Raw genomic sequence first — 70,634 nt, 5'->3', positions numbered from 1 at the left:
TCAGCTTTACCCAGTCAGTATCAATCAACCAATCAGCAATGCCCTACTGTAGGACTCAAACACTTGAGAATAAACACCTGCCTGTGTTGTGTGTGTGTGTGTGTGTGTGTGTTTCAGATTGGGTCCAGCCGGTGTGTTTAGCAGCTGAAGGTCAGAGTTTCACAGCAGGAAGAAAATGTTTTATTGCTGGATGGGGACGACAAACTGAAGGACGTGAAACACACACAGTAACATACAGTAACACACAATATACACACAATAACATACATACACATGACGTTCTCTATGAATCATGGTGGAACATGACGTTCTCTTTCAGGTCCAACCCCAGACATTCTCCAGGAGGCCCAGGTTCCTCTGGTGGATCAGGTCCAGTGCCAGCAGCAGCTACCTGACTACTCCATCACCTCCAGCATGCTGTGTGCCGGATACCCTGAGGGAGGTGTGGACTCCTGTCAGGTGAGCTCACCTGGAATCTTTTATGTCACTCACCAGGAAGGGCAGGTGTGACAGGTGATCTGAGGGCTGATTGGCTGTTCAGGTTTGCAGGTGAACACAGCTCTTCCTGTTTGTTTCTGATGTGTTTACATAAAGTTTTCCTGCTGTTTGAACCTGCAGGGCGACTCCGGCGGTCCGCTTGTGACGCTGGACGACGGACGCTGGACTCTGATTGGTCGGTGACACGCCCACAGACAGACACACAGAGACACATCAAACAGTAATGCATGGTCTGAGGAAACTCTGCTCTCTGATTGGCTCCCACAGGTGTGACATCGTATGGGACGGGCTGTGGACGTCCACAGAAACCTGGAGTCTACGCCCGGGTCTCAGCCTTCGCCTCCTGGATCGCCCAGACCAGACGCTCCTCCTCAGACCTTCACTCCTCACCCTGAACTCTTCTTCAGCGACCAATCAGGAATCAGATCAGCAGACATTGGATCCAAACTGACAATAAACTGCTCAAATGTGTCAAAACTGATTTAAACGACTGAAAAAAACTCAATAAAATGTCAAGAAAACATCAGATTGTGATTCTTTTGTTCTCTAACATCAGCAGCAGCCGGTGGTGAGATGAAGAAAGAGTAGAAGAAGAATAAATAGTGACCATCATGGTGGCTGTTCTGGAGGCTAGTTGAGAAGGTGGTGGTGCTCTCTCTATGAAGGACTAACCAAAGGTCTGGAGGATGTTCTTACTGACTCCTAAAAAGTCGAGCTCCTCAGGAGATGCTGCCTCTGCGTGACGTCTCCTGATATTCTCATTGGTGTTTGAGGAGATCTCAGGAGATGCTGCCTGATAATCTCCTGATAAGACAAGACAAGACAAGATAAAGTTTACTGATCCCACAGTGGGGAAAGTTTACTGTTACAGCAGCTCCAAATGAGAGAAAAAATAGTCTAAAGGACAGTACAAAATAAATAGAACACACAGTGCAAAAACACAGAGAAAAGTGCAGCAGTGACAGAGGTAGACCGGTTTATAATGCAGCATTGTACAGTCTGACTGATGTTGGGAAATATGACCTGTGGAAACGTTCCTTCTTCCATTTAGGGTGGACCAGTCTGTTGCTGAAGGTGCTTCTTAAAGAATTCAGTCTGATGCAGAGGCTGGGAGGAGTTTCCATGATAGAAGACAGTTTATGCAGAGCCCTCCTCTCTCACCACCTCCATGGAGTCCAGGATCAGCCACAGACTGAGCTGATCTTTTTATCAGTCTGATGAGTCTGTTCTTATCAGGCTCAGAGCACCCCCTCCCCAGCACACCACTGCATAGAAGACCATGGAGGTCCCCACAGCATCATAGAAGGTCCTCAGCAGTGGTCTGCTCACACCAAATGATGAGAGTCTCCTCAGCAGGTATAAACGACACTGACCCTTCTTATATAGAGAGTCATGTGATCTGTCCAGTCCAGTTTGTTGTTTAGGTGAACACCTATGGCGTCATAATTGGGTCAAGAGTCCCGCGCGCGTAACACTCTCTTGCACGCGCGAAACACGTACCCCGCGCAAGCGGAAAAAGTCTCCACGGGCACAAAAAACACTCTATGCGCGCGTGGCAATGTCTCCGCGCGCAAGGAGCCTCCTACACGCGTGGGTATACCCGCGTGCATAGATCAGATTATTAGTATACCCGCACAGCATAACCCTTACTGATGATGCTGTCCATGAATGATGTGTACTCTGCACGAAATGTTGGATTCTTCACGAACTTTCGCTTTAGGTTCAAAGCACGTTGCTCGGCTACCTTTCGATAGTTGGGCATCTTCAGGTCTTTATTTCTCAGTGGCAGGGCGATGCTGTAATATCCATCCATGAGTTTAGCCGACAGTGTGACTTGGTCGAGGAACTGATGATCTTCCCTAGACATTTCCAGTGTCTCATGTCAGTTGCACTCAGGAAAGTCACACCGTAACTGTTGATTCCAGAGTTCCTCCAATCTGGTAACTGATATTCGGTTGGTCTGAACCCACATCAGCCCGCGCACTGTGCTATGTCCAGCATTCTCCCGGATTGGTCCATTAATGGTCCAGCCGAGGTGTGTTCTTACAGCATATGGGCCGTTCTCTACACTAGCTATAACTTGCCAGGGTTCGATAGCTTTGGCCGCATTGGTCCCAATAAGCAGTCCTATCTATGCATCTATTTGCGGAAGAGACACCTCCTTTAGATGTGGCCACCTGTCAACGTCCTCTTGTAAAGGAACATTATCCTTTGTTGCAGGAATGGTTTCCTGGGAAAATACATCTGGAAGTTCCAAAAAATCGTTGCATTACAATCTGCTCACTTCCAAACCAGCCACCACATGACTGTTCAAAATTTTTTCCTCTCCCATGGTCCTCAATAAAATGTGTGTTTTTCTGCCTGTGAGGTTTAGCTCTTTCATTAGATCCGCAGTACAGAAACATGCAGTACTGCCTGGGTCGAGGAAAGCATAAGTCGTTGTCACCTTTTGACCCTTGTTACTCTTTACTTGAACAGGAACTATGGCTAAGATGCTCTCCATGTTCTCAGCAGTTGTAGCTCCGTTGGTTGTAGCACTGGTGCCCACAAACCCACTTACTACAGACTCTTTTCCTGACGACCTTTCCTCGCTTTCCAATAATTCACGTTCTGTCCCTGTGTCTTTGTTTGTAGTGCCATTCTTGGCTTTTGTGTGTAACACTGTAGGATGCAACTGTGTGCAGAGTGAAAAGTCATCTTCTCATTACATGAGCTACTCATGTGACCCCTTTTAAGACAGCTGAAACACAAACCTTTGGCTCACAAGAAGTCAATCTTTTCCTTATGTAGTGATTTCTTCAATCTCTTGCACTGTTCCGTTGAATGTTCTGTGCCATGACAGAAAAGACAGGGTGTGGAAAATGCATGCTCTTGGCTGACCGTAGTTTTGCTTCCTTGCTTAAACCTGGGACACACTGGCTCATTGCTTGTGAAAGTTGCCGCTGTGACGAAGCCTCTCTTGGTCTCACTTTTCCGATGCGACCTTTCATCCATTTGGCCTTTAGATGAGCTCTTTGATGAGTCCTTTATATCGCCGAACAGTGGGTGCAACACTTCTTTCGCTTGCTTATTAATGAAATCTACAAGATCATTGAACTTGGCTCTACGATAATCATGGTCCTGAATGCTACAGACAACACTCCTCCATCTTTCCCTCAGCTTATATGGGAGCTTGGCAACCATAGCACGCATGTTAGCTATGTTATCAAGCTCTTCCATATACTCCACACCAGCCATAGCATTACGACATGCTGTGAGATAGAGGCCAAAAGACTGCAGAGCTTCTCCGTCATCAGACTTGATGGTGGGCCAGTTCAAAGCTTTGTTAATATATGCCACTGAAATCTTATAAGCATTTCCAAAGTGTTCTTCTAAAAGTCTCATAGCTTCGCTGTAGCCATGCTCGGGTTCCATATGGAGACAGCTTCTTACCAGCTCCCTAGGCTGTCTGGCAGTATACTGCTCCAGAAAATGGAGATGGTCTTTGCTGCTCTCTGTCTTGTTTTCTACTTCATGTTCAAATGCTCTTTTGAACAGCAGATATTCCAAAGGGTCTCCTTTGAACACCGGAATGCTTTGAGGAGGCAGTGAAGCTAGTCTCTGCTGGATTGTTAACATTTCAGCAACACCCCGCAAAGTTTCTGGCACCTGTGCGGGAGGCTGAACTGCTGCAGTGGCTGATGGTTGGACATGAGGCTGACTTCTGTTACCTTGCACTGCTTGTCTATCATTGTGTGAGGAGCATTTTGAGCCTACATTAGAGTCCGTTCCATCCCGACTCGGTGCTTTGGATGACACACGCAACTCTTCGAACTCATCCAAGATCTTAAGTTTAGCATCTGACATCACTAGGCATTTGAATCTCTAAATTTGCTGAGTGACGTAGCTGGGTCTGAACACGAAATCCAACAACTTGACACTGTCTATGTATCTCCTTTAGTGATGTGTGCGCTAGCTAGTTAACTAGCACATTACCTCAGCACCTTTCTATAAACTGCGAGTTTGCCTTTACTCACGACCCACCGTGTCTGATGGATGTCTAATTCCCTTTTTTCCTGGGGTTCCAACCCTTTATCTGTCCATTAGTCCACGTGGAGCAGGTTTTCATACGAATGTGAGAGCTGAAGCTACCGTCCTTTACTCGTGCACTTTCCTTGATGATAAAAACTATCCACGGACCGCCAATGTAAGACAAAAAAAAGACGTATTTATTCTAAACGTTCCAGGGTACTTACAGGAGTATTCCAAACAAATTTTTACCAACAAAAAATGCTACGGTATGAAAACCGTGTAGCTCCTTCAATAGACAAGTCTCAACTTGCCTCAACGGCCTCTGCCTTTTCCCCGATCCCATCTTAAAGAAACAGTAACACCAACACGTGACTAAAACAAGTAAGAACAAACAAACACGTTTTGGCTCCCACAATACTTCTAGCTTTCTTTCAACAACAAATAGCGATCGCCAGGTAATGTAGAAGACTTTCATTCATTTCTCCTCTCTAGTATATTGTCGACACTCGTTGAGACTATCCGAGTCCGTCAGTATGGAAGAATAAGCACGGTAGGGCGAACTTTGAAGCCGCGGACAGTTGCCTTATACGTTTTGTTAGCTGAGCTACGAGGCTGCCTGCCTGGCTAAATACTGGAGCTATCTTCAAAAATAATTAAAACTTAATTAAGTTCCCCTTTAACAGCTTTCATTTTAGAAAAATGACATGAAAACACAACACCAAAATCAAAATAATTCCATTGTTATTAAATCTCTTAGCCTGCTATAACAATTATTCATGAAGAGTAAAAAGGTACATTGCATCAAATTCAGCTATTAGTTTATGCTTTTTGTCTGTAGACTATAACTTAAAAAGAATACAAGAAATAGAGGAAGGAGAAATAAAGATGGCAGCGACCATTCTGAAGGAGTGTGTGTAAGTAATAACTTTATGTTGTCTAATAATTGAAGTTGGAATATTGGGAATGTTTTTTCCCTTTTTATTACTCTGTGTGAATTGCACTATGTATTATAATTTTGGTTTTCATGTCCACAGGGCATTCTCAGGCAAGAGATGATGTCACGCCTGATATCAAAACTAGAGACTATTCTCTCAAGAGCAACCTCTTGATTTGGACTTCCTTCAGTTCACCTGTGGTCAGGAATGTATTTAAGGGAAGCCCTCTCTAGGCATTTAACCCCCCCCCCCGAAATTGTCCAGGCCGTACAGGATATCCTCAGACTTGTATCTGACAACATTGAAGATGCCAACCTTGCCCAAAACATGGTAGATATTAGCTGCTAGTGTGATTGGAAGGCCCAGGTACATCATTGAAGAGGAGAGATTGATTGAACTGCTTGATTTAAATCTCTCTGTGGCCTGTATGGCAAAGTTACTGGGTGTGTCAGCCAGTACAGTGAAACGACAGATGAAGGAATCTGACCTTTCTGTTCGACGGACCTACAGCAATCGTACTGACCAGGAGTTAGATAATGCTGTCCAACAATCAAAACTGAAATGCCAAATGCAGGATACCGCATGGTAAAAGGAAGGCCTGAAGTCACAAGGCATACACGTCCAGTGGAAGAGAGTGACGGCCTCAATGCATCGAGTCGATTCACTGCGGATTCTTTCAGACTGAGTAGCCCTGGGCTGCATTGTACGCAGAACCTCTTCTGTCAGGGGACCCGTCACTGTGGCATGTGGACACCAACACAAACTGATCAGTGAGTTCTGATTAAGACAATGATTAATGCCATTTTCAAATACAGTGTAGTCAAGGCACACAAACGCTTCCATGACATTTCTACAATATATTCTATTTGAAAGAATAGCAATTACTACTAATAAGTAACTACTATGCTCTGCTTTATTATGCTCCCTACAGATACAACATTGTCCTTTTGCTGCTGTGGATGGCTACTCACGGAAGGTAAATGTTTAATTTGTAAGACAGCGTGGTCTAAATCTGCCAGTTTTACAGTAAATATTGATGGTTGACAAAGGGACAAAAGGTAAAGAATTTTTCATTTGTAAAAGTGAGACCAAAAAAACAGACCAGCATTTAACAGATGTGAATGGAAAACTTCTCATCACAGGTTGATGTGTTGAATGCAGCGACAAACAACAGAGCATCCACAGCATTTGCTTGCTTCAAAAGAGCGACTGAGCTGTGTGGCATTCCCTCAAGGTAAATTATCTGTTTTATGCTGCACTGATGATCGGCACACACTTGATTGCTGTCTGTTATATTGTCAGTGAGAATTTCAGGATCACAGATTTGATGTTTCAAATGTTGTGTAACACAACACAACATTCCTTCATCTCTGGTCCTCCTTCACTTATCCTGGTAACACTAAACCTCATACTTCCTTCGTGTATGTCTACACGTGTGAGACTAACCAGACTAACAGTTTTGGGTTGTCTTTTGTGTCTACAGGGTAAGAGGAGATCAGGGTGCAGAGAATGTGGACATAGCCCGGTATTTGTTCAGGGTTCAGGAACAGATCAGGGAAGTTTCATGTCCGGAAAAATTGTCCATAACCAAAGGTCTGTGAAAAATTTATATGCTTTTACAAAAGGTACAACTGTGTAAAGTGACAGTTTTTTGATGTTATCAAATGCGGAATTTCTATAAGGAGGTCAAATGTATGAAAGAATTTTTGTAATCCCAAGGATTGAACGCTTGTGGCGTGATGTCCGGACATGTGTAACATCAAAGTATTACTATGAACTCCACAATTTAGAGGACTGACCATCTTCCTTGATATTTCCTCAAGAGTAAGACTCACGAGAACTTGGGGCAGATGAGAGTCATGTTGTCTGAGGCCTTGTGCTCCTGGTAGGGTCTACCAGAACACCCTATCCTACCTGGCTATTGGGCAGTGAGCGAACAACCCACTCCAAAGAGACCCCCCTTTTGTTACAAAGCAAATCAAAGTATTACAGTGACAACAAATGTATTGGCTACTTTCATGAAAACGTGTAGATTAGTGAAAACAAGTTCAGGGATGTCTTAACAAAAGGCCCTTTAATGTTAATGTCTTTATTTTAACCTTGACTACCTGTCTCCTAGAAGATCTTTTTGCTGTTCATTTGACCTTCCTTCCTAAATGAGGGCTGACCTGGATGCCTTTGTGGAAGCCTGGAACAACCACCCACTCAGAACAGAAAGCAATCAACTCCTGAGCAGGTCTGGCACGCAGGAATGATGCTTAGACCTGTGAACCAGCCAGAGAATCTTCAGGTGCTCCTTCTTTGTGAATAATTTGCTCAATCTGAGTCGTAACCTTGGACCTAGGCACATTTATTTCAGTACTTTAACAAAACTTATTTATTTTACTTATTTTAGGTGCTTTTAAACAAATATATTATAAAAATAAATATTTCTGCCTCTGATACTGTATTTATAATTGTCTATTGTTATAAATATGCAATGAATTGGTGTGGTACTCCTGTCTTTCTCTACATTCAGGACATTCAAGAGCCAGATGTTGACTGGATGTTGCTGCTGATTATGTTGTCCCAGAATTGACTGTCCATTGAATGATCAGCAGGTTGCTGAGGTCCAGATGCTGAGAGATGAGAATGAAGAAACGGTCTTTACCTCCTATGTCGGGAGTATGTGGTAACTTCTCTGTCATACACTGATTGATGCAATGCAAAGTTTGGACACTGGCGGAGGTTTGAATGACTTTCCTATTGTCAAATCTGCATTTGTCAGTAATTCACACTCAGCCTACACAAGCTGTACAGGTGCACGTTTTTATTTCTTGTTTGTTTTGATGCGCCAGGTCAAGGAATGTTTTATGAATAAAAGGAACGAAAAAATACATGTATCTGAATGAAAAGATACAGTGCAAACAAGAAAACTAGACTAGAAAAGCGTAGACAGAACTAAAAAAAGGCGGATCAGTGTCTGTTAAAGTCAAAACCAAAATGCGTGGCAGTAGTGATGTTCTGCTTGAACTCTGTGTTTGTGCCCATGTGTTGAGTATGGAAGTAATGGTGGCTTGCACATGCATTTACAGTGGGGTAGCAGATGTTATGTTCCCATAGAGAATGGAGCAGTCATGGTCAAATGTGACCATGACTTTGGAAAGCCTCCCTCTCTGTCTCAATCAGTGGAAATAGAGCATGTCCACTGACCACTGGACGAAGGTCTTCACAGACAAATGCCTCCCCTCGTCAGTTCACCCCAGCTGGAAGGAGCTCACAACTGTCCTCTTCACTGACATTGCTGTATGTTTCTACAAGTGCAGACAAACACAAAAAGTGATTTCTGCCATTTATCTCATGATTTCTCATTTAACTTTAATCATTTATATAGCACTATTCACAACACTAGTGCACAGACTGCTTAAAAATAAAATTAAAATTGAAAAGTTACACTGTAAGAAAACAATCCGTAAAATTACGTTTAATGTCCTGGCAGAAAATTACCAGTACATTTTCCGTTACATTTACGGACACTTCTTCAACCCTATCACAGAAAAATCCGTAAATTTACAGGATATTTTCTGTGACATTCACGGATGTTACGATCCAACCTCTAGGGGTTGACTGGATGCAACAAAATAACCAGATGGTGTTGGTTTAGGTGAAGGGATTTATTGCTTAGTAGTAAAAGGAACGAAAAGTGACAATAAAACACAAGACTGGTGGGTGTTACTAAAACAAAGAACGGAATAAAACATAACGAAGGCTAACAGAGTTGCAACTAAGCTAAACACAAAGAAAACAACTAAACTCCCTAGCCCAAACCAAACTACAGAACACACCCCACCACCAGGAACAAAAACTAATACAAAGGTGTACAAAACGAACTAAACAAAACTGTGCCTCTGATAAGTGTACATACTGAGCACAGTTCATGAATGCTCAAAATACGAAGTGGCTTCTACACAACAGTTGGCAGACTACGAATTGGAGCCTCAGTCTCCACTGAGATGTAGGGCTCCACACTAAACTAAAGCAACAGAAGGTCAAAGTTGTCTGTGCACAACCACAAGTGCTTCCAGATCGAAAGACCACACAGAACCACAATGCAGAGCCACAATACGAAGAGGCACAGGGTGGACTGGTCAAAGCACCAGCAACCAAGACCAATGGCATGGTGGCACTTTATAGGTAGCAGGTGTGGTGCCTGGCTGCCTCTGATTGGTCCGAGGAGGAGGAGCTGGAGGGTGGCCCAATCCGAATGGTCGAAGGGCGGGGAGAACCAGACTGGAGTGCAGGTCGTGTTCAGCTCTGTGTCATCAGCTGAAACGTCTGGCAGCTGGCTTCCAAAGACTCTGCAAAAGCCCCAGCTGAACCCACACACAAATTACTCGCACACAAAGGCCCAATAAAACCACCTCAAAACGAATGGCACACCAACACTGGTGGCCGTAACAACGGACACTTCCGTTACTCATAAAACATAAAATTCCATAAATTTACAGGATATTTTCTGTGACATTCACGGACACTTCTGTTACTCAAAAAGCAAAATTCTGTCACATTAAGCATTTGTTGAGCATTTGTTCACCACTGAAAATCTGTACCATGGGCAGTTTCTTCAAAGCTGGATGTAAAATTCCCTGTAGCCATTTAATAAACTACATTTCTTCCAGCTGGAAACAATGTTGAAATTTATTCATGACTGCTGTCCATCACCAGACCACTGCAGTGTTCTAAAGTGATGAATAACATGGTCACACAAATCCACCACAATACAAGCAAACTGAGCATGTTTAGTTTTTCTTGAACAACTTTTCTTTTGTAAACATCGTTCCATAATTGAGTATTTCCTCATGAACATTTTCTTAAAATTAAAAAAATGTCATTAAATGGTTTAAACACTGACATGACACTTCATTAAACAATGTTCAGGATCAGGGATGCATGATAATATCAACACACTATGCCGATAAAGGCTTTAAATAACTGTTGGTATCAGCCTAAAATGCCATCCCCTTTCTTTGTATAAGAGGTTTTTTCTTTTGCTTTATAAAGCAACAGAGTACAACAAGACAAAACAAAACATGGGAATGAAGATGCATTCAATAACGAGCACTGTAACTGTGAAATCGTGTGTGGCACCAAAGGGAGTCACAATGCATTAAATAGAGCTGCAACAATGAATTATTAGTTAACGATGAAATTAACTGCAAACCACTTCAATTCATTTTCAATACATGACAAAAACAATACAAGAAAAAGATGATTGTCACCATCAATACCAAAACAATTCAATGTTTTTGCCAATTCCATGAACAGAACATTTAATGTTTTTTTAAGTTGGGTTATTCACCTCTTCTCCAAGCATGCAGTGAGAAGCAGGGCTCTCATGTATGAGCGTGTGCTGCTGGTACCTCTCTGCATACGTCAGTGTGAGAAAGTTACCGAGTACAGCCTCCAGTTTTATTTTTCGTCTCCATGTTCAGTCTGACAACTTCCATTTTGAGCTTTGAAAAGAAGCTCAAATTGTCCATGGACTTTCAAAGTTGTTCCGTTCATACAGGAACTTCAGGCATCTTGAGGAATGTGTCGCTGTTTCGTTCCCTTTTTCTCAGCTTTGGACCCTCGTTCAGGATTTATTCCCAGGAGAACTCTAAGAAATGTAAAAGTGTATTTTAGCTACATCAGTAATGAATTGAATTAAACTGAATCTCAGGGGTAACATGCCGACCATGTTCAGATGTAAAAATACTCATACTTTCATTACAGTATTGAAGTTACTAAACCAGCAAGGAACTTTAATTGCAATGTTGCATAATAGGCAGGTACTGGAAGCTTCTTGCCAAAATAAGTTGTTCAAATTCACAATTTGTAAACAATTGGATATGCCTGTTCATATCAATGTGTAATAAACAACTGTGGTGTGAAACTGCTACAAAAAGAGCATGTATCATTATTCAACAAAATGGTAGAGACAAAACAGTGGACACAGGACTAAGCCTAGGACTGGACTAAACTGACTTTTCTATGAAGACTATACTTTAAAATACAGATAATCCAGAACCAAGCTAAATCTATGTCAAGAAACCATCACATTAAGTTGATAAAACTAATTGGTGGCATGCTTCAGCAAGTCAGGCTTGAAATTTTTTCCAATCCAGCCATTGCATTTATAGTCTTCTTATTCTTATGTTTCCACTGACTGCCATTTACATCTCAGTCATGTAGCATTGATTTCCTGAGGTTTGTAGTTTTCTGTAGTGTCAGATTAAAGAAATGGCGTCCCATTTACTTCCATTATAAAAAATGAATGGAAGTAAATGGAGTAAATGGCTGTTCACACAGGACACAGACGCACATGCACGTGCATGTGGCACAGGTGTTCATTTGTGTGTGCATGTATGTGGTGCACATGCGTGTGCACGTGCGTGTGTATGTGAGTGAGTGTGTGTGTGTGGAGTTTGTGTCTGCGCACCTCAGGAAATCAATGTTCTACTCATCAATGACATATCCAAGAGTGATCTAATCCCCCCTAACCAAATTCAATTTGCATTCGTTATATTATAAATAACAACTTTTTATGTCCTTTTTTCTGCACTTTTTTCCAGGGACTCTATTTCTGGCATTGAAGGGGTTAAAAGTCTGAAATTAATTAATCAATGGTTTGGATCATAGAGGAGAAGTGGATAAGAAGAGTTAATGCAAAAAAATGGAAAAAACATGGTAAAATACGCCTTTTTTGTTGCATCAAACACATTGGAACGTTTGTCCAATGTGGTAAATATGCAGGAAAAAAGGTTTTCTCAGAGTGTGAAGGTGTTATACAGGATCGGGTTTGGAATTTAAAAACATATGAAAAATGATTAACCTTTACCACTGTTGAAGGCTCGAGCTAAAACGCTAAGAAATAGTCACAAATGAAAATCAAAAACGGACACAAGGGTTAAAAAAACATTGTTTTGGTAGTAAAATAGGATAAAGGGTAAAAAAAATGAATTCCAAAAATTAAAATGGAAAAAACGGAATTTGGGAAAAAATAAATGGATTTTACAGAACCCTACATGTGCAGTTTTTGGTCATAAAAATTGCACATGGTCAGTAGAGTGTAAAAAGCCATGAACAGGAATTTCTGCAACAACCTCCCCTCGATATTTTGTTTCTCAGACTCAAAATTGTAACATATATCTCAATATTTTGTCTCCACCAAACTACATAGAGTATCATTTCAAATCAAACTAGACATTTTCAGCAATGCACTAAAATTTGTTCCCACATTATTGTTGCAGCATAACAAAACAATGACAACTATCACAAGTTAGCTGGGGCCAGAAAGCAATGTTAATTGACAGAAAAAACTACAAACCCATGATAACGATGCAGGGGGAGCTTGGGATGCTCAGTCCAGCAGAAGCTGAGTCCTGTCGCTGGAAAATAAACATCACATAAACACTATGAATGTCCTGAACAATGTTTCAAGGCGAGAGAGACAGAGGGCACCAGCAATGCAAAATGGTTAAAAAACAACTTATCCTGTTGTGCATACGGACAAAAACTAGCCAACAGCCCACGTATAAAGAGCATTAAAAACATCTATTAGTGAATGGAAAATAGCCAATTTGTACTTACCCGCATTGTTGGTAGAAAAGGTTATCAGGATTTCCTTGAAGAATTTCGAGATGCCAGAGATCAGCTGCTCCGGATCGTCACGTACTTGTACATTATTCCTTTGGTGTCCAGGAAATCTTTGATGCTCTTTCCCTTTCTTGACAATTCGTCTGCCATCTTTGTGTGAACCGGAAAGCCGAGGAGAGTACAAGCGTGATCAAACAGGTGAACAGCTTCAAAAAGGAAGGGCCACTCTTCCAGCACTGTGCTTAGTGCTTCCTTTGTTGATAGTTGCACGTTGGATGCCAGTACGTTTCAGCCATCAATTTTCGAGACGCGTGACTCCTGAAGATGATTGGTGTTGAAGGCCTACCGTATTTTCACGACTATAAGGCGCACATAAAAGTCTTAGATTTCTTTCAAATTGTGCAGCGCGCCCTATGGTGCAGTGCGTCCTGTGTGTTGTTGTTGTTGTAAGGCGGACGTAGACCAGGTGGTTTTTTTCCACGCATCACCATCGCTGTTGATCTGTGACTCTATGCGTGCCCGATCTCACAGCCGATGTGAAAACAAGGTGAAGCAAATGAACTCTGAGCTTGCTGTCATTCCGGGAGGCCTGACAAAGGAACTCCAACCGCTGGACATCGGTGTGAACCGGGCCGTTCAAAGTAAGGCTGCGAGCGGCGTGGGAGCGATGGATGACCGATGGAGACCACAGTTTCACTAAGAGTGGAAGGCAGCGCCGGGCGAGTTTACGCCACAGTTTGCCAATGGATTGTAGATGCTTGGGCTAACGTGTCTGCTGGCACTGTTGTTCGAGCTTTCGCAAAAGCCGGCATCATTTCCGAGGCGCCGCACGGCACGAAAAGTGACTCTGACAGTGAAGAAAGTGAGCCTGGCATGTTTGATGGAGGTTTAGTGCAGCTGTTCAATTCAGAAACAGGATGAGGACTTCATGGGTTTGATTGATGACGATTACCGGTAAAAAAAAAATGTGAATACCAAACTCAGTTTTTGCTCCCGCTCTATTTTTAAATATGCACACTTGTGTGCTTGTTTTATCTGTGTTTTACCATGCCCGCGCCTATTGATGATTAAAAAAATGTTAGTACTTTGTAATCAATACTTAAATAAAGCACAACCAAACTCAGTTTTGCTCCCGCTCTATTTTTAAATACGCCACTTGTATGCTTGTGTGGTTGTTGTAAGGCGGACGAGTAGAGGACACCATGAGAACGTTAAAGGGGAAGTGTGGGCGTGATTGTATATAAACCTCGCCATATAATCAGGTGTGTGTTAAATACAGTAATGGCACACATAACTGAGAATGCGCCTTTTGGTACAGTGCGCCTTTTGTCGTGAAAATACGGTATTTCAATTCAGCTTGTTAGATGCCAGTTCTGCTTTCACCTTCAACAGGAGGCTGCCATTCACACATCATAACGATCTGAATGTGTGGACTTTTTCCTTGTTTGCATTCCTCTTCTGTTGCCCTTTGCTGAGCTGACGGTTAATGGCCTCCGAACATTTTCAACTCTGTTTTCTAGCTGTATAAGGAGAGCATCATATCCTGTCCATGACTTTAGTTCCACTGAGCTCTCTGTCTTGGAAGAGCAGGGATACTGCTCTACAATCTGCTTGGCAATCTTCCCGCAGCTTTGTTCTTCCCCAGGCCGTGCACGCTCTTACTGAGCAAGTCATTCGATGAACAACGGCGAACCAGCTCTTTTGTTTCTTTTGGCTTTGGTCTTTTCACTCAAAGCAGCATGAGGTGTGGAGGCATTTGTCCATGGTACAGCATATGCTCACAGGATGGGGAATACTCCATGGACCAGCTGTCGGAGATTGTGTTTGGGGTAGATGGATGTTCTGTGGCAGAAGAGTAGGGCGATGTACACCTAGTGACTCTGTGGATAACACACACAACCAGAATTTAACAACATAACCAATGTAACTTTAAAGGGATAATTCAGTTTTTAATAGGGGTTGTATGGTATCTCTCCATAGTCGGTGTATTAGCACAGTAAACAGTAAACGTTTTGTCCATTTGTCAATGGAGTTTGGAGAGGGTGATATCTGATGTATAGAATGAAGGTTTCCTGTTGGAAAAGTCTCTGTGACAGTGTTAGTAATGGTTAGCTTCCTACAATGGTACTTCCTGCTGCTTCTCCAAACTGTCCAGTCATACTTCAATTCATCTGAACTGTCCATTTTAAATTTTAACAATCCAAGCCATGGCATGTGTAAATGCACAGCTTGCTATGATAGAATTACATATACCAAGACTTGAGGCAGATTTGCTTTCTTATAATATAAAAATATACTAAAAAAATTAAAATCAAATACACTGTAACAAGAATACTGACTGTCACATTTTGAGAAGGCTATAACTATTAGACACATATAACCATGGTAACCCATAATTATAAGATAAACAGTGCAGTGTTGAATGATTAGGGTTATAATCTAAAAACTTACCAGCACTGAATGCTTGAATTAATCTTCTACACTGAATGGGTGGCAGAATTCCATCGACGTCCTCTGTCTTGACAAAGTTAAGGTCACCTACACTGCTTACTCCAATCACCTCCAGTCTATCCATGAGTGAGTCCATCAGATCATTGCTGAGTGATGGCATGGCTTTCCGCACTAATGCCTTCACAAGCTCCATAGTGGCATATGCTTAAGTGGGATGAGTAACCTTGCGCCTCTGTGGTGAAAAGAAAGTGGAACATAATCATTAAGCTCATCAAGATTCTTGCAAATGAGCTTATCAGAACTTTTTTTCCAATTTCATAGACTCCAAGCTCAGGAACCCAGCTGGCAGTTTTTTTCCCGCAGCAACAGTAGGACAGTTGTTTCACTTTTGATCACAATGCTCACTATTTGCCCCAAATGTAGTTGTCTTTTGGCATAGCTCAGTGAGACAAGCATACCATTTGCATATGTTGTGCCTCTGACTCGCACTTTGTCTGTCACAACTGAGTTATGAGAATTCAGGCCTAAGTCACAACCGCTGCCCTTATGGCACCATCACAGAGCTCTGGATAAAGCGGTGGAGTCTGACACCTGAACCTGGGGGCTAAATAAACTGCCGTGACTCTGATAGGACTGGAACAACTGATGTCTCTCAGCAAGTGACTTCGTGACATTTCTGAAGTTTTACTTGACCTGATGCATCTTTGAATAGCTATGCTTGCTCTTAAAGCTCATGGTCCAGTATGTATGAGTGGACCAAACTGCAAACTCAAGTCTGCATAGTGTAGCAGATAGTGGTGTTTTGGTCTCAGATTTACATGTGGGAACAACTCTTTCCTCATTCCACATACTCTTCAATCAGTACCTTCATGTAAGCCATCTGAGACTCTGAAAGACTCTGAAAGCTGCACAGGACAAATTCAACTCGCTCTCTGAGAAGAAGCACCAGCTGCCATACAGCATCGGCAGCAGCTTCGATTTTGTCATGCACTAAAATAGGCAAGAACCTCAACAGCCACCTGTTTTGGGCTGCATGGCCTCCAAGCTTTGTTCCCTTGCTGGGAATAGGCATTTGGGCTTGTTGGTGCTTTCACCTGGAAATGATTTGAGTCTGTCATTCAGGAAACCCGTAACTGAACCACTTTTTTGTTTAATTAAAAACTGCAAACACATCACTAGATCATAGTCAACAACACCCTCAAAGATGTCATGAGCTAGACAGGGCGGCAGTCCAGGTTGACACACATGGAAATGGGACAGTTTGTTGAAAACACTGTTGCATTTAATGCCCTGGTGCATGGTCACTTCAGGGTGACTCTCCAAAACTGCACGGACTCATTATAGCCTGCAGGATCTCTTTGAGTCGCAACTGTGAGTGCATTAGTCTGAAATGCATCTTTGGAGACAAGACAGTATCTACAGAAATGGCTCAGCAAAGCTGAAATTTGGTTGGAGGCGACGTCTGACGTTACGGTGAGCGTATTGCGTCATTTCCTGTTTCAGCACTGTGTCGTGTTGTTAGCATGGCTTCTGCTTCTGCCTCTTCCTCTCCCTCTCTCTCCCTCTCCTGCTCAGTGTGCCACATGTTTAGTTATTCCTCTGCCTCCTTTAGTGATAACGATATATTGTAATAAGTGCAGCCTTTTTGTAGTTCTGGAGGCGAAGGCTCTCCGAATTGGAATCGCGGCTCCACACCATGGAAAATAACCCGCTAGCAGCTAGCCAGGCCCCTTAGCCGGTGCGGACCGCAATAGCTTAGCTAGTGTAGCATCTGTTAGCCGTTCCCTTAGCAGCTCCCGAACAGCGGCGTGGATGGGTGACAGTTCGTAGGAAAAACAGTCCTAAACTCAAGCCTGCTGTCCCGGCTCACCACAAACCGCTTCATGTTTTCTAATCGTTTTTTCCCCGCTCAGCGACACACCCGCTGAGAAAACCAACTCTGATCATTGGCAGCTCCATAGTACAGAAACGTGAAAGCTAGCGACACCAGCGACCATAGTTAAATGCCTCCCAGGGGCCAGAGCGGGCGACATAGAAGCAAATTTGAAACTGCTGGCTAAAGATAATCGTAAATATAGTAGATTGTTATTCACGTCGCGGTAACGACACCCGGTTACGCCAATCGGAGGTCACCAAAATTAGCGTGGCATCGGTGTGTACTTTCGCCAAAACCATGTCGGACTCCGTAGTTTTCTCTGGACCCTTGCCTGATCTGACAGCGATGACATGTTTAGCCGCATGTCGTCGTTTCGCCGCTGGTTGTCTATGTGGTGTCCATCCAAACGACGTGGGCTTTATTGATAATTGGGAGCTCTTTTTGGGGAAAACCCTGGGTCTGATTAGGAGAGACGGCATCCATCCCACTTTGGCTGGTGCAGCTCTCATTTCTAGGAATATGGCTGATTTTAGTAGTACTCCTAAAGCATGACAACCCAGAGTTAAGACCAGGATGCAGAGCTGTAGTCTTACACACCTCTCTGCAGTTTCCTCACAAGCTGTCACCCTCCAGTAATTCAGTTAACTTTATTGAGACTGGTCTGTCCCCCGACCACCAAAATTCAATAAATTTAATCAAATCAAAATATACAAAGAAATAGTAACACAAAAATTTAATAAAAATTAATACCTCTATTTCAACAGAACACAGAGACAGGAAAATTAAATGTGGTCTGTTAAATATTAGATCTCTCTGGTCTAAATCTCTGCTAGTAAATGAGTTGAATAACTGATCACCAGATTGATTTGTTCTGTTTGACTGAAACCTGGTTGCAGCAGGAAGAATTGTTAGCCTAAACGAATCAACTCCCCCCTAGTCATATTAACTGTCATATTCCTGGATCACAGGCCGAGGAGGAGGAGTAGCAGCAATCTACCATTCTAGTTTAAAATTGAACCAGAGGCCTAAACCTGATTACAGCTCATTGGAAAATCTCACTCTTAGTCCTCTCATCCAAATTTGAAAGCTCAGAAACCAGTTTTATTTGTTGTTATATATCGTCCTCCTGCTCCTTATTCTGAGTTTTCATCTAAATTCTCAGACTTTATCTGAATTAGTGCTCAGTTCAGACAAATTTATTATTGTGGGTGACTTTAACATTCATGTTGACGTAGACAGCGACAGCCTTACAACAGCTTTTAATTCATTATTAGACTCAATTGGGTTTTCTCAACATGTAATAAACCAACTCATGAGTTTTAATCACACTCTTGACCTTGTCCTGACTTATGGGCTTAGAAATTGAAGAGTTAACAGTATTTCCCCAGAACCCCTTCTTTCTGACCATTTATGATAACATTTCAATTTAAAGTAAAGGGATTGTTTAGCAAGCCTGAGGAACAAATATCATTACAGTAGGTGTTTGTCTGACAATTCAGTATCTAAATTTAAGGGAATAATACCCTCACTGTTTACTTCAGCAACATTTACTGATAAATCAGAAGGCAGATATTATTATTTACCCCACAGAAGTGGATTATTATGTTAATTATGCTTCAGCCTCACTGGTCAACTCTTGATAGTGTTGCACTGTAAAAAAGAAAGTCTATCTCAGAGAAGACTTGCTCCTTGTATAATTCCAGCTGCGACTTTAAAGCAGGCATCCCGAAAGCTGGAAAGAAAGTGGTATTCCACTAATTCAGAGGAAGTGTATGTGGCTTGGAAAAATAGTCTAGTAATCTATAAAAAAGCTCTTCGTAATGCCAGGACAAGCTTATTATTCATCTTTTAATAGATGAAGAACAAGAACAACCCTAGGTTCTCTTTAGCACTGTAGCCAGGCTGACAAAGAGTCAGAGCTCTGTTGAACCTTGTATTCCTTTAGTTTTTAACCAGTAACGACTTCATGAGCTTCTTTACACATAAAATAGTTATGATTAGAGATAAAATTAATCTGGCCCTTCCTACAAATGTCACAGATGCTTTTGAATTGGCTGTTAGACCTGATGAATCTTTAGAATTCTTCACTCCTATATGTCCTCTGAACTAATTTCAACAGTTTCTACATCCAAACCATCAACATGTCTTTTAGATCCTATCCCAACTAGACTCTTCAAGGAGATTTTACCTTTAATTAATTCTTCAATGTTAGATCTGATTAATCTCTCTCTAGTAACAGGCTATGTACCACAGGCTTTTAAGGTGCTGTCATCAAACCTTTGCTTAAAAAGCCCACTTTAGATCCAGATGTGTTAGCTAACTATAGACCGATATCCAACCTACATTTCTCTCTAAAATTCTGGAAGAACAGTTGCAAATCAATTATGTGAACACTTACAAAGGAATAATTTGAAATGTTCAGTCAGGCTTCAGAGTGCATCATAGCACAGAACAGCTCTAGTGAAAGTTACTAATGACCTTCTCATAGCATAGATAATGGACTAGTCTCTATACTTGTTTTGTTAGATCTTAGTGCAGCGTGTGACACAATCGACCACAACATTTATTACAGCGTCTAGAACATTCATTGGCATAAAGGGACATGCACTGGACTGGGTTAAATCCTACTTATCAGATGGTCCAGTTTGATGCATGTCAACAATAACTCTTCTGAGCATACTAAAGTTAATCATGGAGTTCCTCAGGGTCTGTCTTAGGACCCGATACTTTTCACATATACATGCTTCCTTTAGGCAATATTATTAGGAAGCATTGTATTAACTTCCATTGTTATGCAGATGACACACAATTGTATTTATCTATGAAGCCAGATGAAACTGATCAATTAGCTAGACTGCAAGATTGTCTTAAGGACATTAAAACCTGGATGACTTTTAACTTCCTACTGCTAAATTCAGACAAAACTGAAGTCATTGTATTGGCCCCAAACCTCTTAGAAACTCGCTTTCAAAGCAAATAGTTACTCTGGATGGCATCACGTTTGGCCTCCAGTACTACTGTGAGGAATCTTGGAGTTATTTTGAACCAGGACATGTCCTTTAACTCACACATAAAGCAAGTCTGTAGGACTTCCTTTTTTCACCTGCGTAATATTGTAAAAATCAGGAACATTCTGTCTCAGAGTGATGCAGAAAAATTAGTTCATGCTTTTGTTACTTCCAGGCTTGACTATTGCAATTCCTTATTTATCGGGTTGTCAAATAGCTCTCTCAAACATCTACAGTTGATCCAAAACGCTGCTGCCGAGAGTACTGACAGGAGTTAGCAAAAGAGATCATATTTCCCCTATACTTGCTTCTCTTCAACTGGCTTCCTGTTAAATCCAGAATAGAATTTAAAATCCTTCTTCTGACTATAAAGCTCTTAATAACCAATCTCCATCATATCTTAAAGATCTGTTAGTACCTTATTATCCTAGTAGAACTCTTCGCTCTCAAGCTGCAGGCTTACTTGTTGTTCCTAGAATTCTTAAAAGTAGAATGGGAGGCAGAGCCTTCAGTTATCAGCTCCTCTCCTGTGGAACCTGCTCCCAGTTTGGGTTCTGGAGGCAGACACCCTCTCTATTTTCAAGACCAGGCTTAAAACGTTCCTTTTTGACAAATCTTATAGTTAGGGCTGACTGGTGACCCACAGGGGTTCGGCTTGTGTCTTCATTGCACAGCTGACTCCCTCTTGCGACGTCCCTTCGTTCTGCCTCTAGTCATGCTGCTATAGGCCTATAGGCTGCTGGGGACTTTTCTTGACGCACTGAGCCCTTCTCTATCTACCTTTACATTTAATATGTATACCATTATTGCAGTACATTCACTCTGTTTCCCCCTGGTGCATCTCTCCGAGTGTCCCTGGTCCCAGAGCTGGATGCTTCAGATCTGTGGTTGATGTTCCACCAGCTGGTCCAGTCTCCATCATGTCCACTGTGGGATGCTGCTGCTGACCTTCCTCCAGCCCTCTGCTTCCAACTCCCCTTTTTCCACAGTCAACTCTGCATCGCCTTCAATATACTGTTATGCTAACTTACATACTGTTTGAATTTTACTGCTAGCTATATATGGAGTATGTTTAATGTCAGAGCCGTACATCATCAGAGTAAACTATGAGTCAGTTTTCAATGTTAGCTTATACTTTGTCTGTGTCACATATCCTGTCATACATGTATCCAAATGTGTGTTGTGTTTTCCTTGCTTTCCCACCCCTCCCTCTTCTCCCATCCCTCCCCTTGCCCTCCTCTGTCCCTCTCAACCCCCCGGCCAGCAGGCAGATGGGTCCCCCCTATATAGAGCCGGGTTCTGCTCGAGGTTTCTTCCCCTGTTAAAAGGGTGTTTTCCTGCCACTGTCTCCTTTGGCTTGCTCTGGGGGTCAGGCATATGGTTCTGTAAAAGCGTCTTGAGACGAGTTGACTGTAATTGACGCTATATAAATAAGATTGAATTGAATTGAATTGAATTGAATGATTGAAATTTTCTGTGGACCCTCCAATCATGTGGGAGCCCAGGTTATCTCCCATGATGCATGCGACAGTACCTAAAACTTTGTGCTTTTGCTTGGCAGATCCAAGAGGATTAGCGACCTCAAAAGCATCTTGGAAAAGCATCACCTTTAAAGAATCTGGATCTGAGGCAAACATGGCATTAGAGCCAATGACATGCCCATCGGTGAAAATCACGGAGTGTGCCATCTTCAACAAGAGGGGGGTTAAAACTCTGCTGAGCTGCACTTCCCTCTTTTAGCATCATTTTGAGACTTTCCAGCACTGAATGTAATGATAATGCCTTTTCTGCCCTCTCTCAATTGTACCCAAGTGTTACTTCAACAGGCTGAATATAGTTAAGTGATTTTGTAGTATTGCAGCCTTCGATGATGGGTAGTTAAAGGACCATTTGCATGTAGGGCACTGTGCATAGGACTCTGCTCTTATGCACTCTTCCCGACACGTGTTAATGTTTCTGTTGTAACACCATTACTGTGCAAGTTCTCGAGATAGCACATCAATTGTATACTCCTGTTGAATATCCTGAAGGGTTTTCATTTCATTTGCTATTTCTGTAATTGTAGAAGCTGGGACTAAATACTTTGCCTGCAAACCCAAGTAAAACAAAGCTAAATTCTCTGCGTAGGAATCTTGCACTTCCTCACTCTCAACATCCTTACCTTGGTCTGCATCAATCCCATAATCTACTTCAGGTACATCCTCACTTGGTCTGCATCAATGACATCACTTCCTTGAGGTACGTTTCTCTGTAACATGTGCTCCTCATCTGTCAAAGACTGTTCTTCAACTTCACATGGATGAACAGTGCTACACACGTGGACAAAATTGTTGGTACCCCTCAGTTAAAGAAGGAAAAACCCACAATTCTCACTGAAATCACTTGAAACTCACAAAAGTAACAATAAATAAAATTTATTGAAAATTAAATAATCAAAATCAGCCATCACTTTTGAATTGTTGATTAACATAATTATTTAAAAAAACAAACTAATGAAACAGGCCTGGACAAAATGATGGTACCCATCAACTTAATATTTTGTTGCACAACCTTTTGAGCAATCACTGCAATTAAACGATTTCTGTATTTGTCAATGAGCGTTCTGCAGCTGTCAACAGGTATTTTGGCCCACTCCTCATGAGCAAACAGCTCCAGTTGTCTCAGGTTTGATGGGTGTCTTCTCCAAATGGCATGTTTCAGCTCCTTCCACATATGTTCAATGGGATTCAGATCTGGGCTCATAGAAGGCCACTTTAGAATAGTCCAACGCTTTTCTCTCAGCCATTCTTGGGTGTTTTTGGCTGTGTGTTTTGGATGGTTGTCCTGTTGGAAGACCCATGACCTGCGACTGAGACCAAGCTTTCTGACACTAGGCAGCACATTTCTCTCCAGAATGCCTTGATAGTCTTCAGATTTCATCGTACCTTGCACACTTTCAAGACACCCTGTGCCAGATGCAGCAAAGCAGCCCCAAAACATTACTGAGCCTCCTCCATGTTTCACCGTAGGACAGTGTTCTTTTCTTCGTACGCTTGGTTTTTGAGTCTATGAACATAGAGTTGATGTGCCTTACCAGAAAGCTCCAGTTTGGTCTCATCTGTCCAAAGGACATTCTCCCAGAAGCTTTGTGGCTTGTCAACATGCATTTTTGCAAATTCCAGTCTGGCTTTTTTATGAGTTTTTTTCAGCAGTGGTGTCCTCCTTGGTCGTCTCCCATGAAGTCCACTTTGGCTCAAACAACGACGAATGGTGCGATCTGACACTGATGTACCTTGGCCTTGGAGTTCACCTTTAATTTCTTTGGAGGTTGCTCTGGGCTCTTTGGATACAATTCCAACGATCCGTCTCTTCAATTTGTCATCAATTTTCCTCTTGCGGCCACGTCCAGGGAGGTTGGCTACTGTCCCGTGGGTCTTGAACTTCTGAATAATATGAGCCACTGTTGTCACAGGAACTTCAAGCTGTTTAGAGATGGTCTTATAGCCTTTACCTTTAAGATGTTTGTCTATCATTTTTTTTCGGATGTCCTGGGACAATTCTCTCCTTCGCTTTCTGTTGTCCATGTTCAGTGTGGTACACACCTTTTCACCAAACAGCAGGGTGACTACTTGTCTCCCTTTAAATAGGCAGACTGACTGATTATGAGTTTGGAAACACCTGTGATGTCAATTAAATGACACACCTGAGTTAATCATGTCACTCTGGTCAAATAGTTTTCAATCTTTTATAGAGGTACCATCATTTTTGTCCAGGCCTGTTTCATTAGTTTGTTTTTTTAAATAATTATGTTAATCAACAATTCAAAAGTAATGGCTGTTTTTGATTATTTAATTTTCAATAAATTTTTATTTATTGTTACTTTTGTGAGTTTCAAGTGATTTCAGTGAGAATTGTGGGTTTTTCCTTCTTTAACTGAGGGGTACCACAATTTTGTCCACGTGTGTATCTGGGTGGCATTCCACCCTCTGTGATATCTGGAAATATGAGAAGAAAAGGATGTTTTTATGTTAAATGTCTTAAAATATCCATCAAAGGGACAAGTTATAGTCAGACCCTCTTGTATGTGGTCACTCAAGTGAGACACAAGCCCTTTAACATCTGCATATTCTCTGCTGCAAAAGTTTGATGAACACTTCAACTGCACAGACATACTTCGATAACAAACTGGTCTGGTCCTTGCGTCTGGGTGTGTTCGTGACAAATGAACAGCAAAGCAGTTGAATGAGGAAAATCGCCTTCCACAATCTTTATGGCCACAAACAAAAATACATTGTTAATATGCCTGTGTGATCTACAGTGCTTAAGATATTCAGTCACTGAGATGCATTTAAATTCACAAATGCTACAAGTCAACATAGTGGTAAGATGGCCTTTTACCGTTTCTGCATTGATCAAATTAGTGCATGTATGCACGTTTTTAAAATGCAGGCAAACCTCCTAAAATGGGTGACTGACCCTTTTCCCACTGTCAGTAGCCGACGTTTCTCCTTTATCCCCTGATGTGCAGAGCAGAGAGGAAAGCAGAGATGTTTTAAGATAAGATAAGATAAGATAAGATAGACTTATTAATCTCACAAAGGAGAAATTTACCGTTACAGGGCTCTTAGAAACAAAAAACAGAGGAGTGCAAAAGTCACGAAAGTGCAAGAACAAGATAATAAATATTGCACATAATAACACTACACAGCAGTGTTCTACAGTCTGATGGCAGTGGGGATGAAGGACCTGTGGTAGCGCTCCTTCTTGCACTGAGGGTGTCTGAGTCTCGTGCTAAAGGAGCTGCTCAGCTCCACTACAGTCCGGTGCAGTGGGTGAAGTCTCTTCAGCTCTCAGTATTTTGTTGCTTCTAACTGAATTGTTGTGCTTTGAAATTTAGTTTCTCTCTGTGATGCTCTTTGTACTTTAAGATGTTTACTTATTTACTCTCACTTTAGCTTTCAGCTGCATTAGTCATGTTAAGTTACTGCTAATGAAAACGCAGCATTTCCTGCTTTTACTGCTTCATAATAAAAGCTTTTAGAAGTCAAAATAACGGGGGGGGGGCTTTTATTGTGCAGTTTTGACAGGAAGTAAAAGTTTAATCGGCTGTTTAGATACTTTACATATGAGCACGTCAGGTAAACGCACTTTTAAAGCGAATGTAAATTCTGCTGTGCTGAGCTGCAGCACCGACTCAAAAAGAGTCAACGAGGGGGCAAAGGGGTGAAGATAGCGTGCCTAGACTGTCGTTCCGTATCGCGCACACACACTGAGGCTAAAACTGATAAGCACTGATAGCCTACCTCTGCCTGGTGTCCGCAACAAAGTAAAATAAGCACTAGAGTCCCTTAACAAGTCCACATCAATCTCATACTTTTCCTCATTTAGTAGTAGCCCGCCATGTCGCTAAATAGCGGCAGCTTATTGCTGAAAAGTCAGGCGAGGCTAGCTCCGCCGATTTGCGACATGACAGGACCACTGTCTGCTTCACCGAGGACTGGACACTGTAACGTTTGATTCGTTTAGTTTTTTTGATCTTTTTTTTTACCATGGACGTGTGACAAAGGTTATTCCAATCCCGAAATCCTCTCATTCACCTTGAGTCCGACCGAAGTGGGTAATGGCCGCGGTCACTCCTTCCGCGCCAAGCGAAGGTCCTTGTACCCATAATGCAATGCGTGCTTCAAAATACGGAAGAAACACCTGTAAAGAATAATTACAGAAAATTCCTTCACAGTAACACAGTACAATGTGCCGTATTTTACGGACTTTTCTTACAGTGTAGGACAAAATACTGTCAAAATGTAAATGAAGGACTTGCAAGAACAAATACATCAACAAATAGTTAAATAAACGTTTAGTCAGGATTCCCTCAAATCCTTACCCAAAGAAATTATGAAAAAAATGTAATTAGGAGGTCAGGAGTATCACAGGACATTGAACTTGAGAAGAACAAGTTAGTCGGGTGTAATACAAGCCTAGTGCACAAATCCAACAAAGGAAGTGTCTCATACACACACACGCACACGCACACGCACACACACACACACACACACACACACACACACACACACACTGGAACACAGCCAGTTTCTCACCTCCATCTTCCAAGCTTTGAAGGAAGTCTTGCAGAAAGTTGAGAATCTTCATCTCACCCTTCTTCACTGAGGTCAGGAGCAAAAGCACTTACAAGAAACTCTGAATCCACCTACAGCAAAAAACAATGAATACACTAAAACTAAACATAAAAATACACTAAACTATCCTGAAGGTAGTGATTAAAGCTATTCCACTGAGAAGTATGGTACTTTTTTGGGTATTTCGAGTTATCAGTGCTGTTGTATAAGATTGCTGGCAACTGTACTTATAAAAAGCAATCTGTGACCTTCATCCAAGAGGATTTTTCTTTCTATCAAGTTGAGTGTTTTCTTGTAACCAGACATTTAGCGTCAGTTTACATTTCTGTGGTACTTTACATAAGTTGTAATAAATGTTTGTTTGTAAGTTTGTTTGTAAATTGTAATAAAAAAATTGTATAAATTGAACCCTAACTTCTCCAAGCCTCTCATACCTTAGTGTGGCCTGAAACACTCCAGTGCATCATTTGAATCTGAACAAGCTGATTGGATGAGAAGCAAAATGTCCTCACTGAGTAGCCTGTGCTAAATACTTGCATGTTGTACATCAGGTTTCAATTCTATATTTAACTAAATATCTGCATGTGGTGTTTTCAAAGGGTAGTAACAGGAAATGGCTAGAAGTGCCATTTTAATGAACCAAAAATCAACATGAAAAACAACAACACTATAAACACACTGTAAAGAATATAACTAACCTCCTCGATGAAACCTGGAACAAACAGTTGATCACATATATCTTTGTGCTGCGCCAAGACTTGGTCAAACCCATCGATCCTCAACCCCTCTGGTATGTGGTTGAGCATAGGGATGAGCCTCACACGCCCATGCAGGACAATGGCACTAATACAGACTAAGAAAAAGTTTAAAGTGAAAAATGTAAGTGCTTAAGCCTTTGGGACATGTTTACATACTCTGTTATGGCTTGCTTCTTGTCGAGTGTAAGTGGCCCTGTGTAGCCACATGCCAGAATGGTGTCAGTCATTTCAAGCACGTCTGCCTGGTCTGCATTTTCTACCTGCAGGTACAAAGTCAACCATAAGAAAGCAGTGTTTCCCCTGGGTTGAAATGGCTGTGAGGTGGTGGGGTGTAGGCAAGGGTTGAATTTTTAAAATCAAGATGCAAAATGGGGCATTCTGGCACGATTTGGAGCACATTTTGTTGTATTTGTAGCCATTTCCAAAAACTAAATTAAATAAAATGTTCATGTTTCTTTTCTAAAAATCAGTGACAGGGAGAAAATATGACAAATATAAACCCACTTGTCCCTGTGATCAAAACATGTCAACTAGTCCAGTCTGTTATATTCTGGTCAGATTTCCACTCCATTCCAAAATGCCACATCAGTTCTTATTACACATTTGAAAAAGACGACAAAGGACTTGAATCTGGAATCAAGTGGTGACTTTTACTTTTTTCTAAAAACAACTACATGTTAGGTACCAAATTCATTTTTATTTATAATAAAAAGGTCATGACCTTCATTTTACTTAAAAATGTGAAAGAAAACTTCAACTCTGGGTTAACAACTGGTTTTCTGAAGGACTTAGTTCTGTTTTCAAAACTTCCCTTTTTGAACACAGAACTAGAATTTGAACACAGAATCTGTTTTGCCATTGAATGATAGAATGTCGGGCACTCTAAATCATTTTATCAAAAGAAACTAGGAACTTTATATTCCGTTGAAATCATTTGTCTCGTTGGGTAGAACGGGTTTTGTCGCCTAAATGTTTTAACTGGAGCCATTTTTACAGTCACTGTCAATTCGTATCGCCACAGACAACAGAACAGTAACTCAGTAAAGGAAGCGAGATCGATGCCTACACTGCGTTGCTCACTTTATTTGGATGACATGCGATAGTTTTGATCCTTAATTTGACATATGTCTGTGATACACACCTGCTTTTAGCCCCGAAAAACGAAACCATGGAGCGCTGCCGCTTCTTGTCCGCCATGCTCGTTGTTCGCCAATCGGAACGACCGACATTTGAAACACGAACTCGCGGGATGTCATAGAGAACTGAGTGTTACCGACCAACGGGGATGTGTCTGCTGTCTTCACCCACGGCGAGAAAAGGCTGAAATTCTGTTGATTTCAGCGGCGAATATACCGGACTTATGTGTCAATGCTTTCTAATATTTAGCATTACTTTTTTTTTTTGGTGCGGACCAGTGAGGTGGTGGCCTGTACCAGCGAGGCGGCCCGCCTCGTCGGTCATGTAGGAGGGGAAACACTGAGAAAGAGAAGAACCTTTTAAAAAAAATTTTAATATGACATATAAACTTTGGGCATTTCCAAATTGTGTTTATTAACCTTTGTCAGTAAGTTTTTTTTAGACCTGCAGGAGCGTCTTCACCAGGCAGGTAATTTTCCATCTCTCCATGGCACAAATAATTGTAGCACCATCCTGTGAGAAAGTTTGGTGCAGGACCGCCCCCCCCCCACCAAACTTGCAGCAAAAATCTCCCCACATGTCCTAAATTAATTGATAACAACACACAATAATAGGAATGTGATCTTGTCTAACACTTCCACAAAATTTCCAAGTAGAACAGGAATTCTTTAAGCCACAGAGCAGTACATACTGAAAATGGTGTCATGTTGTATTTGGGGGTTTTCCCCTCTGGCTGTCTCCTTCAAATAAGTAATTTTCAATTCCCCCACCATTTCTGTATTCAGAATAGGAAAAATGTTACTGATCATTAAAACATTAATTACATTTGTTATTGTCTTTTTTGTGTGTGGAGGGGGTGCAACGAAAACATACCAGTAAGAAACTCCTCCTGAAGAGCACCTTGGTCTATCCCACACTCTCCAATGAATGAGGCTGACAGTGGATGTTTTGGGGAGCCTTTTCTTGACAGGACCACTGTTTCATTCCCTTTGAAACAGGTTGTCCCTTGTAACATTGATGCGAAACATCTGCAATTCATCTACTTTTGTCTTCAGAGACAACAGGATTTGTGAGACACTACAAAGTAATACCAAGACAAAATGATTGACAAACCAGGTCCACAAGCCAAGACAAGTCATCAAATCAATAAAGTTTTATGATGTACCTCTGATAGTGCTGATGGGTGCCCTCAGAAGTATCGCCGTGCTGTTCTTTTATGTCTGTGCGATGAGAAATAAAAAGATTTTCATTGTCCATATGAGCACAAGGCAATTACAGTATAAATAAATTAAAAAAGGTAATGAATTAGAAAAGGCAATTACAATTGTTAACAACCATGGGGCAATGGGGTTCTAAACAGAGAAGAAACAGAAGAACAAGAGAAATAAGAAGTCAGGAAAGAGGAGATGATATTACACATAGGAGAGTAAAAGTTTTGATGGCATTGAAAAGAAGATCAGGAGATTCATAAAATCAATGAGAAACATGAAATGAAGGTGGAGAGTGATCAGGGGATATAAGAGGAGAGAAGACACCAAAAAACAGTGTAAAACAGTGTAAAACAGTGTAAAACAGTGTAGCTTAACAATCTGGTCAGCTAGCTTAATTTTTAGAGGAATGTGATGATCATAGAGGCCTTGTGAAATACAAAAAAGTAATTTCAAAAATGGCTTTGAATCTGCTTTTAGCTCTCCCCACAGATGCTGGCGAGTATCATTATGTCCTCCTTTGAAAAGAGCTCACTGCAAACTGGACACGCAACCTATGGAATATGAAAATACTATAGAACCCATTTTGTTTCATAAAAGTACATACAAGTAAGTAAATATAATGTTGGAAATGAGAGGCTGATGAGAGTGCCTTTTGGTTTACACTGTCTCATACATACTGCTTGAGCCATTGTTCTAACTCACTACTGTATGTGCCAGACTGTCATCTACTTAGCTTGCTCTCCAAATCCGTCTGTTGCTCATCAGTGGACACCTGTAAAACTACATTGGACTATGGATATCATGTATCAGTATACTAAAATATACTGTGTAAAACAATATACTGAGTGAAAAGTGAACCATTTGATTTTACATAGCAGTGTGCTTACATCAGGCGTCAGAGAAAAATGCACATCTTTTGAGGCCTATGGAGCATCAGAGGGACAGTGATATGTTGTATTTGACTTATAAATGTCTATTTTGATGACAGGAAAAATAGACGTTTGCTAGCTTACATCATTTTCTGAATCCCATTCCACCAGGTCAATAAAATCTTCAGTTGTGCTCTAAAAAAGGAAATATTATGCGTAAAAATTACAAAATGTCTAAAACATGATTGTGAGGCACTCATTGACTGTATAAATAGGAGGAAATTGTGTAAATTACTGACAAGATCCCCAACATTCAACTTGTTTTCAATCAAAGCCATAGTTCAACCTTTCTTAAAACTGCCCTATCGCTGTAATCCCTTTATTGATATGTGGGGCGCATTCACTTTTACTCATCTGTGCCCGCTGTGGCGCAGCCAGAGCAGCCGCTTCCCAGCACTTTATATGTAGCGCAGAATGCTCAGAACTACTTTCTTTCACAGTGTGGCATCATCCGCTCGACAATGCATTCATCTTAAAACCAACTCTGTATTGTAATATTACAGTATTTCTTAGTAGTGTGGCAGCTGTGCAACCTACCAGTTGTCTACACAAGCGTTTGAGTCATTTGATGATGTATTAGTTTAAAGGATCACCTGGGTGCTGTAGTACCATTAGCCTCCATGTAAAGTGCTGACAGTCCAGATAGGTAAAAGTGAATGTACTTCCACATATTAATATGGGGATAAGAGCGATAGGGCAATTTTAAGAACAGGTTAAACTATGGATTTAAGGACATTACACTCTAATCAACAGAAAGAAACAGTAATATGTTTATGTCTGTTGTGTATGTGCTGCACCTTGTTATCGTTTACGTGCACTTTTTAGAGTGAAGGCTGAGCAGCTGCAGGGGTAGAAACTTATTACATGTGACACACCGGGCTTTAGGCATTGAGTTGAATTCTGGAGCTGTGAAGGGGAGAGGAGTCATGTCCAGGGTCTGCTGGATGGGCGTGATGTAAATGCAGCCCTCGCCTCCCCAGATTGTGACTATGCTGGCCCCTGTATAACCAGCCTCCTCTGGTGGCACGAGGTTTAATTTTCTTTGACCCGAGCCTCCTATTATGGATGAAAAATTGCATCCTGACAATCCTATAACTACAAACGTACAATTAAAAAGATAGACATCGATAATTTTTATTCTGTAAAACGTGTAACTTCTATTTTATCCATGTCTTTGTGAAGCATCCAGGCTCCCTGGAGTTGGCCCATCTTCGGAAATACGTCACAAAGCACATCAGTAATCTATGGATGTAAGTAACATGTGAAAATATTGTTATTAAAATGACTACCAGAGAGAAATTTTCATTATATTAAGGGAACATTTTCAGACCCTCAGTTATCAAAAGTGAGTACGAACAACTTTTTAATGACTACATGCAATTATTTCCATGCCACATTTAACCAGTGAGGAAACTGTATAAATATAATCCGTGATCGAGCCTTGTTTACATAAATGATCCACCTTTAGATACGGCACGTATCAAGCACAAGTTTGATTGCAATTGATTTTTAGATATGCACATTAAAACTGTATTATTTGACAGAATATTCAAACTGAAGTTGATACATGAGGCCCGTATAATAGAATGACAGACCAAGCAGAGAGATCTTTTTAAATCCCAATTGTTCATAATATGTACAATTTTTGTGTCCTGTACCTCTTTGTGACTGGCATCCTCTGGGATTCCAACACGACTTCTTCCCAAACCAGCTAGCAAATGGTTGTGCTCCTCAGACATCTTGGGAGTTCTTTCTGAGGACCGGGGTAATAAATAGAATGGGACCGGGGTGGCTTTTGCTCCTGGCCTCTTCTTGGGAGCATATAGAGGCCTCGATCGACGCCTGTCTTGGTGTAGTCCAGGAAAACACCTGAAAGACATTGCAGAGATATTCACTGCTCCAGCTGAAGTGGACTCTATGTTTTACCACTCAGTTTTTTGCTGATTATTTGTGAAAAGACAATTTTAAATAGATTATATAAAGAAAGAAGTCACAAATAAAAATTTCAGGGTTTCCCATAGAAAATGAGCAGCATTTGTGTGTTTGTGTGTGTGCCGTTGGGGTGGGGTGGGGGGCAAGCGTGGGTCACGCTCTTGAGTAGACGGATGGAGTGCTTTTGATACAGTGGAATATTCCAAATATGTGGAATATCATTCCTACCTTGCCATGTTATTTTGGACAGATGAGCTTGATGTGTGGTGGTTCTGGAGGTTGGTCCTCTGTGGTACTAGCAGGCCGGTGTTCTGTCAGATTTTGCTACCTTGTCAGATTTTGCTACCGTTGCATTTTCTGATGGACATGTCTATAAATTTTTGCCACTTTGTCAAATTTTGCTGCCGCTGTTTTTTCCTATAGCTTTGTCCATAACAGTTGTTTATCTAATTACAATGACGTTACCATGTTACAAAAAAACGAATCTTCTTGCATCTTCCTCTAGTTTTTTTACCAAAATTGTAGGGGAGCATATTTTGATTATACAATCGCCCCCCATCAAATAATGCTCCTGGTACTCACCCCCAATACCCCCGTATCATTAATTCCAGCTAGTTTTGATGTGTTTTATATGTACTTCAGGGTGGTAGCATATTTTGATAGTTCACTTGCACCCCATCAAATAATGCTCCCAGGAACTCCGACAGGGAGCAAATGATTATGGGTGTGATGTTAATGACGTGGAACGCATGCGCATAGCCGCAAAGGAGCAATTTTCGATGGGTAGCAAAATCTGACAGAACACCTGATTTCGGCTCTGTGAAAACCAAAATGTTGCGGGCAATAACTGTGCAGGCTGCAACTAGTTTGCAATCGCATAATGGACACCGATTAAAGTTCTGAGTCTCGTATTCCCCCAAGACTCTTGGGTTAAAAGCTGACAGGAGATCAAGTGTGGAGTTATCCCTTCACTATTCAGCAAGGCGTGTCGTTGTGGAGCAGGGAATAACACGGGCATCAAGTCTCGTAACACATCTCAACATACACTCAGGAAACGAGCTAACACCATGAAAGGAGCTAAGCGCGGTTAGTAACTAATACCACAGTCCGTGTAGCAGCATTTACCACGATTCTAACAATCTCACTATTCTCTGGACGCACACATCTCCGAACACAACACGAACACAACGATCTCCACCTCTATGTCTCTCTGCGACGCAGTCTGCCATCAACATCGGAAGTTGAGCTTGTTGGTGCCAGCATAGAGCACAGTCCCGAAGCGCCCTCCAGTGGATGAGTAAAACATAGCACCAACCGCAGCCCTCTATACTGTGACAGGTGACGTCATTTCCTCTCTTGTATACAGTGACTCTCTCAATGTCAAGTCCCTGGATGTTCAGCGGTGAAGTGTTTGAGGGTTTCCTGTGGAAAACCATCTCCATCTCCTTTGTCTTGTTAGTGTTCATTTGGAGATGGTTCTGCTCACACCAGCAGACAAAGTCCATGATGACCTTCCTGTACTGACAGTTGTTCCCCTCTGACATCCTGTGATGTCAGTGTCATCAGAGAACTTCTGGAGATGGCAACTGTCTGTGGAGTAGCAGAAGTCTGATGTATAGAGGGGGAAGAGGAAAGGTGAGAGTACTGAACCTTGGGGTGCTCCTAGACCTCCACATCAGACACACAGTCCTGTGGCCTCACATACTGGGGTCTGTCTGTGAGGTAGTCCATGGTCCATGCAGCCAGATAGTCTCTGACCCAGCCTGTCCTCAAACCAAAAACGACCACATAGGTCGTCTGTACACGCCCGTATTACGACCGAGTGTTACGTTTTGACTATGCGACCTCTGGCGGTTGAGTAAATATCGACACTCTGGTGTCGCAGGTGAAAAGTCACCATGAAACAAAGTTTTATCTTACACTATCCCTGTCCCTTTCCCTTACCATAACCCTAAACCCGTGCTGGGAAAGTGAGGAAAAAGCTGTTTCGCGACGGAAAAGCCGTTTCTCGAATTGAATCACATAATGCCTTCGTTTTCCCCGTTGGGGCGCAAACGTTCAAACGACCGCATAGGTCGTATTCCGGTGCACGTTACAAACGACCGATGTGGTCATATGAATTTGAGGACATGTTGCTCTGACCCCCATCCTCTCCATCTTCACCCTCAACAGTGAGGGTTGGATTGTATTGAAGGCACTGGAGAAGTGGAAGGACGTGATCCTCACGGTGTTTCTGGTGTCCTCCAGGTGAGACAGGGACCTCTGCAGCAGGTAGAGGACGGCATCATCGTCCCAATCCCAGGCTGGTATGCAAACTGCAGTGGATCCATGTTTGGGCTCACCAGGGGGCAGAGATGGTTCAGGACAATCCTCTCCAGTGCCTTCATCAGGTGAGAAGTTAAGGCCACGGGTCTGAAGTGGTTAGGCTCGTTGGGGCACGAGGTCTTTGGGACCGGAACCACACAAGAAGTCTTCCACATGGCAGGAACTCTTTCCAGTCTCAGGCTGACAGAGCTGGTCTGCACAGTCCCTGAGGAGTCTGGAGCTGATGCCATCATCCCCGCTTTCCTGGCTCTGGTCTTCCTGAGCTGCATTCTCACCTGATTCACTGTAGGTGTGAAGAGATGGGGAGGAGGTGGAGGTGGGGGGAGAGAGGAGAGCCTCAGAGATGGTGGTGGTGAAGGAGGTGAGGGGGAGGAGGCCAGCAGGCAGGAGGAGCTGGAGGCCGGCTGGACAGGACTCAGGCTGGAGGGGAGGTGATGAGACCAGTATCAAACCTGTTCAAAAACAGGTTTAACTGGTTGGTCCAGTCTCTGTCCCCAGGTTCAGGCTCCCCATTTTTGCCCTTGACCTGCCCTGATGTGGTCTTGAGGCCTCTGCAGACCTCTCCTATGTTGTTCTTCTTCAGCTGATCCTCCATTTTTCTCCTGTAGCTGGCCTTGCCCTCCCTGATCTTTCCTTTAAGGTCCCTCTGTACTCTCCTCAGGTCTTCTCTGTCACCAGACTTCAAGACCCTCCTTTTCTCCAGCAGCAAGGCTCTCCCCAGACAGCAAAAAGGTCCGCATTGGATACGGTCACATCCGCCCTACCTCCGTTTACCAGTCAGACCCGCTGAATGCACCCGCCACTTATCTGTTCTCTATTGGTGCGTAGCAGATTCGAGATCTGTGTGTGGAACGGATGCGTGCTTCAGTTGCAGCACAGCACCGTTACTGAGGCAGGAGAAGAGTCGTCTCTTGGTAAGTACATGAAATTACAATTTTATTCTAGTATTCATTTGAAATAAATAATCAAGATTGTGTTCAACGTGAGGTGAGTTTGGATAAGTTATCTTTTGTGTGTGAAGCAATTGTGGCATCGCTAAACGATGTTGGCGCGAAAGAGTTAAAACTGTGCATGCGCTCCCTTTTTGGGTTAACATAACGTTTCTGCACTTGCCAGAACGAGCGGTTGTAGCACAGCATATAAGTTCATGTTGCCGATATCCAAATTTGTTCTAATACAAATAATATTTGTTTGTATTCAAACACAAGGTAACGTTAGCTTCCTGTTAGCATAGCGGCAACATAAACATTAGCATCAGATTTGGCCGTCCTTGAACCTCTTTGCATGGACATTACTCTGTGTTAGTATGTACGTTAACCCGTTAAAACTGCACCGGCCCGAATACGGACCGCTGAACGATCTGCATAAGCATATTTTCAAAATTCACGGAAGCTGCATTATAGAAACACTCTACACCCATGGAAAGCTTAGATTCTCATGAATCCGCCGGCATAAACCACTTTCAGATGTGATTTCACATAGCTCGGCTCCGTGCGCGTGCACGCGGCGCATGGTGGAGTTGTGCGTGTCATATTCACTGTATTTTTGCCCATATTTTTATGAAGATACAGAAAACCACGTTGTTTTGTAGTCAAAATGGCGGCTGAACCCTTTTCTTTTGTTTACGACCGCATTTCAACCAAACAAGTGACTCTGGCCCATAGACTGTATATAAAGATGGACGTAGCATCTGACTCCAGAACTGAAGCCAACCCGGAAGTGTCAAAAACTTGCAATATCACGCCGTCCTCTAGGGTTGGTTCCAAAAAGCTTTTGCTCCACAGACCCCAATTCATTTTTGGAGAAAATAAAATATGATAGACTGATGTTCTACAGCTCAGGATTTTTTTCCCGTTAGTTTTCATGGTCAAAATGAGAGATCAGGTGGCCGATCTTAAAATAAATCAATACTGAATTTTAAATAAATCGTTAAAGTTGGCGGAGCCAGGGGGCGTGGCTATACTTGATAGACAGCAACAGAAGCCTCTGCGGTAAAATGTGGGCGGGATAAGAGAGTCCTCAGCCAATCCTGCCCCAAGTTGCTCTCCGGTCCAGTCTGCTTGATGACGCTTTTTACGTCACTGGCTCCAAAAAATCCAAAAATTCAGGTTGTCAGCTTACAAAGGAGACCCCAACCATGCATGTAGTCCGAACAGTTCAAGAACAGCATTCAGTTTACTTTCTGTACATCTTCAGTAGAAATTTCAGGCGAAAATTGACTGAAGCTTATAGGGTTAAGCTTCAGCGTCCCGTATTCGGGACGTTTTGAGATCTGCATAAGGATTTTTCAAAATTCACCGAAGCCTTGCCTATTAAAAAAATATCAAGTCAACATTTCTGTCTGAGTTAAATTCACTGCCAACATTACCATATATTTTCGAAAACACTGCATAATCTAAATGCTTTCTCCCCAATAAGGCTGTTCCTGTGTGAAGCAACTGTCGCTGTGAGAAGTGAGTGAAATATGGAGACAAGAGTGGTCTCTAGGTCTACACTGCGAAGGCGTGCGAGCAGAGACCTGGACAGGAGACTACAACAAATTACCAATGACTACAACACTGTGCTGGAGGACATTTGTAATACAGATGTAGGGGGGGAGGGCACTGCATCCGCTGTAGACATGGACACATCGATCTATGAAGATATGAATGGTTGCAGTGATGAACAAATGGACTTTCCTCAGTGCAGTGGGCCAGACTCAGATCCTGACTCAGGGTGCTTTCACACATACGCCTTTTGGTCCGCTTAAAGCGGACTGGAGTCCGCAACACCAGCAAGTACGGTTTGTTTGGGCTGGTGTGAAAGCAGACCAGATGTTTTTGGTGCGGACTAAAGAACCGGACCGAGACCACTTTCGAGAGGTGGTCTCGGTCCGGTTCTATGTGAACTCCAGTTCGGTTCGCTCCTGGTGAGAACACAAACCTGTCTCCATTCGGACCGGCTGAATGGCGCAGCAGACTTTTTGGTCTACGGGAGCTTCCATAGCTACCTGCACAGGGAATTTTGGGAGGCGTCAACTCGCGCTCGATGAACCACATTCTCCACACGAGTTTGACCGGGAGCCTGCGTTTACGATGAACAGGGGACAGACTTGGTCTAAAGAGGAGGTACAGTGCCTCATAGAAATATGGGCGGATGAGCACATTAGGGCTCAACTGTCGAGCACCCACAAAAATGCTGAAATTTTCGGAATTTTCAGCAAACAGATGAGAGCGCGCGATTTTCAGCGGTCAGTTGAACAAAAAAACTTCGACAGCAATATATCAAAGTTCGAGATGCTCTGAAAAAAACAGGCAGCACTTCAACAGCGAGACAAAGGTTCAAGTGGTACGACGCATTGGACAAAATCCTTGGCAGGAAGCCTGATGTGGATCCTGTGGACATAGTGGAGTCACATGAAAACACGATGGAGGCTCCCCCACATGTTAACACCGAGACCGAAGCTAATGTTCCTGGGCCATCTGCATCACAAGATGGTAAGAAGTTGAATATTTTTGTTTTTAAACAGTTAAGTGAAAATGTTAACAATTATAGTTATTGTGCTCCACTCTATTACAGAAGAGGAGGCAGATACTAGCTTGGATAGTAGCGTCTCATCAGCTCAGGAGAGTGAACCCACCTCGGCCAGTGTGAGACTTGAGATACCTGGGGCCAATTCAAGGAAAAGAAAAACAAAGACCAGAGGACGTGATGACGACTTCACCAAATACATGGCGGAGAGTAAGAAAGTTTTGGAGGAAATGAGAGAGGCAGAGACCAGGCAGCTCGAACAGGATCAGGCTCTACAGGAGAAGATGCTCAATGCTCAACAGGAAGCGGATGAGAGAAGATTCAATGCCCTGATGACCCTGCTGCAGTCTCAGCAACAGGCCTCTAATCAGCTCATTGCACAGCTTTTTTCGCAGCTTATAAATAAGGTGCCCACTCAGGCTCCTGCTTCTTCTTCATCCTGGTCTGGTGTTCCATCTCATCAGAGCTCCCCTCATCTTCCACACAGCACCCACCATCAGCTGCCACCTTCTGAAGCCGCACCATATCACAACACAAATCCAGAATATTACAACCTTTAAGACGTACCGTATATGTAACATGTCGTTTTAGAGGTCTGTTACAAGTTGTTTTTGCTAGACCTGACTGTTATGCCATGCATAATTGCACATTTGTACAGTATTTTTTTTAAAATCAGGACTTTTACCTGTGTTAAATGTTTACAAAAAGTTGTTCATGGTTGTACATTTGTCTATGCAGCACTTTACTGTGGATAAATGCTAATTTTGTAATTGTTGTCATTGACAAACCAAGCAAATAAAGGTTCTTGCACATTTAAATGTTTTTTTATTCATGGGACTTGAATCACACAGGTGGGAGATATTTGCTAAAACCTCATAACATTTTTATTAAGACAATCTGACAATATATTTGGGAATTCAAAAAGGGCATAAACTTTAACATTTGTAGTATCAAAAATATGAATTGACCACACAAATACAAACGTGCAATTTATTAACTTTGAATCAGCTGAATCATGAAAAAGTATAAAATTTTCTCATTTGGTAAAAAAAAAGTTATATCTTCAACATGTTGCCATCAACAATTAGCTGAAAGAATTCATTAATCAATCAATTGGACAAAAACAGTGAAAAGTTTGAGGATGTTTCAAATCTCAGTGAGATTTGAAACATCCTCTAACATTTCACAAATTTTGTCCAATTGATTGATTAATAAATTCTTACAATGGAGGCATAAAAATGAAAAAAATGACTTGACTTTTTACCATGTTGAAAAATATCTACACAGGGCATTTCGAATGTCTGATTGTTGCTGATTATCACCACCTCTCCCCTCTGGAACAGCTTCAATCTCTTCCTCAGCCTCAGTCTCTTCATTAAAATAATCCTCATGATGTACTTCAAGAAAGTTGTGTAAAACACAACACGCCAAGACAATCTGACTGACAAACGTAATGTGGGCATCGCAAACCTTTAGCAGGCAACGCCAGCGTCCTTTAAGGCGCCCAAACCCACGCTCAACTGTCATGCGAGACTGACTCAGCTTGAAGTTGAAGTTGATCTGTTCTGGTGTGACTCCTGCTCCCTCTGGGTAGGGTTTCATGAGCCATGGGAGTAGTGGATATGCTGAGTCCCCCAGCAGAACCAGTGGCACATCAACACCCTCAAATCTTTCCGTCCAGTCCAGGAGTAAAGTTCCATTCATGCCTCTTTGGTACAAAGAAGACAGTGCAAATACACGAGCATCATGTATTTTACCTGCACGACCCACATTAATATCCCAAAACCTCATGCGATGGTCGACTACAGCCTGAAGAATAATAGAGTAGTCTCCTTTCCGGTTGTAGTAGGAGGCAGGGTCATCTGTTGGGGCACGTATTTTGATATGCGTGCCATCGATAGCACCTGCCACCTGAGGGAAACGCCATTTGTCTCTAAACCCTTGCACAATAACTTTCATCTCGGGTGCAGTGGGTTGCCTAATGTACTTTGGTTTTAGGATAATGTTGATAGCAGTCACCACCTCTTGAGTAATAAGGCAACAAGTGGAAAGTCCAACACCAAATAAATGTGAAATAGACCTATATTCAAGGTTGGTGGCCAGCCTCCAAATACATATTCCTATTCGAAGTTCAACGGACACAGCCCGTCTGTATTTGGTGTTTTGACGGGTCAACCAGGGACGAAGCATGTTGCATAGATTGTTGAAAGTAGCTCTTCCCATTCTGAAGTTCGCACTCCACTCTACATCTGTCCAGTTGTTATTCACATACTGCCACCAGATCCCAGGTCTCTGATAGGTCCACACACTCCTATGAAAGTAGAAAAAAACATAATTAATGAGTCATTTGGTCTGTATACGTAGGTATAGTGACACAAGATCACAAGAAACTAAACATTTTAGTAAAGTGTAACTAGACATGCACATGTATTTGTAGGTACAGTGACAAAATTATGTGTCAGTTTTTGTCACTGTTGAATAGTCTGCTTTATTATTGATAGTACACTATTCAAAATATTTACTATTTAACGTTAATACTATTGTGAATGATTTCTGTTTTTCCAGTTTTTTGGCCTTTGTTGTCACGAGTTGAGTAGGCCAACGTTTACAACAGTAACCCGATATGATAAGTGAAACAAAAGCTTACCCAAGAGATTGGCGAAAATGTCTCCGAAACACGAGTTGGTTCAGGTTGTGGAGCATCGCCCGCTTTCTCCGATAACGTCTTGCAATGCATCTTCTCCGTTCCAAAAACGACTGTGTAATGTTCTCGTGCCGAATGCGAGCTTCATGCTGGAACAACAGCAGTATTTGTACTTGCTGCATAAAGCAATGATACGAATATATGGCAACCAGAACGAACAGGAGAGCATAGTTCATTGTTTACGAATAAACCTCGATCCACGGAATAAACACAGCCTGTTTTCTTCCGGGATTTTTCCCTCTTCACATGCTGCGCCAATCAGCGTTCACCTACGTCATCTATAACACCTTATTTTGTGAACAGCGCCGCCAAACGACTGGGGGGAGATATAACATTCATCGTAGTTGGTTCAACTGTGAAAACACTGGTGTGAATGCGAACCGAACCAGTTGAAATTAGCAACATTTTAACAACTCTTGGGTCAAAACGAACCACTCTAACGGACTAACAGCTGTGAAAGCACCCTCAGACTCAGACTCAGACTTGTCAGATGATGTTTTTGAACCATGTAGCCTCAGAGAAAGTATCTGTAATTGGGCCCTCACCTTTGGTATTTCCTAGTGATGGGACGATGATACCTCAAGGAGTGTATTGACACACTAAACAAACTGTGTCGGCACTGTATTGATACTGTGTTGGTCACCCAATAGTGACCCCTGCAGTAGTTATAAAATCATTGCAGGTAAAGAAATTCCTTGTTCGTGTAAATGCTAAAACTGAGTTGGTATGTAAAATATAGCAAATTGGAGTAAAAAATCGGAGTTACAATTTTTTAACTTATGTGCACATTTGTCAACTTAACTGTTAAATCATATGAAATAAAAGACAAAAAAGTGATTAGTTCATGAATTTTTATTGAGAAACAAAAGTTTTTGGAGTGTCTTTGCTCCAAGGCGATTTCTCCTCTTACACACCAGCTCCCCAGCCTTGGAAAATACTCTTTCGCATGGTACAGACGATGATGGTGAGCAGAGAGTTTTAAGTTCAATTCAATTCAATTCAATTTTATTTATATAGCGTCAATTACAGTCAAATCGTCTCAAGACGCTTTACAGAACCCAAATGCCTGACCCCCAGAGCAAGCCCAAAGGAGACAGTGGCAAGGAAAAACACCCTTTTAACAGGGAAGAAACCTCGAGCAGAACCCGGCTCAAATAGGGGGGACCCATCTGCCTGCTGGCCGGGCGGGTTGAGAAGGACAGAAGAGGGCAAGGGGGAGGGATGGGAGAAGAGGGAGGGGTGAGAAAGCAAGGAAAACACAACACACATTTGAATACATGCATGACAGGATATGTGACACAGACAAAGTATAAGCTAACATTGAAAACTGACTCATAGTTTACTCTTATGATGTACGGCTCTGACATTAAACATACTCCATATATAGCTAGCAGTAAAATTCAAACAGTATGTAAGTTAGCATAACAGTATATTGAAGGCGATGCAGAGTTGACTCGTGGAAAAAGGGAATTGGAAGCAGAGGGCTGGTGGAAGGTCAGTAGCAGCATCCCACAGTGGACATGATGGAGACTGGACCAGCTGGTGGAACATCAACCGCAGATCTGAAGCATCCAGCTCTGGGACCAGGGACACTCGGAGAAATAGCACAGGGGGAAACAGAGTGAATGTACTGCAATAACGGTATACATATTAAATGTAAAGGTAGATAGAGAAGGGCTCAGTGCGTCAAGAAAAGTCCCCCAGCAGCCTATAGGCCTATAGCAGCATGACTAGGGGCAGAACGAAGGGACGTCCAAGAGGGGGTCAGCTGTACAATGAAGACACAAGCCGAACCTCTGTGGGTCACCCAGTCAGCCCCAACTATAAGATTTGTCAAAAAGGAACGCTTTAAGCCTGGTCTTAAAAATAGAGAGGGTGTCTGCCTCCCGAACCCAAACTGGGAGCAGGTTCCACAGGAGAGGAGCTGATAACTGAAGGCTCTGCCTCCCATTCTACTTTTAGAAATTCTAGGAACAACAAGTAAGCCTGCAGCTTGAGAGCGAAGAGTTCTACTAGGATAATAAGGTACTATCAGATCTTTAAGATATGATGGAGATTGGTTATTAAGAGCTTTATATGTCAGAAGAAGGATTTTAAATTCTATTCTGGATTTAACAGACATTTAAGTGCAAGTTGATGAAGATGTGGGTATATTTTCTGGTTCCATTTCCAATATTGCAAAGGTTGGTTTCTGGGTGTGTTTGTTTCTGCCAGGTAGCGTTGGACTTCAATAATGGAGTCAGCTGTTGCGTTCCTCGTCTTCTGGGTCTCTGCAACCTCCATATCTAAAGTTTTCCAGAGATTGTGCCCTAAAAAAATAGTTAATCATTACTTTATTATCACATGATATATCATATCACAAAGTGCCACAGAAATGTATTTTCATACCTGAACTGGGTTCTGACCCATGTGAAGAGCTAGGCTCTTCTTCTCCTGGGTCAGGTTCTTGGCTCCTCATTTCTTCTGCACATTCTGACTGCAGTCTCTTCACCGCTTCACTTGCCTTTTGCTGACTAACAAATCCATTCTTTTTAAATCTGGGATCTAACAGAGTTGCCAGAGTCATCACACTGAGAGATTCCATGCCGCAAATAGTGTCAGTTAGCCGCTTCCTCAGGTTTTCAGCCAGTTGCTGAGCAGCTGTTTTTGTCACTGTTGTGGCCTGACGTTGAAGCTCAATGTGGAGCATTCTCATCATGGGAATGACCTTCGACCCAGAGACCCTTTTTTCCTCAGACAGTTCTCTTGTAGCTTGGTCAAAAGGAGCAAGAACCCTGAGCATCTCTTCAGTGATCTGACATTCTTCTGGAGTCAGTGGAGTGATGTCAGGTTTTAATGAGGCCAGTGACACCCAGACTGCCTCCTTCTGCTCAGTCATTCTTTCAAACATTTGGTAGGTACTGTTCCATCGTGTTGGCACCTCGTTTATTAATTTATGGCCCGGTGTTCCCAGCTGTTGCTGTATTTGAGTGAGCTTCTCTTTAGCAGTCACGCTCGATCGAAAGTATGTCACAATGTGTCGTGTTTTGTTGCGTATTTCAGTTATTGTTGGGATTTGATCACATGATTTTCTCACAATTAAATTCAGGGAATGGGCTATACAAATGGTATGCCGTATTTGCAGCATTCGAGCACATGCAGTCATGTTTGCTGCTGCATCAGTGACAAGACACCTGACCTTTCCTGCTATGCCCCACTCCTCCATGAGGCTCCTTTTAACCGTGGCAATGTTTTCTGCAGTGTGTTTCTGAGGAAAATGCTGCACTGCCAAGACTGATGAATGGAGTTCATGGCTTTCTTTGTCCACATAGTGGCCAGTAACAGCTAGATATGCCTCCATATTCATAGACGTCCACATATCAGCTGTTAAAGTAACAGCAACGGCACTCTGGAGGTCCTTTTTGGTTTTCTCCTTTTCCTCCTCATATCTCTGGCTCACCAAGTCCTTGATGGTCTGAAAATAACCATACAAATACTGTTACACCAATAAAATATAGTTATATAGTTAGTACAAACATATAATAAAGATTCTTAAACATACCTTCCTGCTTGGTAGAGTATATGAGGGTACAATAAGCTTCAGGAGCTCCCTGAATCCCTCATTTTCAACAATGGTGAGTGGCTGACAGTCTTTGATGATCATATTGACCACTGCCTCATCCACTGCTTGCTTGTTAGGAACTGCAAGCCAAAAGGAACTATTTTGTCAAAAGCTTAATAAAAGGACTGCAATTTTTACAAACAATATCAAATAAACATAAGACGACATGGTGTTGTAGTGGTTAGCACTGTCGCCTCACAGCAAGAGGGTTGGAGGTTCGATACCAGGCCTGGAGCCTGTCTGTTTGCATGCATGTTTTTTTTTAGCACAATTTTTAGAGAGACTTTCAACATACCTGGGGTACTCTCACGAGTATCTGCCAATTCTTCATTGCCATGCCGAGCTCTATAATGCCTCAGCATTGATGAAGTGCTCTTATTGATATAAGATAGCTCTGTGGAGCAGAGCCGACACTTCACCTACAATAACAAAAAAAGTTAATTTATCTGAAAACAATTCAAACCTCTTACCAGAACATTGCATTCACTTGTTAAAAAAATAGACACCCTATCTCATGATTACGAGATCGGGATCTCATAATTACATGATAACATGAATAAAGCAACTGTAAGGCTCTTTAACTGACTATCATATGTATCACAGGTCATTCACTTGATAAACTGATAAAGTGAGTGCAATGCGCCACCGTAAAAAATAGTATATAAAGGAGACAAAGATTTACCTTGTTTGGCGTCACGAGATCAAAATTATTCCACACCGGGGAAAACTTCCTAGAACGATCCATGATCAAGCAAAACTCCATCCGACAAACCCACGACATGTTGATACAGTTTGTTTCCTGATAAACACACTTTGGCGCGGCACATCCAAACGATACAGTTCCTGTATCGGTCACGTGATTCTTTCTTAAAGCAATACAAGCACCGATACGAGGTTTCCCTCTTGAGCTCTCGGCACAGTGCTGATGCACCAGTGTCGCTCGTCCCATCACTAGTATTTCCCTTGTAGCGCTCACAGCACTTCTAAGTATATTGCAATTTTACCACCCTGATCTGCCAAAAGATGCTAGAACTCTCCTTAAGACTGACACTCGCTACGCTATTCAGAACAAGGTTGGGGGGCAGTATCATTATTTTGGTATATTGTCTTCCATCAAGAGGACACTGTCTCGGGTTGTTGACTCCGTTACTGATTGTTTTACATTGAAGTTACAGATAAACATAGATGGGTTACCTTTGTTCAAGAGCTCAGGTGTTCAGATTTGGCCTATATTGGGACTGTTGGTCAGTGTTCCCATGAAAGAGCCTGCTGTATTTGCTTTAATTTGTGGGATGAACAAACCAAGTTCAGCTAATGAATTCTTAAAAGACTTTGTTGTTGAACTTCAGGAACTGGAGAAAGGCTTTGATTTTAATGGGAAACGGCTTTATCTGAATGTCGACTCCATAATATGTGATGCACCTGCCAGAGCGTTTGTAAAGTGCATAAAGCCACATAATGGATATTATGGCTGTGATAAATGTGTCCAGCGAGGACAGTTTGTAAATAGACGCATGACATTTCCATCTACCGATAGCATGCTTAGGACTGATGAGTCCTTTGCACGTGAGGCATATGAGGACCATCAAAATGGGCCAAGTCCTTTTCTTGGTTCAAATATTGGCATGGTGACACAATTTCCCCTTGATTATATGCACTTGGTTTGTTTGGGTGTTGTCCGGAAGTTGTTGCTTCTGTGGCTCAGAGGTCCTCTTACTATTCGTCTATCTGCTAATGTTGTTAATAGAATGTCTGAACATATGAAAAACTGAAGCCTGACATTCCCATGGAATTTGCTCGTAAACCGAGATCATTTAGAGAAATAGACAGGTGGAAAGCCACTGAATTTAGGCAATTTCTCTTGTATACTGGTCCTGTTATATTGTCTTTGTGTTTGGACAGTACTACAATGTATAACAACTTTATATTGCTTTTTTCTGCCATTTCACTTTTGATCAATTCAGACCTTGCATTATCCTACTGTCAGTATGCACAGACATTACTTGAAACGTTTGTGAAACATTTTGGTGAGATATATGGCAATGAAAATATTGTTTACAATGTGCATGGTTTAATTCACCTACCCTTGGATGTACAGCAGTTTGGTAGTCTAGATCGCATTTCCGCGTTTCCTTTTGAAAACCACCTCCAGAAGATGAAGAAGCTGGTCCGCAAACCAGAATGTCCCATCGCTCAGATCATACGAAGATTGTCGGAACAAAGTTTTGTTGGGACCTGCATGACACCTTGTCAGGATTCTAGTTTGGCATTGGGTTCTTTAAAAAAACAACACTTTGATGGACCAGTTCCTGCTGGGCTTGATGTTAAAGGACAGTACAAGCAGTTAGACACTGATCAGTGGACAATGAAAGTCTCAAGAGGAAACAACATCTTTTTGATTGGGGACAATATTTGTGTGATAGACAACATTGTTGAGTGCATAAGTGGAATATATGTTGTATACAGAGTCTTTTCAGGTAAAAAGGACTTCTTTACATACCCATTCAGTTCTGACCTGCTAGATATATACGCTGTGAGTCAAGCATTAGGTGCAATCAAATATGCAGAACTGTCAGCTGTTAGAAGAAAATGCATTGCCCTTCCACATAGGAGAGATTTTGTGGTCATCCCTTTACTTCATTCATCCAAATAGAGCTGCAATAATTGACAAATTAATTGCAGACTATTTTAATCCTTTTATTTGAATCTGTAATACGATGCTTCTTAGATTTGAAATGGCAGAACAATTGACATTGACGTTGAACAATGTACTGACTTCAAAGGATCTGAAAATGTGCCAACAGAATGCACTCTTCTGTCCACATCCTTATTTTTTTTTTTATCTCTCTGTCAAAGGATGTTTCTTGTTGTGGAATTTCTTGGTGAGAAAAGTCTGTGGCGGTGTTGCCACAATCATGGTACAAGGATGGAGTGGCTTACTGGCCAAACTACAAGAATGATGAAAAGATCAACAAAGCTGCAAGATCAGCTGAAAAGCCAGGTGACCACTGGACCAGATATGATGCCAGGGTGTTGACTAGATGTGGTAAGTTATTTCATTAAGCACACAGCACACGTATGGCATTAGTCCCTAACTTTCAGTTAGCTAAAACTGACCGTTTGACTTTTTTAGGTGATTATTTGACAGCCAGGCAGGCACTGAGAAAGTCTTTGAACTGTCCAACATCAGAGCTGGATTCTGATCAGGAAGAAGACTTAATGCGTGCCAAGAGGAAACGTAAGCCAGTGTAAGTCAGAACAACAATCTCATACATTGTTAGGATTAATTAGAATGAACTAATGTACTTAATTTAATTTGAGCACTTTATAATAAAGATGATTAAAATTTTGTCTAAGGTATTGTCATTAAGGTATTGCCTTATACATGGACTAAAAGACTGGGAGTTTCCCAACTGTGTGGGCTTTGCTTTATTGTCTGTAGAAATTAATGCAAATTTTTCTTTTACAAACAGCAAGCGCCTTGAGTCAGACAGTGAGGATGAAGAGGCTCAGCCATCTTTAAAATCTAAGCCACACAAATTAATACCACAGACTGCACCGCCAGTTCCACCTCCTCACCTGTCGTCATCATCACCTCCATCAGTGGCATTGTCAGTGTCAACCCATCTGCCTTTATTACCAAGGCAAATTAAATTTCACCAAAAACACACTTAAATTCATACATTTGCAATTTTTTAAATAGGTGTACAACTGTGCTGCATTTTTTTCTTCTATTTTTTGTATGAATATTTTTGGGTCAAATGCTCTTCTCACCCCGTTTCTTCATACCTCTTTGCTTGAAACCCTGCATATAGATGCCGGAGCCCAGTGACACTTCATCGGTCTGCATCAAGCTATTCAATGCCACACCGTAAGCTGCCTCTACATCGGTCAACACCAAGCCCACATCCATCTCTGAGTCAGTCTTCATCTCACGCTGCCCATCGGCCATCTCCTTGTGGGTCTGCAGGTCAACGTCAGCCATCTCCATGCCCACCTCTATCTCCAAGTGGGCCTACATCGCACGGAGCTCATTATTGGTCATCTCCAAGCCCCCAGTCATCTCCTCGCCTGGCTTCATCGCACGCAATGGAATCTCATTGGTTACCATCGTATTCATCTCATCAGTCAACGCCATCATCCCACCCATCTAATCAGTCCTTAATCTCTGCACAAAGGTCACACCTAAGCTCTAAAAATGCCACAGAACTATTCAAGCCATCTTTCAGAGTGGGGCAATCTGAAATGGAGCACATACCTTGCTCTGGTGAGTTCTCATGTACTTATTAGTTGCATATAGGGATGTCACAATTATAGATTTCTAGGTACTATTATTGTCTGAAAACTAATCCCAATTTCACCATAATTATGTAATTTAATAGCACTGTAAATAACGCTCCTTTTTACATCTAAGTTTTATTTTCTTTTGATGTAAAAAAAACAACAAACAATATCGCAAGGAAGGAGACAAAATTCCTGTTTATAATTCCTATTGGAATGAAGCTAAAATCACCTCTGGCCTGGAAACAATCCAACATAAGGCTACACATGAACCATTAATTCTATCAAACAATTTAAAATGCCAGGACCTTACTGGGCCTACATCAGGGTTCAGCAATTCAGTCCTACAAGGGCCGCAAACCTGCAGGCTTTCAGTGTGTCCCCCCTTAAACACACCTGACTCAAGCTTATGAGTCGGGGGTGTTTGAACATCATTGGCTGTGATTGGATGTGTTTGAGGAAAACATTGAAAGCCTGTAGAATTGCAGCCTTGTAGTTCCAGACAGGTGAACCCTGGCCTAACTATATTATGACAATATTTTAAAACATTTCTTCTCAAGTTAAGAGAATCTAGAGAAGATGGGGAAAACAGCAGGCTTGCTTGGATTTCCAGTTGCACTTTAAAAGAACAAATGCCATTTGGAAACATAAAATTATAATGAAATGATGACGGTTAATAAAGAAATAAACTTAATACAAGCTGCTTTGAAATAAAGGGGTTAAGACTGCAGGAATCAGCAATGGTTCCTGTTGAGAGCTTTTTCATGCAGCGTTTGTAATAAATGAAGCTGACACCCCGCAGTGCTGGGATGTCTGAGCCGACCCTGATTCAGCACAGCTGGGAAGAATCAAGCTAAGCTAATGCTAAGTGTTCACAATGTTGAAAAAACATCGTTAGTTTCTTCTACAGGCCGTTGTACACAGGCGGCAGAAAACTGCATCAAGCTAACGCTGAATGGTTCACTAGTGTGTGATAATGTACAAGGTGCTAGCTTTTACAAAGTATGACTGTGAAATCTAAACGAAAATCTGATTTGTCTACTACATTAAATACATTTGCAGTTTGTTGTGATAGATGAATGGTTACTATGGAAAGACTCCTGACACTGCATGCATAACTGTGTAGGTGTATTTTCTGTTTTTGTTGTTTCCAGTTGCTGAACGGTACATGCTCCATCTGCTTGAATATCAGAAACAGCAGCTAAACCAACTAATGGCTATGGTCAACTCTCTGCCTGGGAGAACAAACAATGAATGTCCTTCTGAACTGCCCGAAGATATTCAGGTTCCCTTTGCCTCAGTTGATGAAGTGCGAAACTTTGAAGATTGGCTGAAGGATCCTCGCAATCGCTCACAGAGGAAGAACCTGGTATGAATTTGTTTGGACTTGTGTTTTGTATATAGACAGGGATAGCATGATGGGTCAGACATTGGACACGGCCTTCCTACTTCCTATGATCTGTGCATTTGCTTTCAGGGTTTTTTTACGAATCACTTTTAAAATTGTCGTAAGTTTGGGTGATAAAAGTAACATTTTATATATGTTTATTTCCCCTCTTCTAAAGCACTTTGTGTGCTTCTTTTTCTTTTATTATAATTATGTCTCTTTTATTTTTTCAGATTGCTTCTTTGGCCTGCATTGGGGAAAGGACACAAAGTGGCTTACCTGGAACATTCTTTCACACATCTACTCTAAACATTTGACCGTCCAAATGTGTTGGAAGGGAACGACAGGCAAGCTTTCATTTAAGCAGATGGAAGCAGCAACAACAATGATTCGCCGTAAGTATGAAAGTCACTTAAAAGACCAAAATTTATAAAAGAATCATTTAAAGGTAGAGTGTGTGATTTTTCTTCGATGTTTATCAAAAGGCTTTCCACAGGCTTCAAAGCATGTGGAAAAAAGTAGTGGAATTTACGGTACATTGTAAGAAGCGGTATGAGTAACTACTTTTGCTTTGTGTGTTTATATACAGGTGCTGTACGCAAAAATCATATGGCAAAGCAATCAGCAGATGTCGACACTGACAAACATATAATGAAGTGGTTCCATTTGGGCTCGGACAACACTCGCAGGGGAAGTCGGCAGAGTCGAGCACAGGTAAGGATTGAGGGTATAAAATAATTTCAGCACAAACCATGAAAACTGAAAGCAAGTGTTTTTCTTTCAAAGGTCTTTTTATTGAGATTTCACAGTTCAACTGAAAATCAGGCACTAACAAAGTGACTTTTCTTTTTTTTACCCTTAACATTGCAGCACTCTCAGTCAAGAGAATGGTAGTGCTGGAACACACACAAGTGCCACCTACCCACCCACCCACTTACCCCACACCCATAAGAGGAAAAAAAAAAAAACTAGACAAAAACAACAACATCCAACCACACACACACACACACACACACACACACAACCACACGGGGGGTGGGGCTACTCTGAAATTATTGTTGCAGTTTGTTAAAGAAATCTAGGAAGGGACGCCAAATCCTGTGAAACCGTTGATTGATCCTGAAATAGTGCAACGAGTTTTTTCGAGACACAGAAGTGTCATCATATCAGCAATCCAGTGTGAAAAGGAAGGAGTAAACGGTCTTTCCATCGTAGAATGATGGCTCTGCAGGCTATCAATGAGGAGAAGGCAGGATCTCATTTTTAGCTTTTGGCAGGTCACCATCTAGAGGCAGACCGAAGATGGCAGTCAGAGGGTTTGGAGGGATTTGATAGCTAAGCACCTTGGAAATAGACTGAAAGTATGATGTCCAATAATTGGACAAGGAGGGGCAGGACCAATACATGTGGAGGAGGGAACCAGGGGCAGATCTGCACCTATCACATTGGGGTCAGCATCTGGGTAAATGCGGGCTAACTTAGTCTTAGAGATATGGATCCGGTGAACTACTTTAAACTGTAAGAGTGAATGCCTGGCACATATAGAGGAAGAATTGATACGCTTAAGAATGAGGTTCCATGTAGGATCTGGAAATGGGGAACCAAGATCTTACTCCCATGCTTTTCTGATTGCTGTAAGGGATGGCTGTGTATGTTGGAAATAGCATTGTAAAGCTTGGATAAAATACCTCTTGATGTTGATTAAAGGAAAGAAGTGCATCTAAATGGTTTGCTGGGGCTCTTCTGGGAAGTTTGGAATCAGTTTCTGTATGAAGTGTCGCACCTGGAGGAACCGAAAGAAATGGGAGCTGGGAAGACAAAAGTTTGGCTTAATTGGGAGAAAGAAGCAAAGTTTCCATTCATAAATAGATCCCAAAACACCTAAGATTCTTATCATACCAAATATTAAAGGCTCCATCAAATGTAGAGGGGGTGAAGAAATGATTGGCAGCAATGGGGGACTTAAGTGACATGTTCTGAAGTCCAAAGTGTTTTCGGAAATGAAGCCATATCGCAAAGAATCCATGACGACCATGTTACCATGGAGGCCAGTTAAAGAAGCAGGGAGTGCAGCGCCTACAAGAGCAGGGAGAGAAACTGAACCTGATGCACCAGCTTCCATCGTCACCACACACAGGGGGGAGGGGTTCCGATGAAAGTACACCCAGTGTAAAATGCAGCGAATATTAGCCGCCCAATAGTAAAACTGGAAGTTGGGGAGAGCCAATCCCCCCTCCTTTGGCCTCTGCAGGAACACTCTGCGCAGTCTGGGGGCTTGCCGTTCCAAATGTAAGAACCAAGCAGAGAGTCAAGGTTTAAAAAAGAATTTGGGGATCAAAATGGGAGACATTGAAAAAAGAATTTAGGAAGTATGGTCATTTTAATCGAATTAATCCTACCAATAAGAGAGTGCGAGAGAGGGGACCACTTTGATAGAGAAACCTTGACTTGGTCAATCAGGTTGAGAAAGTTGTGCTTGAAAAGGTCTCTATATGTTCTTGTGACACAAACGCCAAGATAAGTAAATCGTTCAGCCACTACTTTGAATTTGGAAACATGCAACTGCCATGTGTGCGCATTTGCTAACTGGAAATAGTTCACTTTGCCCAGATTGATCTTATATCCAGATATACGGCCATACGTTTCGAAAAGCGTAAGAGCTTCAGGAAGGGAGCTGTTAGGATCTGAAACGTAAAGAAGAAGGTCATCTGCATAAAGGGAGACCTTGTGCTCTACGCCTCCCTTCGAACCTTATACCACTGTTGCTACGGATAGCTATACCAGTGGCTCTATGGCAATGGCAAAGAGAAGCGGACTGAGAGGGCAGCCCTGCCGTGTTCCTCTGTGTAGATCAAATGGATGAGAGTACAGGCCATTAGTTAAGACCGAGGCAGAGGGAGACTGATAGAGCAGTTTGATCCATGATGAGAATAAGGGCCCAAAACCAAAACTTGAAAGAGCTCGAAAGAGAAAGTCCCACTCTACTCTGTCAAACGCCTTTTCAGCATCAAAGAGAGAAGGCATTCCTGCTTGTCTTTCTCACTGGAGTAAATTATGTTAAATAGTCTCCGGATGTTATAAAAAGAATGTCGGGCCTTTATCAACCCAGTTTAGTCGGTGAAATAATGAAAGGGAGGACGTCTTCTAATCGGCTTGCCAGAACTTTCGCTAAGATTTTAACATCTGTGTTCAGTAAAGAAAGAGCCGATATGAGGAGCAATCTAAAGGGTCCTTTCTTTTTTAGCAACAAGGAGATGCAGGCTTGGCTAAATGTAGGGGGGAGTGCACCGGAATCAAAAGAGTCAGCAAACACCCAACAGAGAAAGGAGATAGGTCTGCTGCCAGTTTCTTGTAAAGCTCTGGTGGTAACCCATCAGGACCAGGGGCTTACCTGTTTGCATGGAGGATATTGATGTCAGTATCTCGCTGTGGTGATTGGAGCCTCTAGTTTGTTCTTCTGGTCTTCTGTCAGTGAGGGCATATCTAAATTATCAAAAAGTTTTCCATCATGTCGCTATCTGGTGTAGAGTCTGAGGTATAAAGATTAGAATAAAAAGGACCAGAATCTCTCATTGATTATTTTCTGATTTGAGGATACAGAACCATCATTAGATCGGACACCAGGGATGACCTGCCGAGCTCTAAGACCCCGCAATTGGTTAGCCAATAACCTGCCTGACTTCTCCCATGCTCGAAGTACACTTGCTTCTAAGAAGCTGACGCCATGACGGAGGTGAGGAGATTGAGCTCAGACTGTAGTTTTAGACGCTCTTTAATACAGCGTGGGGAAGGAGAAATGGCATGCTGCTATCAATGCACAAAATCTGGTCCACAATGTCTGCCTGCCTCCTTTTAGAAGTCTTAGTTTGAGCAGCAAATGATATGATTCACCCCTCAAGTAAGCTTCAATGCTTCCAGATCACTTTTTTAGACATACCTGGGTGTCGTTACTCTAAGAAACAGCTTAATGTGATGGAAATGTGGAGTGAGAAGTTTTCATCCACAAGTAAAGATGGGTTCAACCTCCAATGCCTCCTTGTCTTCACAGTTCCAGAGAAAGAAAGATTAAGGACAACTGGCGCATGGTCAGAAATATACCTCATAGCTGCAGTGATTAAGATTTGGAAGTAGGAGATTCAACAAGTGTTTTTAAAAAATTCAAGTTTAGAAAACTTACAAGATTTTGCTTTCCCATGTCCAGAGCCCGAACAAGAGGACTAAGGAAGGACTGTGATGATCCTTTTTTTTCATACTTTAAATGTGCATACTGTTGTGGAAATTCATAAAACAAAGGTTACAAAAAGAAATCATTTCCTCAAAACAAATATAATTTGAATTCTGTTGTTGCTTTAAGTTCAACGTTTGGGCAAATTGGCCCATTGCCATAATCACCAGTCTCCCTGAACTATTTTTTTAAGTACTGTGGCTTAATGCTATAAAGAGTACAGTTGATGTTTACTTGCTGTGTAAAAACAAAACCAGTTCTGGTTCTTGAAGTCAATAAAGAGCCCTGCTTGTTGAAAGGAAAACATTGTGATTGTTTTATTACTCATAATAAACGTGATTAGCCATTAAACACATTAGTGTGATAACATCTAACAATTAATTGCCAACACTTTTCAACACTTTTTCACTTTTACAAGAGCTTTAGTCAAATATGTACCTAATCCGCCTGGATCTGGACCACATCTGTACCAGATCTGCGCCAGATATGGCCTGTGAACAGTAGGCTTTTTGCGGACGTGCCAGACTGGGCCAGGGTGCAAAATATCTGGGCGATCCGTTTAAAGGATGAAACGGATGTTGGACTACATCTGGCGAGATCCGGCCCAGATCCATTTGCTATCTGGGTCAGCAGGAGTCATTCATGGATTATTTGAGAAACACCGATGATGTTCTCCTTGGTGTTAAAGGAGATCCTCAGGAGATGCTCCCTCTGGGATCTCCTGATGTTCCCTCGGTTTACAGGAGATCTCAGCTCCTGTCAGAGATGGTCCAGATCTTGTTGTCTCCAGCAGCTCAGCAGGCCTTCCATGGATGGTGGTGGTGACAGCTGAGGCCTCTGATGTTGGAGAAGGTCACACCATCTTCTGGACTTCTGTGATATTCAGCTCCACCAGTCCCGAACTCCAGAGACTGAGTTGTCTGCATGTTCGAGGCTGCAGAACTGGCTGAGATCTACAGTATCTGGGTAGACCAGGGGTGTCCAACATGAGGCCCGTGTCCAAAAGTGGTCCTCCAGAGGGTCCAATCGGCCCTCAAAGTCTAAAATTCCAGAGAAGACATTAACTGCAGATTGTAAATTAGTAAAACTATAAATTAAAATCATTTCTAGACATGACAGTTGTTTGGATCAGAAAGTAAAATACTAGATGTTCTTGTTCTTTTTGTCTCATTTTTGTAATATTTTGTCTTGTTTTTATTTTGTTGTTTTGTCTCGATTGTGTGTCTGCTTTTTGTCACTTGAACTGTCACTTTTCATTTTGTCTAATTTCTCTTTTTGTTTATTTCATGTTGTTCCTCATTTGTGTCTTGCTTTTGCATAGATAGATAGATAGATAATGCTTATTAATCTCGAAGGAAATTCAAGTTAAGTATTTTGTCATGTTTGTTGTGGTCTTTTGTTGTTTTTTGTCTGACTTTTGTCACTTTGTGTCTCATTTTTTTAAATAATATTTTGGTCTTGTTTTTGTTGTTTTCTGTCTTTTTTGTCTGTCTTTTGTGGTTTTGATCCTCCAGTAAATCTTCTATATTTAGGCACTAAAACAAAGAAGCCATTAGGAGTTGTGGTTATTCAGAGGTTATTATGCTTTGGTTTTACTGGTTTTACTGGTTCACTGGTTACTGGAAATCACACTGGACGAAGATGATTCAGTCTCCTGATCTCTGGTCCTCCTCAGGGCCCAGAAACGGCCTGATTGTCTCCTCTGGGGTTAGGACTGGTTGTTCCACCTGCAGGCCGCTAGGACGCTAATGAGCTGCGTGTTCCTAAGACAGAAGAAGAAGAAGCAGCAGCAGCGGTGCGTCATCAGGAAGTTTTGTGGGCAGCGTCGGTGTTTTCAGGTGAGATTAAACCTGCAGTTTTTATAGTTTTCGTCCTGTTAACCTCCTTCAATCGTAGAAGTGGTGACATCATGCTGAGTTGTGACGTACGAGACGGCTGACGTCATGGCGACAGTCCGCAACTGACCGTCACCTTAGCAGTTAGCAGCTAGTTAGCATGTAGCTCCGTTCACAGACACCGGGAGGCTAAAACAGCTAGCTGGTGTTTGTTTACTGTCTGTTTGCTGTTTGTTTACTGTCTGTTTACTCCTTATTTACTGTTTCCTGTGGTCAAACTGCGCGTTCACAAGTCTGTGTAGAAAAATGCAGATTCAGTGTTCAGGAGGTTGAATTGAAACAGATCGATAAATGTGATCGATCAGAGTCTGAAGGACGCAACACGAACCTGTAAAAACCCAGTTTGCTCTGAAACTCTGACTTCTGTTTGTCATCAAACCTGTTTTATTGGAACCAATCAGAGCAGGTTCTGATGATGACGTCATCCAATCAGCTGATCAATGATAAGATGCCACAAGAAACCTTCAATAAACTGATTCTATTTGGATGTTGAACCGCTAAAAGCCAGAGAACATGAAAAATAAAAATAACAGCAACAGAGCGGTGGTGTTCTCCTGGATGTTCAGTTCAGTTTTCTTCTATAGCACCAGTTACAGTCAAATTGTCTCAAGACGCTTTACAGAACCCATATGAACCCCAAAGCAGCTTTAAGGCAAACAGTGGCAAGAAAAACTCCCTTGAACAGTGTTCTCCACGGTGCTGAGGGACCTCCAGGAGGTCACCATCATCTCTTTGATTTGGTCCACACTGAGCAGCTAGTTGTTCTTTGGAGGACTCCTCACTTCTCCTGACTATCCACCACTGTGGTGTCCTCCATGTACTGATGACCTGGATCTCCTGACCACCACTGTGGTCAGCAGGATGGAGATGGTCAGGCTGTGGTCTCAGTCAGAAGGTCCAGGATCCAGAGACATGGAGGTGTTCAGGTCCAGGAGGAGGAGCTTCTCCTCTAGTCCAGGATCCACTGACTGTTGAGTTCTGGCTGAGTTCTAGTCTTAATTTGGGTTCTGCAGTGAAAATGATGTTCAGACTTTGAGAGACGTGCTGCAGATGTTTTTCTGCTTCAGTTTGTGTCACAGAAAACCAGAACATAATGGTAGAACCAGAAACTAACATGATGTAAAACCAGAAACTAACATGTAAAACCAGAAACTAACATGTAGAACCAGAAACTAACATGATGTAAAACCAGAAACTAACATGTAAAACCAGAAACTAACATGTGGAAGTATAAAATCATTCACAGAACTCATTACACTGCACATGAAATGTCTGAAATGGGTTTCAGCACAGAAACATGTTCATATTGCACACAAAACTGTCCTGCCACCTATAAACATGCCACCTGGGAATGTGCACCCATTAGACAGTTCTAGAAAAAGGTCACAGAGTCCCTATCCCTCTTTCTGGAAAGTCACATCCCACTATCTCCCTCACTCTGCTTACTTGGTGACGTATCTTCTCTTAATTTTAACACAAGCAAAAATAGAGTTCTTCTTGTTGCCCTAACCATTGCCAAGAAAACTATCCTCTTAAACTGGAAATCAAGGAACTCCCTACATCTAGCCCAATGGAAAAACCTCCTCTGACTACATCTCCTGGAAAATCTAACTTCTCTCAACAACACTGCAGATAATCAAGCTCATTGGTCACCTTTTCTTAAGTTTTTGCACACCTAAAAGCACAAAAATGTAAATCTCACCTCACCGTAAGTTTTATTTACCTCTTTTTTTCTGCTTGCCAATACCCCCCCCCCCCATACACACACACACACACACACACACACACACACGATACACAAACTAGTGCTGCCCCTTGCTCTGTCTGTTGCTTTTCTCTTCCTTTTAAAATAGTACACTTTCCTGGGATCTCGAGACGATAAGTATACTCTGGTTATGATAGTCAGGAGCAAGTTTCCATCTAGGTACCCAGACCAGACCCACTGCCCTGTGGGGCCCACCGGCCTGGCGGCCTCCTCATGGGATGCTGGGGTGTTCTATGGCTTGCCTCCTGCGCCCCGGAGCTGCTGGATCTAGGTGTGGTCAGCGGGGTCTGGGGATGGCACTGGCCACTTCCCCGGTGGTGCCTTGGCCGGCCCCGGGGCTTTGGGGTGGGGGACTCCTCCGCGGAGGGCCCGTGCCTCTTCCTTCCTGTTGTCCGCCCCGGGCCCCTTCCCTCCTCCCTTCGCCTCGCTTGCCCCCCTCCCTCTTGCGGGGGGCTGGGGGCCTCCGGCATCCTGGGGGTCTGCTGCTGCGACCTGGCTTGCCTCTGGGTGGGGGGCCCTGACGCCGCAGCCCACGGGCCCACCTGCCAATTAACAGGTTTGGTGTGGGGGCCCAGGCCTGGATGGGGTGGTCTCTGGTGTAATCATGGGGCTAGGGTTCCTCGTGGAGGGTGTCGTCTGGTGCCAGTCCTGCCTCCCCTGGTGAGTCGGGGCCTGGGATGGGCCTGGGGGCCTGCTGGTTTGGGGTCCTGGTGGGGTCCTGTGGTCATTACGTGGGGGGCGGCGTCCTGGGGTGGTCCACCGAGGCTGGGTTTTTCGGTGGGCGTTGGGTCAGTGGCTCTTGTTCCGCAGTCTGCCGGGGGCGGTGCTCCTGCGTGGCACGCCTGGCCACAGGGGGTTGGTCTGGGTTGTTGCCTGTGCGTCCTGGGGCTTGCTGCTGGGGAGGCCAATTGGCACCACTCCCGCGCCCCCCCGCTTTGTCTTGGCCTGGTGGAGCTGGCCCCCATTTGCCTAATCTCTTAATTTGCACCTCATAACTCACACATTGCACTGTACATGGCGCCCGGGGGTCAGGTGGGCCCTGCTGGGGCTTGTGTCTCCCGACGGGCTGTGGTGCGGGGTCTGCGGGGCTACGCATGCCCACATTCCTCCCCACCTGGCCTTGCTTCGGCCGTATCGTGGGCCCTCTTCCCTTGGGGGTCCTGGTCCCGGGGGATTGGGCTCCTGGGGGCCCCTGGCCTGCCGTGGGCAGCTGGGGGCGGGGGGTAGGGTTGGTTTGGGGCCGGGGTGATGGTTGGTTGGTGGGGGTGGGTGCTGTCTGCCAGGGGCCTCCTCCCGGGACCACCCGGTGCTGTCCTGGGTGCCCTTGGGGCAGACGGATCGGTGCCGCTTGGGGTCCTGGGGCTGTTCCTAGGTCTGGTGGCTTTGGGGGGCCGTGTGGTGGGTCTTGGGTGCCCTGCTGGCTCGGGGAGGACCCCTTGCTGTGGTCACCCGGGATATGGGCAGGTACTTGGGTATTCGGTGATTAACCCACATGCATGCTGACAGATACTCAAGCTCCTGTCGAGACGTTCTCTAGAAGTGATTGGTTCCATCAGAACATGCTGAGTTGGGCATCCTCACACACTTTTTACATCATGTGATGCATGCTCCCTCCTTTTCTCATCCCTATGGGCCTACCACCTCCCCACTATCAAGACCCCACATCTCTGGTGTCCCTGGTTTTCTTACAGCCTTTATTTCCTGTACGGATTTAGCTTAGCACAGCATTTGGACTGCTACCCACAATTAATAACAATACCTGTTTGTCGTCCTCCCCGTCTGTCTTGTTTCGTCCTTTCTGTCACTATTTCCCCTTCTTTCACACTGTGGTGTATCACAGCCCTCTCCTGCAGCTCACATCAGGGGTTTAATAAAGTTTGATTTGATGGAGTAGCCTGAAGGGAGGGCCGGTGAAGGTCACTGGCAGTGATTCACACCTAATATTTCTCACTGCAAAGATAAAAATGCATCTTTTCGATGCTGTCATCTGATACAGTGGCCAGCTAGAAAGATAATGCAGACAAGGGGAGAACAAATAAATAAATAAATGGAGCTCATTAAGTGAATCTAATATACCGTGCTCCTCCATGAAGTTGAAAAGATTAACAAAATGAAATGACACTACTCGATTTAGCTCTGCCCATAATCTCTCGATTCTTTGATTATGAACTGACCTGCCAGTTATAACACTATGTCTGTTTATTCCCCTCCTGTAAAGCATGAAACGGGCAACACCAGTGTTTTCCAGTCCATGATCGCATCTCACCCTGGACGGTAATCCAAAGTTCTGAACACCAGCAATGAATAGTGACAAAACGCTATAAGCTCTGTTGTTGTCCAGACAAGCGAGGTAGATGATTGTTCGACTGTAACCATCAACACAGCCATGGAACACCATCCTCCATCTCACAAGCTTGTGGTTTCCATGTGCCTATGAGAAATTGAAATCACAGTAAATTATGTCATGTTTTATTGTTTAGAAACTAACATGTAGAACCAGGCAGTCAGTGGGTCTGGGATTAGAACCATACAGACAGGAACCTGTGGTGTTCTTTGTTATGTGCTGCAGATCTTCAGGATGAGTGGTGGAGGATCTGAACAGAAACGGAGCTCCAGACCTCCACAGCAGCCCAGAGACGAGGACGAAGACCACTTCTACGACTGCCAGGAGACTCTGGAGCCTTCTGATGGGGGTGGAGGCAGCAGGGAGGAGGGTGGAGCCAACAGAGAGGAGGGTGGAGCCAACAGAGAGGAGGGTGGAGCCAGCAGGGACAAAGGCGGAGTTAGCAGCCAAATGGACGTTCAACAGGACGCCACTGTAACGAAGGACTCTCAGGTTAACATGAACAGAAGAAATGACACAGGAGGAGAACGACAGGTTCTACAGGACGACGGGCTGCAGGACGACGGGCTGCAGGAGAAGCTGCAGGACGACGGGCTGCAGGAGAAGCTGCAGGACGACAGGCTGCAGGACGACGGGCTGCAGGAGAAGCTGCAGGACGACAGGCTGCAGGACGACAGGCTGCAGGACGACAGGCTGCAGGAAGACGGGCTGCAGGAGAAGCTGCAGGACGACAGGCTGCAGGAAGACGGGCTGCAGGACGACGGGCTGCAGGAAGACGGGCTGCAGGACGACGGGCTGCAGGAAGACGGGCTGCAGGACGACGGGCTGCAGGACGACGGGCTGCAGGACGACGGGCTGCAGGAAGACGGGCTGCAGGACGACGGGCTGCAGGAAGACGGGCTGCAGGACGACGGGCTGCAGGACGACGGGCTGCAGGACGACGGGCTGCAGGAAGACGGGCTGCAGGAAGACGGGCTGCAGGACGACGGGCTGCAGGACGACGGGCTGCAGGAAGACGGGCTGCAGGAAGACGGGCTGCAGGACGACGGGCTGCAGGACGACGGGCTGCAGGACGACGGGCTGCAGGAGGATTCAGATTCAGAGATTAAGGAGGACGTCGGACCAACGGTGGAGTTTGACGATGACTACCTGAGAGAGGTGGAGAAGGAGCTGACGGAGGAGGAGAAGGAGGTAACACAGGTTCACCACGTGTTCACCACCTGTACCTGCAGAGGCATTCAGGTGCTGCAGGAAATCACACACCTGCTGTGTTTGTGTTTCAGAGTCGACGGCAGCAGAGTTTAACTCTGAAGGAAGAAGGAAACAGCCAGTTTAAAGCAGGAGGTGAGCTACCAGTCGAAACCAGTCCAAACCACTCTGTAAGCAGTCTAAACCAGTCGAGACCCGTCTGTAACCAGTCCTAACCAGTCAGTAACCAGTGTGTCTCTCTGCAGACTGGTCGGCAGCAGGGCGGAGCTACACGGAGGCATTGGTTTTGTGTCCAGTTTGTTACAGCAGAGAGAGAGCCGTGCTGTTCTCCAACAGAGCTGCTGCAAGACTTCACCTGGTAACATGCTAACAATATGCTAGCAACATGCTGACAATGCTGCATCTAGTAAGATGCTAACAACATGCTAACAAATCTGCATATCGTAACATGGCAACATGCTAACAGCATGCTAACAAAGCTGCATATAAAAACATGGCAACATGCTAACTACATGCTAACAATGTCACATCTAATAACAAGACAAATGCTGACGTGCTAACAATATGCTAGCAACATGCTGACATTGCTGCATCTAATAGCATGACAACATGCTAACAATAATACATATAAGAACATGGCGGCATGCTAACAACATACTAACAATGCTGCATATAATAACATGCTAACAACATGCTAACAATGGTGCATATAATAACATGCTAACAACATGCTAACAATGCTGTATATAATAACATGAAAGCAGGCTAACAACATGCTAACAGTGCTGGATATACTAACATGGCAACATGCTAACAACATGCTTACAATATGCTAGCAACATGCTGACAATGCTGCATATATTAACATGGCAGCATGCTAACAACATACTAACAATGCTACATCTAATAGCATAACAACATGCTAACAATGCTGCATATAAGAACGTGGCAGCATGCTAACAATGCTGCATATAATAACATGACAACATGCTTGTGTGATGTCTGCATCAGCAGCTGGAAACATGCAGGTTTCCATGTTAACAGGATGCATCCGGTGTGTGATGCTGTGCCGACTTTCTTCAGTGGTTTTAGTAATGTTCAGCAGTTTTCCAGATCAAGCATTTTCCCTCAGAGAGAATCTGAATCATCAGAAAACATCTGGTTGAAGAAGACGCCTCCTAGAGCCGATTTTAAACTCTGAACAGAACCTGTCAACATGAAACAAGAACACAATGCTAGCATCATGCTGACAACAGCATACGCTCCTGCTAACATGCTAACATCGTTCTAACAGTATGCTCCTGCTAACTCGCTACCATCATGCTGACAGTGTCCTCCTGCTAGCATCATGCTAACAGTCTGCTCCTTCTAACATGCTAACTTCATGCTAACAGTATGCGCCTGCTAACTCGCTACCATCAGTGTACTCCTGGTCACAGACTGACAGTATGCTCCTGCTAAAATGCTAGCATTATGTTAACAATATGCTTCTGCTCACAGGCTAATAATGATGCTAACCGTATGCTCCTGCTAACAGGCTAGCATCATGCTAACAGTATGCTCCTGCTAACAGGCTAACAATGATGTTAACAGTATGCTCCTGCGAGCAATTTAACATCACCCTAACAGTATGCTCTTGCTTGCAGGCTATTATCATGCTAACAGTATGCTCCTGCTAACAATGATGCCAACAGTATGCTCCTGCCAAAAACCTAACATCACGCTAACACTGTGCTCTGCTAACAGGCTAATATCATGATAACAGTGTGCTCCTGCTAACAGGGTAACATCATGCTAACTGTATGCTAACTTGCTACCATCATGCACACATTGTGATCCTGCTAACATCATGCTAACAGTATGCTCCTGCTAACATGCTAACGGTATGCGCCTGCTAACATGCTAGCATTATGCTAACAATATGCTCCTGCTCACAGGCTAGCAATGATGCTAGCAGTATACTTCTGCTAACAGGCTAACAATGATGCTAACACTATGCTCCTGCTAACAGGCTAACAATGATGCTAACAGTATACTTCTGCTAACAGGCTAACAATGATGCTAACACTATGCTCCTGCTAATAGGCTGACATCATAATGACAGTATGCTTCTGCTAACAGGCTAACATCATGCTAACATTCTCCTGCTTACAATGAAGCTAACAGTCTGTGTGTTTGTAGGACCTGAAGGACCAGGCGATCTCTGACTGTAACAGAGGTGAGTGGTGACATCAGATCAGCTGATCCATGTATTGATTATCATTGTATTGATTGTTTGATTGTCTGGTTGCCATAGCGATAGAGCTGAATCCAGAATACCTACGGGCGTTGCTGAGGAGGGCGGAGCTTTACGAGCAGACCGAGAAGCTGGACGAGGCTCTGGAGGACTACAAGAAGGTTCTGGACCGGGACCCGAACCACCCCGGAGCCAGACAGGCCTGCATGGTGAGACCCAGTACCAGAACCAGACCCACAACCAGACCAAGACTCAAGACTCATATTCAGACTTATAACCAGACGCAGACCTAGAACCAGACCCAGTTCAGTGATCCAGAATCAGAACCAGCAGGAGGTGTGATGTCAGACTGTTATCTTCTCTCTGTGCTCTCCATTACTTAAGATACAGCAGAACTCCTAATAAATATAGATAGATCGATCGTTTTAGCTCTGATCAATAAGCAGCTTCAGCTCAGCTGAACGCTGACATGGAGCCACGATTACCCAGTTAATGATCAGTTTGCTAATGGTCTGTCTACCTGTCTGTGTTTCTGTCTCTCAGAGGTTGCCTCAGCAGATTCAGGAGAGGAATGAGAAGTTGAAGGAGGAAATGATCAGTATGTACTGCACCTGAACACACATGAACCTTGTGTTTGTCTCATTGATCTTTTCTGTGCTGCTCATTGAGTGGTTCCTGATCAGTTCTTTATTTTTAAAAAGAAGATCCAGAGCTGTTGGTGTTTGTGGTACTTAGAATAGAAGCTGATCAGGTTATTGATCAGATCTGTGGTGACCCCTGCATAAATCAGGTTATTGATCAGATCTGTGGTGACCCCTGCAGGTAAGCTGAAGGACCTGGGCAACATGATCCTGCGTCCCTTTGGACTCTCAACCAACAACTTCCAGGTGAACCAGGACTCCTCCAGCGGCTCCTACTCCATCAACTTCGTCCAGAACCCCGGCAACAGATGACGTCAGCGTGACATCACCATGGGCAGCAATGACATCAGCAGACCTGCCTCTCCTTCAGTTATTTGATGTTCCTGAACCCAGATCAGTCCCTGATGGACTTATTGATCACAGAGACTCCATTATTGACAACTTTCAGCTGGTCCAGTAATAAAACCTGATCAATAAAGATTATTTCTGCTGGATCCACTGAGACTGATCACTGCTTCATCTGTACACACTTTATACATACTAGTTCTGTAGTACATGTACTTTAGGTACTTGTACTGTATTCCAGGTACTTCTAGTCCAGGTACTTGTACTCTGTTTCTCTGATTTTACAACATATTAAGAGTTCAGTTTGTATTACAGACCAGTATTCAGTAGTACAACATTTGGGAGTACTGCTCTCAGTACTGGTGTACTCTCACTCCTTCAGGGTTTTAAAAGAAAACAAGGATCAAAGTGAAGTTTGAACATTTTATTGTGAACAACAGGAGTTTTATTGATGACTGATCAGGTGTATCGATCACTGGGCTCTCCTAGACAGCAGCATCTCTCTGATGTTGTCTTCAGCTTCTTTCACGCTGCGTTCGAGGTACAACTTCTTCTGCTGGAAACCACAAATGCACAACATCAGGAGACAACAGACAAAGTGGGTGTGTAGTTGTAGTTGTCTGTGTGTGTAGTTGTGTACCTCCAGCTCTCTGATCTTCTCGTCAGCTGTCTTCTGTTTGTCCGTCAGCTGATTATTGATCTCTTCTTTTGACTGGAGGATGAACCTGAAACACAGAAGCTTTAGGTCATGTGGTCTCCTCAGGTGTTCAGTAGCATCATCACCTGTACAGGTGAACGGACTCACATGCGTCCCACGCCCTCATAGAGTCGCGTGTTGTCGGGCAGTGTGGTGATTTCGGTGTGCGTCAGCTTAGCGTGTTTCTGAACACGGGTTAGCTGATCGATCTGCAGGTTGGCCAGTTTAACCTTCTGCTGTGTGTCCACCATCTTCACCTGCAGCTCAGTGAAAGCCTGAAACAGACAGGTATCACTGATTAAACACCTGGAGGACTACAGCAGAGAGGTATCACTGATTAAACACCTGGAGGACTACAACAGAGAGGTATCACTCTGATTAAACACCTGGAGGACTACAACAGAGAGGTATCACTCTGATTAAACACCTGGAGGACTACAACAGAGAGGTATCACTCTGATTAAACACCTGGAGGACTACAACAGAGAGGTATCACTCTGATTAAACACCTGGAGGACTACAACAGAGAGGTATCACTCTGATTAAACACCTGGAGGACTACAACAGAGAGGTATCACTCTGATTAAACACCTGGAGGACTACAACAGAGAGGTATCACTGATTAAACACCTGGAGGACTACAGCAGAGAGGTATCACTGATTAAACACCTGGAGGACTACAGCAGAGAGGTATCACTGATTAAACACCTGGAGGACTACAACAGAGAGGTATCACTGATTAAACACCTGGAGGACTACAGCAGAGAGGTATCACTGATTAAACACCTGGAGGACTACAACAGAGAGGTATCACTGATTAAACACCTGGAGGACTACAGCAGAGAGGTATCACTGATTAAACACCTGGAGGACTACAGCAGAGAGGTATCACTGATTAAACACCTGGAGGACTACAGCAGAGAGGTATCACTCTGATTAAACACCTGGAGGACTACAGCAGAGAGGTATCACTGATTAAACACCTGGAGGACTACAACAGAGAGGTATCACTGATTAAACACCTGGAGGACTACAGCAGAGAGGTATCACTCTGATTAAACACCTGGAGGACTACAGCAGAGAGGTATCACTGATTAAACACCTGGAGGACTACAGCAGAGAGGTATCACTGATTAAACACCTGGAGGACTACAGCAGAGAGGTATCACTGATTAAACACCTGGAGGACTACAGCAGAGAGGTATCACTCTGATTAAACACCTGGAGGACTACAGCAGAGAGGTATCACTCTGATTAAACACCTGGAGGACTACAACAGAGAGGTATCACTGATTAAACACCTGGAGGACTACAGCAGAGAGGTATCACTGATTAAACACCTGGAGGACTACAGCAGAGAGGTATCACTGATTAAACACCTGGAGGACTACAGCAGAGAGGTATCACTGATTAAACACCTGGAGGACTACAGCAGAGAGGTATCACTCTGATTAAACACCTGGAGGACTACAACAGAGAGGTATCACTCTGATTAAACACCTGGAGGACTACAACAGAGAGGTATCACTGATTAAACACCTGGAGGACTACAGCAGAGAGGTATCACTCTGATTAAACACCTGGAGGACTACAACAGAGAGGTATCACTGATTAAACACCTGGAGGACTACAGCAGAGAGGTATCACTGATTAAACACCTGGAGGACTACAACAGAGAGGTATCACTGATTAAACACCTGGAGGACTACAGCAGAGAGGTATCACTCTGATTAAACACCTGGAGGACTACAGCAGAGAGGTATCACTGATTAAACACCTGGAGGACTACAACAGAGAGGTATCACTCTGATTAAACACCTGGAGGACTACAACAGAGAGGTATCACTGATTAAACACCTGGAGGACTACAACAGAGAGGTATCACTGATTAAACACCTGGAGGACTACAACAGAGAGGTATCACTCTGATTAAACACCTGGAGGACTACAACAGAGAGGTATCACTCTGATTAAACACCTGGAGGACTACAACAGAGAGGTATCACTCTGATTAAACACCTGGAGGACTACAACAGAGAGGTATCACTCTGATTAAACACCTGGAGGACTACAGCAGAGAGGTATCACTCTGATTAAACACCTGGAGGACTACAACAGAGAGGTATCACTCTGATTAAACACCTGGAGGACTACAACAGAGAGGTATCACTCTGATTAAACACCTGGAGGACTACAGCAGAGAGGTATCACTGATTAAACACCTGGAGGACTACAGCAGAGAGGTATCACTCTGATTAAACACCTGGAGGACTACAACAGAGAGGTATCACTCTGATTAAACACCTGGGGGGTATTCCATGAAGCTGGCTAAAACAGGCTGGGCTTACGCCGGAAAGCGTGGCTTGAATAAGCGGCAACTTTAATCTCAGCTGCAAGTAGTTCCACAAACAAGGCTCAGCTGTTTTTCAGAGACGCTTATTCAAGCCAGGCTGATCCAAGCTGCGGCTGAGCGCGCGTCCGGGGGAGATAAAAAGCCCCGACGTGAAATGATGACATTATGTCTAAAAACAGAGCGGAGACTTTCTCTTCGGCGGAGCAGAAACTTCTCACGGAGTTGTACGAGGACTACAGGGAGATTATCACAAGAAAAGGCAACACGGTTGATAAATAAAGCTCCAGACGCTGCCTGGCAAAGCATTGCCGACCGTTTAAATGCGTGTTTATTTTCTTTTAATGAAGCACTTAGTCTGAGCGTACACACGCACACGTCTGAAAATTTAATTTTCAGAGGACAAGTTTTTGACACTGATTAGGGATAACCCACAACTGCAGTGGTTGATGACTTTTTTTCCTCACCCTGAAGTTTGTCACACTACTGTGGCCCAGAGGAGATCAATCTGATGAAATAAAGCTTTTAAAACCCACTGAAGACATTTTTGATGTGTGTATAAACATCTATATATATGAGAGAAAGAGGCTACAGCCTGGTTTTGTGTAATGTGATGGTGGTTTTCACTTTTTACTCTGGTAGGCCTAATTCATGTTCTTGATGTGACAAATATATATCCACCATAGATGAATAAAGCAGCAGGTAACACCTAAAACCAAAGGAGGAATACTTTGGAAAAAAGGGGAAACTTCATGTGGAGATGTTTCATCAAACACTCAAACTTTGAATGAAAAAGCAGAAAAAAACCTGTAGGCCTACAGAGGAGATGTCATTTTTATCAGAGATGATAGTGCTGCTGTGCCCTACATTTAAATAAGGGAGAAGACACAAATGAGCTGTACACTAAATAGTTCTCTCATCATTTGGCCTCACCTTTGGATTCTCATCATGATCAGATTGGACCGCTGGTAAAAGGAAGGTATTCTTTATGGAAAACTGTGGCTGTTGTGTCCTGCTTATTTTAACACAATCTGTGCCTGTTCCTGTTACGTGTTGACTGAACTTTGAGGGTGGAAGAAGAAAGAAAATCAGATATTTCCAAGTATTTACCGCTGGTGGATTCCAACCCACGGTGCAATGAAAAGTAAAACCACATTTAATCTACTTAACTACACTCTAACCACTGATCCACAGTTACACACTGTGACAAAATGTGTAATATGATAGAGTTTGATTCACGGTTATTCCGGCGTTATTTAAAAAAGGTCTCAGTGTATGTCACCGAACAAGAACATCATTGATTACAGATCAAGATGAATTTAATGTGTAACATGCGGTTCACAGGCGTCTTTCTGAAGCTCGTCAGAACCTTCTCTGACATGGAGCTAAAGTAAGCTTGACTGTTAGCCTGCCCCGGACCAGGCTTGTCGCTCTGGCTGAGTTACCATGGTTACCAAGCCAGGCTAGCCCTAAGCCTTGTTGGTGGAACAAAACTCTCACTAAAGTTAGTGAAGCTGACCGAAATAAGCCAGGCTTAGACCTAAGCCAGCTTCGTGGAATACCCCCCTGGACGACTACAACAGACAGGTATCACTGATTAAACACCTGGAGGGCTACAACAGACAGGTATCACTCTGACGAAAACAACAGTCTGGTGTTTGAGGAGATGCAGACTTCAGGTTTAATCCAGAGAGGAGATCATCAGTCCAGAACCAGAGATGTTGGACTTCCTGCTCTGTTCTGCTGCTCTGGAAACGATCTGGGAACAAATCGATCATCGTATTGATCAGCAGAATGAGGAGATTTGGGATATTTTTCCTTCACCGTCTCAGTTTGTTTTTGACTGACATCAGCAGCGTGGCCCCGCCGTGCTCACTGTTAGCTCCGGTGTTAGCTGCTGCTGCTAACTGTTAGCTCCGGTGTTAGCTGCTGCTGCTAACTGTTAGCTCCGGTGTTAGCTGCTGTTTTAATGATGCGGCTGCGGCTGGTTGCAGACTTAAAGGTAGAACAGGTGACTACGGGTTGTTTTAGTGACGCTGCTAACAGACAGACAGGTAGAACAGGTAACTACAGGTGGTGAATAACGGTACCTTCTTCAGCTCCAGGTCCACGGGCGCAGCCATCTTCACAGGATCACTGATACACACTGCGCATGTGCGAGAGGACCGCCTCCTTCATTGAGTCAGAAATCCTGACTTTTATCTATTTGTCTTGTTTTAGTCAGTCTTGTCTCTTTAAAAACCAAAAACAATAATGACAGTAATATTAATAATTATATTACTGATAACAGCAGTATTCAGAACAATAAGTAACTATAATACACTTAATTTGGCACTTGTTTACAAAGTTACAAGGTAATCAGAGCAAACATTTCAGCTCAAAAAAGAAGTAAAATCATGTGAGTTCACTGAACAGCTTCAATTGAAGTGGATTCTATTCTGTCTTTGGAAACAGGAGGGGAGTGAAACATCTTTACCTGAAAACGGAGCGGAGTGAGACATCCATCAGCTCTGTTTAATAAAATACCTCCTGGAAACGGAAGTGCCAGCGCGCGCATTTTAATTTCAGAAGTGACTCGAGCGCCGATCAGTCAGCTTTGTGCGCGCGGAAGTAAACAACCGGAGATCGATCACCGATCAG

At 43.1% G+C, this 70,634-nt stretch overlaps 6 protein-coding genes and 2 long non-coding RNA genes across 16 annotated transcripts in view; 4 read left to right on the top strand and 4 right to left on the bottom strand.

Moving 5' to 3' along the window:
• Positions 1-1,021, top strand: part of tmprss15 (transmembrane serine protease 15) — a 14,252-nt gene extending 13,231 nt beyond the window's left edge. Inside the window, 4 exon segments of the mRNA XM_051937887.1 lie at positions 1-213; positions 320-459; positions 619-673; positions 766-1,021. The exon segment at positions 1-213 is cut by the window's left edge and continues 57 nt beyond it. Coding sequence (XP_051793847.1) covers positions 1-213; positions 320-459; positions 619-673; positions 766-893 — 536 coding nt within the window. The 3' untranslated portion in view covers positions 894-1,021.
• A 13,806-nt stretch (positions 1,022-14,827) lies between these two features.
• LOC127530536 (uncharacterized) lies at positions 14,828-22,632 on the bottom strand. Its single transcript, XR_007937120.1, has 3 exons — positions 22,558-22,632; positions 15,513-15,744; positions 14,828-14,941 (listed from the first exon to the last, which is right to left on the bottom strand). It is a non-coding gene; the product is annotated as an uncharacterized LOC127530536 (long non-coding RNA).
• Positions 22,633-25,954: 3,322 nt separating this feature from the next.
• On the bottom strand, positions 25,955-28,046 carry LOC127530583 (uncharacterized). 2 transcript variants are annotated; one of them, XR_007937164.1, is made up of 3 exons: positions 27,211-28,046; positions 26,474-26,583; positions 25,955-26,056 (listed from the first exon to the last, which is right to left on the bottom strand). It is a non-coding gene; the product is annotated as an uncharacterized LOC127530583 (long non-coding RNA). The 2 variants fall into 2 exon arrangements; XR_007937163.1 differs by having other exon boundaries at positions 25,979-26,078.
• Positions 28,047-37,519: 9,473 nt separating this feature from the next.
• On the top strand, positions 37,520-39,454 carry LOC127530647 (uncharacterized). Its single transcript, XM_051937922.1, has 3 exons — positions 37,520-38,072; positions 38,162-38,280; positions 38,318-39,454. The coding sequence occupies exons 1-3, from the start codon at positions 37,750-37,752 to the stop codon at positions 38,872-38,874; spliced, it is 999 nt and encodes a 332-aa protein (XP_051793882.1). The 5' UTR covers positions 37,520-37,749; the 3' UTR covers positions 38,875-39,454.
• A 40-nt stretch (positions 39,455-39,494) lies between these two features.
• On the bottom strand, positions 39,495-41,238 carry LOC127530540 (uncharacterized). The gene is made up of 2 exons (XM_051937517.1): positions 40,962-41,238; positions 39,495-40,625 (listed from the first exon to the last, which is right to left on the bottom strand). The coding sequence occupies exons 1-2, from the start codon at positions 41,192-41,194 to the stop codon at positions 39,575-39,577; spliced, it is 1,284 nt and encodes a 427-aa protein (XP_051793477.1). The 5' UTR covers positions 41,195-41,238; the 3' UTR covers positions 39,495-39,574.
• A 14,986-nt stretch (positions 41,239-56,224) lies between these two features.
• On the top strand, positions 56,225-65,096 carry ttc1 (tetratricopeptide repeat domain 1). Of its 2 annotated transcripts, XM_051937722.1 has the most exons (9): positions 56,225-56,350; positions 60,742-61,121; positions 61,251-61,707; positions 61,800-61,860; positions 61,971-62,083; positions 63,907-63,943; positions 64,022-64,170; positions 64,505-64,559; positions 64,784-65,096. In XM_051937722.1, exons 1-9 carry the CDS (start codon positions 56,261-56,263, stop codon positions 64,912-64,914), a joined length of 1,473 nt encoding a protein of 490 aa, XP_051793682.1. In that variant the 5' UTR covers positions 56,225-56,260; the 3' UTR covers positions 64,915-65,096. The 2 variants fall into 2 exon arrangements, with proteins under 2 accessions (XP_051793682.1, XP_051793681.1); XM_051937721.1 differs by having other exon boundaries at positions 60,742-61,707.
• Positions 65,097-65,356: 260 nt separating this feature from the next.
• Positions 65,357-65,946, bottom strand: pfdn1 (prefoldin subunit 1). The gene is made up of 3 exons (XM_022220870.2): positions 65,753-65,946; positions 65,588-65,672; positions 65,357-65,503 (listed from the first exon to the last, which is right to left on the bottom strand). The coding sequence occupies exons 1-3, from the start codon at positions 65,893-65,895 to the stop codon at positions 65,420-65,422; spliced, it is 312 nt and encodes a 103-aa protein (XP_022076562.2). The 5' UTR covers positions 65,896-65,946; the 3' UTR covers positions 65,357-65,419.
• Positions 65,947-70,504: 4,558 nt separating this feature from the next.
• zgc:110540 (deoxynucleoside kinase) overlaps positions 70,505-70,634 on the top strand; it is a 17,943-nt gene continuing 17,813 nt past the window's right edge. For all 7 annotated transcript variants that reach the window (XR_007937170.1, XR_007937171.1, XR_007937169.1 and 4 more), the window contains exon 1: positions 70,505-70,634. This exon is cut by the window's right edge and continues 146 nt beyond it. The gene's annotated coding sequence lies outside the window, so the exon portion shown is untranslated.

Source organism: Acanthochromis polyacanthus, chromosome 17, assembly GCF_021347895.1.
Source record: "Acanthochromis polyacanthus isolate Apoly-LR-REF ecotype Palm Island chromosome 17, KAUST_Apoly_ChrSc, whole genome shotgun sequence".
Lineage (NCBI taxonomy): Eukaryota > Metazoa > Chordata > Actinopteri > Pomacentridae > Acanthochromis > Acanthochromis polyacanthus.
This window is presented reverse-complemented; position numbering and strand designations above follow the sequence as displayed.

Bases quoted from the DNA above. Each gene is read 5' to 3' on its own strand.
- pfdn1 (XM_022220870.2), bottom strand. From the start codon at position 65,895: ATGGTGGACACACAGCAGAAGGTTAAACTGGCCAACCTGCAGATCGAT. The intron at 65,673-65,752 runs GTGAGTCCGTTC...TCTGTGTTTCAG, and splicing joins TATGAGGGCGTGGGACGCAT to GTTCATCCTCCAGTCAAAAG. The intron at 65,504-65,587 runs GTACACAACTAC...TGTGGTTTCCAG, and splicing joins AGAAGATCAGAGAGCTGGAG to CAGAAGAAGTTGTACCTCGA.
- ttc1 (XM_051937721.1), top strand. From the start codon at position 56,261: ATGAGCTGCGTGTTCCTAAGACAGAAGAAGAAGAAGCAGCAGCAGCGG. The intron at 61,708-61,799 runs GTAACACAGGTT...TTTGTGTTTCAG, and splicing joins TGACGGAGGAGGAGAAGGAG to AGTCGACGGCAGCAGAGTTT. The intron at 64,171-64,504 runs GTGAGACCCAGT...TCTGTCTCTCAG, and splicing joins GAGCCAGACAGGCCTGCATG to AGGTTGCCTCAGCAGATTCA.
- LOC127530647 (XM_051937922.1), top strand. From the start codon at position 37,750: ATGGCGCAGCAGACTTTTTGGTCTACGGGAGCTTCCATAGCTACCTGC. The intron at 38,073-38,161 runs GTTCGAGATGCT...AATCCTTGGCAG, and splicing joins TTCGACAGCAATATATCAAA to GAAGCCTGATGTGGATCCTG. The intron at 38,281-38,317 runs GTAAGAAGTTGA...TAAACAGTTAAG, and splicing joins GCCATCTGCATCACAAGATG to TGAAAATGTTAACAATTATA.
- LOC127530540 (XM_051937517.1), bottom strand. From the start codon at position 41,194: ATGAACTATGCTCTCCTGTTCGTTCTGGTTGCCATATATTCGTATCAT. The intron at 40,626-40,961 runs GTAAGCTTTTGT...CTACTTTCATAG, and splicing joins CATTTTCGCCAATCTCTTGG to GAGTGTGTGGACCTATCAGA.